The 72,089-nt window shown below is 40.6% G+C and overlaps 1 protein-coding gene across 2 annotated transcripts; it reads left to right on the top strand.

The window, feature by feature from the left end:
* The first annotated feature begins 43,530 nt into the window (after positions 1 to 43,530).
* Positions 43,531 to 50,316, top strand: isl1a (ISL LIM homeobox 1a). Of its 2 annotated transcripts, none has more exons than XM_041936279.1 (6): positions 43,531 to 43,659; positions 44,039 to 44,228; positions 45,191 to 45,450; positions 46,605 to 46,888; positions 47,555 to 47,722; positions 49,529 to 50,316. In XM_041936279.1, the coding sequence occupies exons 1-6, from the start codon at positions 43,632 to 43,634 to the stop codon at positions 49,643 to 49,645; spliced, it is 1,047 nt and encodes a 348-aa protein (XP_041792213.1). In that variant the 5' UTR covers positions 43,531 to 43,631; the 3' UTR covers positions 49,646 to 50,316. The 2 variants fall into 2 exon arrangements, with proteins under 2 accessions (XP_041792213.1, XP_041792212.1); XM_041936278.1 differs by having other exon boundaries at positions 46,602 to 46,888.
* Positions 50,317 to 72,089: the final 21,773 nt, after the last annotated feature.

Genomic DNA, 72,089 nt, shown 5'->3' with positions numbered 1-72,089 from the left:
TTATATAAATACTGAGGTAATGTGTAGCTATTTTTTAGCCATAAATTGTAACTCTCTAAATGATTGTTTAAATGCCTTTTCAAAGCCTTTTCCAAGCTGCCAGAAATATTCGTCTGTCAGGGAAATATTGAGTCACTTCATTTTATTCTTTCTATTTATTATTTCTATAGTTACCCTAGTTCATCCCAGAAACAATACTGACCTCAAGTTCTTTTTGGGTCTTCAATGGGACTTACAACACTTAATATTATATAAAAATGTATGTTGCACGAAAACAGCAATGACAAAATTCAGCAATGTCATTTAAAGTCCATGTTTATTTGCCACTGCTTTCATCGCCCTTCTCATGATCTTCATCAGCAAATTGAGCTGACTCAGACTCATCTTCAAGCAGAGACAGGGTTGTAATTTCGCAGCCAAGTTAGCAATGATAAATATTCAACAGTTTGGATGCCTCTGCCTCTTCCTCCCTTGCCTTGTACTTTCCTCTGTCCCTTTGTCATGTGAGTCCCCTCCTTGTGTTTGTCCGGTGTGTCTGGACTGGGCAGTTCCTCCACAATCATGGCTCACCTACACCTGATCCTCGTGCCTATCAGCCAACACAGCTGCAGCCAATCCACAAATCACCACCCACAAGATAAAAACCCAGCACCCCTCACCAGTCCTCGATGGATAGTGCTGTGTTCTTCGCTATAGTTTTTTCCTTGTCTCCTTCTGAATCTACCTGCCAAGTCTGCCCACCTCCAGTCCACCACCTGAAATCGTGCTGGCTCACCTCACCTGCCTGCCCGCTCCTTCCTGGATCTGCATGGATTGTCTCCCACTGATCAATCTACCTTTTTGTGAAAATGAATCCTTTTATTATTTTTCTACAAAAATAATTTGGTTAGGTTTAGGCACAAAAACTGCCCATTCTAATTACCAGTGTGTCAAATACCACCACTTTGTCATGCCCTTTGGCATTTCATACAGATAAACATGGTACCCTTGAATGTTTGTATGAGACACACTGGGCTTCAACTAACTGCACTGTCGACTCTCTCTGTCAATCCTTTTTTATCCCAGTGACATATAATTCCTGCCACAGAGTCTCTCTAACACATAGTTAATGTTATGAAATGGTTACAGTGTGGTTATGTTAGGGTACCAGAACTAATTGTTTAAATTTAGTGAAGAAAACTGCTTGGTTATGTGTAGGAAAAGAAAAAACTTTGATTTCACTTCTAGTTTCTCATGGGGCACGAACCCCGGTCTCTTGGGTGAAAGTCTGTCTTTGTTTGATCCAGCATCCTCCATTTGTGGACTTTCTTGGTTTTTATACTATGTCACCTTGCTTTGAGGGTCAAATTTTGATGTTGATAGCTATACAGTGGAGTTAGTTGAAAGTCTACCATCATCATCGTGGCCTGATGTTACTGTACCTTCATACGAGGATGTCCTTTTCATGTGTAGGTGAGGCAAAACGTCACTGACACACTATCCTCTAGTGCAAGGTTTGGGAACCTCGGCCTCCAGGCCATATACTCATGAGACTATTTGATCCGGCCCATGAGGAAATTCATTAATACAAACAAGCAATTAGGTTTCTCAGTGATGAAGAAATTTACATACAGTTATACAATAATATGTTCTTCCAAGTGGCCCTTGCCAAAGAGAAGCAGTTCCAGCCAGTGCAGAGGTCAGTGTGATATGTGTGTTAAATAATATAGTTTGGCCACCAAGGTGTCACCAAGGGGGGGCCAGGGGGCCATGGCCACCATCCAAGTGAGCACCCCCCTCCTCCCAGTTGCATATACACAATAAGATTCTCCGGTGCTGCACAGCCTCTCACAAATGACATGCAGGTTGCACCTAAACCACAGAACAATCGGACTTACAAAAAAAATTTAAATGTTATTGAGTACAAATTAACACCATTTGTTGGGACCTCACTATGTGGATGAAAAAAGAGAGACCCCCACGTTAAACTAAAAGCATGAACAGAGAAAGGCCTGAGTATGAAGACTAAAGCCATGACAAAGAACAAAGAAATAGTGCCAAAATCACATCAGGCCTTCCTGATCACGCCAGTGTGAAAGATTATTTTTTATCCCAAATTCTGGTTTCCCATTGGACAAGACTCACAGTGACACAGCCATGACATCATCATGGATATGATATCTCCTCCGCCTTTCCACAACAACGTTGAGTTGCTGTATGGGCTGTCTGGTCAAACTTTGTATTTCAAGTAGCCTAGGCAACAGTCCTTTAACCTGTGGGATGAGAAACAGACTGTTCGTGTTCACTGAACACATCTGAATCCTGGAAGATGTCAGTTGTTTCTGCAGCCAGCGATCTCTGGCTGCAGAAGGAAGACACAAGTCACCCATTTTATTCAAGAAAAAGAGGAATAAATTCTATGACCTGCTCTCTTTCAATTTAGTCGACATGCTGTTTCCTCTGCTGCCCTTGAGGATGAGCCTGCCATTAAACCACAGACAAAGCAACACAACAACCCTGTCACTGAGCTTAAAGAAATACCGCCTGATGCACCAGACGGACTGAAACACACTTTAATTGCTCAAGAACTGATTGTGGGTCCCCTGTCATCAGACTTTGTTTTGTATTAGTTTTCTGCAACTAAAGTAAAGTATCTTCGAACTTTGCTCTACTGCACATGTCTTGCATCTTTTGAAGAGAACTTAGTCACAGGATATGACTCAAGTAGCGCAAATAGCTACTTGATAGCATGAATATAAGCATAAATAGCATGATGAAAGCTTCTCTACAAGCTATAAATGTATGCATTCATATGCAACTTTAATAACAAGCTAATAACTGATTACAAAAATAATACAGCATTAAAGATTGAAGTATTGCCGCACCAGGAGTACAGACTTTCTGTAAGATGGTATTTCTTATTCATATAAAGTTATGTGTATATTATAATTGATAAATATTAATATGTAATAATTATCATATTTCCATTGATTCACAGTAACAGTAAAAAGTCAATCTGTACAGATGTTGTGCGTAGAAATTCTTGAAAATTGAGTGGTTCTTTCAAGACCAACCTGATGTCACTCAGAAATTCGTCACATACAGACCCTTGGTCAGGACCAAGCCACTGGGGCCACCCCTTAGCATCATTTTTTAGCATGCATGCTGCAATAGAAAGCCCAAAGTATCGACTTAGTATAAATAGTGAAGAAAGTCCACATCCGGAGGAAGGTGGTTGGATAATAATAATAGTAATAATACTAATAATAAGAGGAGGAAGAAGAAGAAACTTTATTTATACAGCACAATTCTTGCATAAAATGCCACAATCAAAAAAAGGTTAAAACAAGACTAAACATCCATCAGGTATAAAGAAAAGACACTTCAGGAGAAAGCAATGTTAAAACAATGAAGTTCTCCCAAGTGACAAAAATATATAACTTTTTATAAAGCTACGACCGTAAAAAAAATTTTTCGTCAAATTTAATTTCAGATTTGTGCAGTTTTAAGATAATTGCTAGTACTTTTCTAGAGTGCTCTCAAAATTCAATTCAGTCAGTTCAGTTCAGTTTTATTTATAAAGCACCAAATTACAACCAAAGTTGTCTCTGGACACTTTCCATGTAGCGCTGGTACAGACCAAACTCTTCATCTACAGAGACTCAACAATTCCTTTTAGGAGGCAGAAACCTACAGCAGAACCAGGATCTGGGTGGGCAGCCATCTGCCTTGACCAGTTGGGTTAGAGAGAGAGAAAGAGATAGAGAGGGAGAGGGGGTGGCTAGAGATGCAGTAACAGTGACAGGTCTATAATAGACTTTTAGCTATATGTGGTATATATATAGTATAGTATATATAAAAATGATATATTTATGCATGTGATGTATATGGTTAGTAACAGATAGGATATATAGAAAATATAACACAATGGATCAAATAATAATGGTGAAGTATAACTAATAATACAGCAGTTGCAGTGGATGGCAGGTAGAGCCATGGCAGGAGATGTAGCTATACTCAACAATCCAGGTTCAACCACTCTCCATGGGGAACTGTGTGATGAGAAAGAACAAAGACTCCGGGGAAGAAGCCAAGTCAGTAACATCCCTTGGTAGGACAGGAATGCATACAGATGGAGAGGGAGAGAAGAACAGAGGAGCTCTGTGTGTCATTGGAAGTCCCCAAACAGTCTAAGCATATAGCAGCATAACTGGGGCTGATCCAAGGCAAGCCTGAGCCAACCCTAACTGTAAGCTTTATCATAAAGGAAAGTTTTAATCCTGCTCTTAAATGAAGAGAGGGTGTCTGCCTCCTGACAACCACTGGAAGATGGTGACACAGGAGAGGGGCTTAATACTGTAGCTAAAGGCTCTGGCTCCCATTCTGGTTTTACAGACTTTAGGAACCACAAGTAAGCCTGCATTCTGGGAACACAGTGTTCTAGTGGGGTAATAGGGCACTATGAGCTCTTTAAGATAAGATGATGCTTCATGATTTAAGGCAGACATGTCCAAAGTCTGGCCCGGGGGCCAAATGCGGCCCGTGGTCAATTTTCATCCGGCCCGCAGCCTCTGTCATAAAATCAATAACATCTGGCCCGCGTGTAGAATTAATACATTGGGCAGCAGCGCTGTTACCTGCATGTTCTAAGTGCTGCCATCTAGAGGCTCAATTAGGAACAGCAAATTAGTATATGAGTAATTGACTGAATGAGCCCCCCAATTTTCTAAAATGGCGACAATCAACAAAAGGAGGAAAGTTGACTGCGAGGGCCGACGGTTCAAGGATGGGTGGAAATTGGACTATTTCTTCACTGAAATACGTAACAACTGTGTCTGCCTCATTTGTAAAGAGACAGTGGCTGTTTTTAAAGAGTTCAATGTGAAGCGACATTACCAAACAAAACATGCTGACGTATATGACAAGATCACAGGTAATAAACGCAGCAAGAAACTGAAACATCTTGAAGCTAGTTTAATCTCACAGCAGCAATATTTTACAAGAGCTCGAGAGTCAAATGAGAATGCTACAAAGGCTAGTTACAAGGTAGCAGCGCTGATCGCAAAGCAGAGCAAACCTTTCACCAAGGGGGAATTTATCAAAGACTGTGTGATGACAATGGTAAAAAATATCTGTCCTGAGAAGCAGCAAGAGTTTGCCAATGTCTGCCTGGCACGTAACACTGTGGCACGCAGGATTGAGGAAGTGTCATCGGACATTAAAAGACAATTGGGAGTCAGAGGAAAGGAGTTTGACTTTTTTTCACTAGCTTGCGACGAAAGCACAGACGCCTCTGACACTGCTCAGTCACTTATTTTTTTGAGAGGAGTGGACAACGAAATTAATATTACTGAAGAACTACTTGACCTACAGAGCCTGAAAAACCAAACAAGAGGAACAGATTTATTCTCTTCTGTTTGCGCTGCCATGGATAACATGAAACTCCCGTGGAATAAAATTTCTGGGATAATTACGGATGGCGCGCCATCGATGACTGGCAAACAAAGCGGATTAGCAACACTAATAAGTAATAAAGTAAGTGAAGAAGGAGGGAAAGCTGTAAAAACTCCATTGCATCATTCATCAGCAAGTTCTGTGTGCTAAACATCTCTGATACGAACATGTTATGGGACCGGTGATAAAGTCAATTAACTATATCCGCTCCAGAGCGCTATGCCACCGTCAGTTCCAACAGTTTTTCAGCGAGATTCATGCGGAATATGGAGATGTTGCCTATCACAATGACGTGAGATGGCTCAGTCGGGGTTCTGCACTGTCACGCTTCTACTCACTAGAAATCAGTGAGTTTTTGGCTGAAAAAGGACAACCTATGGAAGAACTAAGTGACCCTATGTGGCTGGCTGATTTGGGGTTTCTAGTTGACATTACAAAGCATCTTAATGTCCTCAACACCAGTCTCCAGGGACCAGATGCAGTCATAAGCCAACTATATTCACATGTCAAAACCTTTGGAATCAAGCTGCAACTGTTTGAAAGACACCTGTCGTCGACCCAGCCCAACACTGCACACTTTTCAGCGCTGCAAGAAATCATGGCCAGATTCCCACAGAGCAATGTCAGTGTGCAAACAAGGAGGTAGATATCAGATATTTCATCTCTGGCTGAAGAGTTTATACAACGCTTTCAGAGATCACTCTTTTTTCCTCACCTTTCTCCGTGGAGATGATGTTCCAGACTATTTGCAGCTGGAGGTCATTGAGCTGCAGTGTGACACAGAGATCCGCGGTCAGCACCAGCAGCTTTCTCTCGCCAACTTTTACCGACAGCTGAATAAGGACAAGTTTCCAGAGATTCGAGCATTTGGTAAGAAAATGCTAAGCTTGTTTGGGTCGACGTATTTGTGTGAGAAGACATTCTCGGTTATGAACTTAAATAAGAGCCATGTGAGGACACGGCTATCGGACTCTCACTTACAAGACATCTTGCGCATCAATACTACTGCCATTGAGCCAGACCTGGCCTTTGTCCTGCACTCCAGATCTCAGATTCACCCATCACACTAATGCGGACAAGTCATTTTTCATTAACGTAAGTCTGAATACGTTTTTTTTAAGTTTTCACTCCAGAATAATAAACATTTAAAAATCCAATCAACATTTATAGTTACTGTCATATTTGAAATGAGCCCTGCACTTGTTGATATGACTATTACTTGTTCATTACTCTGTTATTGTGTTTAAAAATTCTGTAAATATTAAACTGCCATGGTGAGATATTTTTTTATGTTTCAAATGTAATTTGCACCCAAGAGTACAATTACTTCTGTTCAACTGTAACAAAAAAAGTTAATTAAAGTGTTAAAAAAGTGAAGTTAAGTGAATATTCAATTTCAATTTTCAATGTCAATTCAATTTTGATATGCATGTTTCAAATGAACCAAAACACATGCTTAAGATAGCTGAAATTAAAATAAAAAAGCAAATGTGAAACACAGAATGGCTTGCTGAAATTTATTTAAATTAATTGCTCTTATATGTAAAGAACGTCCGCCAAGGTTGGCCCCCCTACATTTTTAACACACCAAATCTGGCCCCCTTTGCAAAAAGCTTGGACACCCCTGATTTAAGGCTTTGTAGGTAAGGAGAACAATTTTAAAATCTATTCCAGATTTTACAGGGAGGCAGTGCAGATTGGTTAATATCGGAGACATATGGTCCCTTTTCCTAATTTTTGTGAGAACATGTGCCGCAGCATTCTGGATCAGCTGGAGAGTATTTAGCCATGAATTGGGGCAGCCTGGAAGTAACAATGCATGGACTAATTTTTCTGCATTGTTTTAAGACAGGATGTGGCTGATTTTTGTATGTTTTGTAGGTGGAAGAAGGCAGTCCTTGAAATTTGTTTTACATTGCAGGTAAAGGACATATCCTGATCAAAGATAACTCTCAAATTCCTTCCAGTGGTGCTGGAGGCCAGCACAATGCAAACCATAGCTGCAATATCATCAGATAATGAGTTTCTAAGGTATTTAGGCTTTAAGTGCTATTTATTTCTTGGCTGGATTTAGTAACCAAAAGTTGCAGGTCATCCAGGTCTTGATGTCCTTAAGACATGTTTGGAGTTTAGCCAGTTTTTCTGGTTTCATTGATAAATATAGCTGGGCATCATCGGCATAGCAGTGAAAATTCATGGAATGTTTCCTGAAGCATATATTGAGTGAACATAATCAGAACAAGCACAGAACCCTGTAGAACTAGAAGATCTAACAAGACTAGTACAGAGACAAGTCCTTTGTCTGATGCAATTAGAAGGTCATTTGTGACTTTAACCAATGCTGTCTCTGTGCTATGATGCACTCTAAATCCTGACAGTAAGACCTCAAATGAACTACGGTTATGTAGAAAATCACAAAATTACTACGAACTACTTTTTCAAGAATTTTAGCAAGGGAGGGTTAGATAGACAGGTTGATGATATTAAATAAAGAACAGACAATTACGGGTAAAAATGTCTTTTAATGGCTTGGTTGGGATGGGGTCTAAAATACAGGTTGATGATTTCAATGAAGTTGTTAAAAGTATTTTGTGAATTTCGACAGGAGAAAAGCGGTCTACAAGGTACCACAAGTTTAGTAGCTATTTCTGTGGTTTCTGTATTTGAAGATAGATCTGTACCTATTGAGGGCAGGAGGTGATGAATTCTGTCTTTAATAGTAAACACTTTCATTAAAGAAGCTCATTAAGTCATTACTACTGAGGGCTAAGGGAATACATGGTTCAGTGGAATTATGACTCTCTGTCAGCCTGGCTACAGTGCTGAAGAGAAACCTGGGATTGTTGTTGCTCATTATTGAAGACTAATAGGCTGCTCTGGCTTCGCAGAGGGCTTTCCTGTATGTTTTGAGACTGTCTTGCCAGTCGCTAACAAAATACTCCCAAATAGGTGGAATGCCCTTTCCTTTAAACTTTTTGCGAAGTTTGCTTTAATTTGCGGGTTTGGAGGTACACCATGTGCTAACCTCTTCTGTTTTGTTATGGGGGCAGTAGAGATTTAGACGGTCTGGAATCGAATGCAGGCTGCAGTTAGCACCTAGACGCTCTGTGGCTGTGGCTTTGAATATGATAACTTCTCCAACCTTCTCTATAATCACTAATTATAAATGTCAATACAGCCAATTCCAAAGCAGAGTTGACTAAATGGTATGGAGTATTCTTTTGTATCAAACTATAAATCAGAACACCTATATTCTGAATTTGGCTGCATTGAAATGAGGTACAGGTGATCACAGAGAGCAGAACAGAAGTGAATACAGGTTTGGGGGATCTCTCTCCCTTGCCTTTCTCCTTCGTTCTCACTTAACTACAAAAGAAATATACAGCTTTGAAGTCAGAAACACATTTAAGGTTAATTGGCAATAAATATAGGTATTTATATATATATTTACTGTGTCCCATCTCCACAGCCAAGTCTTGTCAGATCAGAAAGCTAAAATTAAGTAGACAGACTGGTAAAGTGAGCTAAATAGACTTGCAAATCAGTTCAGCATTTCGAAAACTGTACAATCCTACTGTTAGCTAATTCATAGTTTGGCTAGAGTCGTGGGCAAGGCAGGTTCATTCAACAAATGCTAGCCCATCTTTCCCTGTAATCCTTGTCCAGATTATGATTGCAGTCAAGCTAAATGGTATATTTCTCACCTTTGTAGTCAGTGTGTGACAGAATGTATTTTACAGCCAAAGCATGCTGCATCAGCAAGGAGTTCGACTGACCTAACTCATCCATGGATAGCATGATTGCAAGGCAGTGCTGTGTCAGACAGATATCCATGGATAGCATGATTGCAAGGCAGTGCTGTGTCAGACAGATAAGTTTACATAAAGTTCCTTATTGTCATATGCACAACACTTACAGTGAAGCAGTAATTGGCAGTGACATTTTTACATCTCAAGCTTCCTCAAACAGTGATCTTACAGCAATGTATAAGAAAAAAGAAAAATCCCATATATGAAGCAAAAATCTAATGAGAATCAAATCGTCAAAGTTGATCAGACCAGTGACAGTCGTATCATTGGCAAATTTGATGATAGCGTTGGAGCTGTAGGAGGCCACACAGTTGTGCATGAATGAGAAATATGGCAGAGGTCTGAGCATGCAGCTCTGAGCTGCACCGGTATTGAGTGAAGGTGGAAGGATGAATTAGCTGCCCGAAATGAACCTGCTAACTTTGATGCTCTTGTTTCCCTAGCCATTGTAGTTGATGCCCGGCTGCATAAGCGTCACAAGAACTGGTTAAATTGGCCACTCTCATCCTGAGCATACTTCCCAACTCCATCCTGCCCATGCAATAAGGGTGGGAATGGTTATCTCCTGCCAAGTGAAACTGTAGGATGTTGGCCAGAGAGTGTCTTTATTGCAGGCAGAAAGGGCATTTTCTAGCCACCTGTTCTCTGTGGCCAAAAGGCCAGGCTCATCCGTAACTATGGGGGTGTGACTGAGCCAAACCCTCTCTACAGCCCCATCTCAATCCAGAACTCAGAGTGTAGCCCCACTTCGCCATGGTCAGTTTTCTTTGCCCCTCCATGTGCTAATTGATTCTGGTACAGAGGAAAATTGAACTTAACCTGCTGTAATATTCCAGAACTGCAACCTAACTGGAGTGCTCAGAAGTACAAGGTGTTCAGTGCCCAAAGACATGGCCAAGGTAAGGAAGGCTGAAACCCGACCACCACTGAACAGGACACATAAACTGAAACATCAAGACTGGCCAAGAAATATCTGAAGACAGTTTTTTTCAAAAGTTTTATGGACTGATGAAATGAGAGTGACTCTTGACACTCACTAACTCTTCCTTTGAGGGTGCTATTGTCTTCACCTCGCTGGATCTTTGCAATGCATATCATCTGGTCTGAATCCGTGGACATTTTAAGTACATGGTAATGCCTTTTGGTCTTACTAATGCACTGGCTATATTTCAGGATCCCGTCAATGATGTGCTCAGAGACTTCCTGAATCAGATTGTTTATGTATATCTGGATGACATTTTGATTTTTTTTCTCAGAATGCCAATCACCAATCTCATGTCACGTTCTCCAGAGGCTGCTGGAGAATAAATTATTAATGAAAACAGACAAGTGTAAGTTTCATGGTCCATCTGTTAATTTCCTAGGTAACATCATTGAGAGGGGGCAAGTGAAGACAGAGCCCAGGAAAACCCAGAATGGCCGATACCGACCACCCAGAAACAGCTACAGCAGTTTTAAGTTTTTGGAGTTTGCTGACTTCTGCCACCAATTCATTAGGAAACGCAGTAGGGTTGCTGTTCCGTTGAATAAACTCTGCCCCCCTCCTGGGTCAGCCAGATCCCTCTCAACAATTCATTGTCGAGGTGAATGCCTCTGTCACCGGGGTGGGAGCAGTGCTGTCTCAACAACTTCTGGTCCTGATCAGAATTTTCACCCCTGTGCATTTTTCTCTTGCTGTCTCTCTCCTGCAGAGTGAAACCATGACATGGGGAACCATGAGCTCCATGAAGCTGACCTTGGAGGAGTGAAGGCACAGGCTGGAGGGAACAGAACACCCCTTTGCGTTTTATATACATCCATACCACAAAGCAGTTGAACTCACGCCAGGCTCATTGGGCTCTCTCTACCGAATCGGATCCCGGAAAATCTAGCCCAATGTTTAGCATGCTCCTGAAGATCACTCATCCAATCCCAAGGCCATCCTGGCCCCCACTTGTGTGGTGACTGCAGTTACGTGGGAGACTGAGACCAAAGTGAGAGAAGCAGGAACACAGTTGGAACAGCCAGAACCAGGTAATGGCCTCCCTAACTGCTTGTTTGTTCCACCTGTTGTGACATAATTCTCATTTTGCCTCACCTCGGGATAAACAGAACTCTTTCCATGTTGAAAAAGCATTTTTGGTGGCCACTATGGAGTTGGCATTTGTCTCAGCTTGCACAGTGTTTGCCAGAGGGGAAGTCCCCCAGCTAGTCCGCTGCAGCCCCTACCAGTCCCTAGTCATCCCTGGTTCCACACCACCCTGGATTTTGTCACTGGTCTACCCCCCACTCACAGTAATACAGTCATTCTGACAATAGTTGACCGATTCTCAACAGCTGCACATTTTGTTGCTCCGCCCAAGGTACCCTCAGTCCTTGAAACTGCTGATCACAGTGCATCAAGTGTTTCATCTGCATGGGACCCCTGCAGATATTGTGTCTGACCATGGTCCTCAGTTTATTTCCCAGGTCTGGAAGACTTTCTGCCAAACCGTGGGTCCACAGTGAGTCTTTTCCCTGGTTTTCACCCCAAATCCAACAGCCAAACAGAAGGAGCCAATCAGGACCTGGAAGCAGCCTCCTCTGCTGTGTGGAAGCTAACCATCCATCCATCCATTATCTATACACCGCTTAATCCTTTGCAGGGTCATGGGGGGGCTGGAGCCTATCTCTCGGGCGAAGGCAGGGGACACATATAGACAGACAACCATGCACACCACTCATTCACACCTACAGACAATTTAGAATTACCAATTAACCTCAGCATGTTTTTGGAAAGTTGGAGGAAACTCAACCCGGTGAAAACCCACGCTGCACAGGGAGAACATGCAAACTCCACACAGATAATCATCACAGATGAACACTGTACCCAGGTACCCATCTACACATCAGGTCAGGAAGTATGGTTATCTGCTCGCACCATTGCCCTCATATGAAAGAAACAAAGAAACTTCTGACTTAACTTGGTTAAAGATAGGGAAGGTGGTGGCCAAGTTTAGAACAATACAGAACTGCCTCTGAACATAATCCAGTCATTACATTTGTCACCACAACATAATTTGAAAAACAATTTAGTACTTTATAAGCATAATTTCTTGGAGACACAGCTCTGGAGTGTGGACACCTTCTCTTTTCTCTGGTAATATCTTTGTGAATGAAACTTGTACATGCACTGGCTGTTATAGGGGGATTTTAGGGACATTGTTTATGCTATTGAACAAATTTCTCAAGTGCACCCCCTCTCATGAACAGGTGGCATTCATGAGGCTGAAACAAGTAATTTATTACAAGTTTGTTCCGTCAAGGGAGTTTGGTGAATCTAATAGTCATGAGGCTCAATGTTTGTATTTACAAACATCTGCAAATCCCTCTCCACCATGAATGAAATAAATATGCTGGGGAGAAACACACTGTCACACACATCAGAACCTCAGCTTTCTTGGCCAACAATGAAAGGCTCTCACACAAATGTATGTTCTGGAGATCTAATTGGCAGACTATTCACAGATGATAAAGAGTGGTCTACCTCATTCATAGTTCAAGGAAAGTGTTGTTGCTGCTGCTTCAGAAAAAAAGACTATTACTATTACTTCTGTACCTACAAATCTTTTGGTTAAAAAGGCTAAAGCTGTTGAATTTAAGAACATGATATTATTTATCTGTCTTGCTTATCTGGTATGCATTATAGTTGATTTCAGCTCTAGGCTTTGTCTGCAAACTACAAATATTTTGGTTGGCAGGCTCCACTGCTCTAGCTTCCTCCAAACATCAAGCTAAGGAAATGAAAAAAAAAAACAAAACAAAACAAAAAATGCATGATACTATAGAACTACAAGACCAGGAACATAATTAAAAACACAGTCAAACATGTCTACAGAGGAGCTGGAGAGGGTGACCCCCGGTGTTTAAATCAGAGCAAATAAAGGTGAGCTACGACCAGAACCATCTTCCAAACATAAGGAGAACTGTATTCTGCTGACTGTTGAACTTATTTCACATCACACCAGTGCATTTCATCAGAGCTCTGACCCTGCGTCCTTGCTGTGACCCCACAAGAGTAGGACCTGCATCACGGTCCAAACAATTGCCCACAGCTGTTGTCACCTTAGCCTGAAAGGCCACTGCACGTTTCGGGATAGACAGACAAGCAGAGGCTTTCTAACCGAGGGTCCCAGTAGATGGATAAAGTGGGCAGAGATGCCTAGAAAACACCTGACCTACATGAAGGGCTGCTCTGGTCACATGCATTACAGAGCTCTCAGTCGACCTTTGCGTGAAAACCTCCAGAGACCCACAGGAAGCACAGCTTCTGTTCCTGTTCCTTCAGGAAAAAATGGATATCTAGTTGAAAAAATAAACAAACTACTTACTCATACAACGGAAAGTGTAAAATTGATTTAAATAATAGCTGAGTTTTGGGGGTTTTATGTAAAATTAATTAATCACTATTTTTGTAATGTTACGTATCTTCTCAGATACATTCTCCAGTGGATACTGGAAGATATCTACGTTTTCACAGAACAGACAGGATATGTAATCTCTCTAACATGTTTTGGATTTGCCCTGGGGTTTACTCCCAGTTAGATGTGCATGGAATACCTCCACAGGTTAGTGTCCAGGCTGATTCTGCAGCACCCTGGCTGTTGATCTCCCCTTAACTCACACTTGTGAACCCCAAAATACTTTACATTCACTCAAAGCAGCACCCAACCTAACACCAGAGGTTGTTTTCTAGCAGACTATGATGGAGTTCCAATTGTAACTCAGAGGAATCCCCACAACATGGCCATGACATCATCAAAGGTAGAAGAATAATGGGCCGCTAAGTCCAGTTCAGTTTGAGATACCTCAGTCATGGTGCTTGCTGCTTGCTTCTGTATGCTGACCATGTTTTATTGATTGTGTGTCCTGCACTGTTAGGCTTTGCTTTGTTTCTTGCCACTGTGGTAAGGCCAGTAAGCTGGTGACCAGTGAGCTCACTGTGGTAAAAACATTAAGAGCCAATAGTATTGTATAGCAGTTCAATATAAATAATATGTTCAATACATGTAATAGGGCTTTTTACATTATGCCATTCAAGGTTTTTATACCAAACATGATGTGAAATTATGGTATTCTGGAAATTACAAGGTTTAGTATAATTACATTTAATAATTCAATAAAAGTGCAAATGTGTGCACTTTTATGCATGTGCACATACTAATCAAAACAAAGCTAAATTTGACTGAATTATACAAGCCATAAGTGGTAAAAGAGTAGTTTGAGCAGGGTCTTACTGCTGAGCTGAGCCAAATGATCTGGTTCACAAAAGTGAGGTAGAATTCACATCATTGGAGGTAATACTACCTGTATAACGCATTGCTAACAATGTTCTGGTATTATTATTACAATTAAAATATCACAATGTGTTACTGCTGGCTATTTAGCATTCGGCTAACAACGATGCCAACCCTTCATTAACATTCAACAGAGGAGTCAATGGACATTCTTCATTTTCTTTTGAGTTTTATGGCGGTCGGCATCCATATAAATTGCATTAGTAAATTTTGACTTGAAGCATAAACACTTCAGGTCACACCCATGAGATACAGCTGAGGTACAGCCCTTCACATAGCCATTGCAGACAGCTGCATAGATTACAATAAGCCTATTTGTTGAATGCAACACACAAGTAACAAAAACACATCTTATAACATATGTCAGTGGAACCCCTGTCAAGAGCAATCACAGGGTAAGATAAAGTTGCCACAGAGAAGGTATGCTGAGGTTATACTAGATAGTGTTATTACTACAAACCATAATATAACTGTCACAAATGATGCTAGCGTAATCAGTACTGTATCACACAACACAAAGAGTAATGTTTTAAAGTAACTTACTCTTGTTCAAATGACAGTAACTTGGAATATGTAATTTATTACATTTTGAAAGTAATGTACCCAACACTGGTTATGGACAGCCTAGACTTGTACTGCTGCTTTGTCTTGTGTTGCTCCGATTACTCACTCAATTTTTACTCTTTTGTATTGATTTTATGCTGATAATTGCCTTGTTAGCAGAAACATTTTTTTATTGGTTAGAACGTCAATTATATTTGAAATTTTATAATATTTTAACATCAATGGTGGTATTTTTGGTTTTCTTTTAGTCTTAATCATTTCATCCAGAGTACTTTAATATATATATTTATTTATATATTCTGTTTAGCTGATCCCTTAACATGGATGTCAGGAGTTGCATTCTTGCAATAATTGCAGTAGTTGTATAAAGGATATTACTGTATAGGCCCAGTGTGACGTGTACTCTGAGGGAGACCCAAAAGCGGAAACAGAGAAGGTTTGCACAGTGTTTATTTTCACAACCAAAAACGTAAGGGTAAAGGCGATGAGGCACGTGGTCCAAACAAACACAAAAAGGCTTCCGAGAGTGCTGGGCTGTGTGGGCGCAGGAGACAAACAAACAAAAGAGAAACAATGTAAGTCCACACGGAAAGTTCACAAGCGAAATCACAAAAGGTTTACCACTAGAGAGACGTGAAGCCACTGGTACCACGGAACAACGTAGTATACTCTGGCGTCGAGGAGCGTCTCCGCAGAGTATAAATAGCAGTCCTGATTCGGAAGTGAATCCAGGTGTGACCAATCAGTCCTCGACGCAGCAGGGGAGAAGGGAGCCTCAGGAGATAAGGGAAAAGTTAGCGCACACAGACAGCAACACCGGAAGTGGCAAATAAAAATAAGAGCACCGGAAACACCAACCGTTAATTTGCCAATGTGTATATTCTGTTTTTAATTTGCATTTTACACAGCACTCATTTTTTTGGGGGGGGAATAGTGTTGTATTTTAATGTGTCACATATAAATATCACTAAGCATATATATACTATGTCTAAGTTTCAGATCAGAGATACTCTATAAAAAGACTTGGATCAGAGCCAAAACTATTTGATAAGGTCATTACGAATACCTTTTCTAAACTGTATTTGGCAAAGGGTTGAAGAAACTTGATTGATATGGGTGTCTGTTGCACGGGTTAAACTACACAGGCTGTATTGTTTGGTGGTCATAGTCGGTGCATCCAGGTAGATAAAATCTGTTGAATAGTAGCAGGTCAACAGCAGTGGCTACTCAGAGAGCTGAGCCACCCCAAAATTAAGGGGCAACCAAAGTTGATGCCAAGAACTGTGGCACTACACACCAACAAAGTAGGTCCAACCTGAGGGGGTCAAAGGACAGCAGAGCTCACCCCCTTTCATGTGTGCATGGCTTCTATAATTTGACATGAGCTTGTTTCAGACAGAGAGGAAGTATAGGGAAGCAGACACAAATCTGGCACTGAATGAAGCAGCTGTGAGTAAAGCATATAAACCATTTTTTATTTGGCACAAAGGACACACCAAATCATGCATTATGTAATAATCATGCCATTGTACACAAGGATCCAGAAACACTGGATATTCAGTCTAATCTGTCTATAAAATATAAAAAATATAAAATATATAAAATCCAACTGTACTTGTAAATTGCAGTGGATGGATTAGCTCAGAAGCACCCCAGCTTTAAAGGCAACTGAAATCACAAAAAAAATTACTTTTCATCTAACACATTCTGGTATCTAAACATGTGGTGAGTGTCAGTTTTATTTGTCAAGGTTTTTAGATCTCAGAAAGTGAGACTTGAGTGTAGAAAATGGCTGAATAGATGAACATGTTGCTATCTTCAAGATTATTTATCACGATATAAAGTCCAGAATCAATAAATTGACTAATTTGAATCTCTCTCTCTCTCTCTAAGTTGTCAACATAATTCTGTTTTTGAAGTAACTTAATCTCAGTTTTTTACTGTCAATGGTTGTCAGATAAAAGAGACAAACTGTGAGAAGTTGTCTAACAAGACACGAAGTGAAGCCTCCAACTCCGCCCTGTCTAATTCTGTTTGCTGTCAGACCGAGCCCCACTGCAATTATCAGACTGAATGGTGCCTTGAGGCCATAATTGCTTTGTTTTTCAATTATTTCATGAAGCTCTAGTAATTTACTTCATTCTATTAAAATATGCCAATTAGACATTATAATTACAGTTTTCACTGTATCACTTTTCGCTGTCGCTGAAAAGATGTAATACTGCTATTAGGGTAGAGCATGGAGACAGTTTAATGTTGCCCATGCAGATTCACTGCTGTGTTTTATCTGTTTGAATTTCACTTGTTACCAAACAGAAAAATATGAACATTGTGATGATATTTAAAAATCTGAAATTGTTCACTTAACAGCTAGATAAAATAAACAAGACTGTGGCTGAAAAAGTGAAAAAGAAATTAAATAAAGCTGTACTCTGCACAAGCATATACTGTATTGGGAGAATGGATATTTTGGCAGTGCTGTTACAACATTTTGAACATTTTGCTGATACATTCTGTATCTACGTTTTTTCGACTTGGTAGATATGTTAATGACCTTTCCTCATTGTGTTAATAGAAAACAAAAATTGGGCAGCATTACATTTCCTTCAGAACATATTTGCTGTCATCAATCAGCCGCTAGCAGGTTGATTTTGAATTGGCATCTATGTCATCTACAGAACACTGAAAATAGATATTGACTGATATTCTCTAACTGCTCCTCTGTGACACCTGACACAACACCCATTGGCTGATAAAAGTTTCTTGGATTTGGTGGTGGTGGAGCAGTTAGGCGTTCCACTCAGACTCTAGGTCATCCATTAGAAGCCAACGCCCTGGATGGATGGCTCTTAGCAAGGTCCACCTTAAAAACCACTCCCAACCATAAAAAGGAAGTGATCAATTCAATCATTTTTTAACCATAACCCCCAGATTGATTTGGTCTTTGTCAAAGTTATCAGTCAGACACCCACCTGTAATGTCACCTATCTGCATCCTGCTCTGTCAGTCTGTTTCCAGGTAGGTTTCTAGTGTTGAGATTCCTGACCTGTCACTGATTCCACCTGGATACCATGACCTCCAAGCAGCAATAAGTAAACATCAGCCTTTCTCTCGGCCTCTTTACTGGCCATATGCTTACACCATCAATCTGTTGCCTGGCACACCGCTCCCCTGCAGTCGCCTCTCCAATCTCTCCAAGCCTGAGTGGGAGGCTACAGAGAGACACAGACTCCTTGGCTGCTGAACATCTGTCTGTCAACTTTGTCCCTTGGTGCTTGTCCGGCACAGTGCTGGGTTTTCAATTTTGGATGAGCCAAAGTAATTTTGGCTAGGCCCTATACAGAGCTTAATACTATTTGCCTTCCTTTGACAGTTTCCAGCGGGTAGTCTTGCTTAACATAAATGACTGATAAGCTGTGAAAGATGACTAGTGCATGGGGTTGGTTTATCTATCATGTTTGTCTATTGACATACAGATATCGTTTCTACTCATACTGTATACAGTTAGAAAGCTAAGATTCTTGTGAAGCAGTTGGTGCAAACCATTTCAAGATGCATTCACAACCGGACAGTATATTAATATTCTTGTCGCATGATAAATGGCGACAACAGAAAAACATCCAATTTTAAAATTGATGCAACATTGAGCCAACTCACTGATTACATCTCTCTGTGATCCACAGATTCAAGATTCTTTATTGTCACTGAGCATAACATGTCAATGAAATTTGTATTGCAACCCCCATGTTAGAAACAATAAGATAAAGTAATAATAAAATGAAATAAAGACACTAGAATAAAATAAACTAACATGCAGATACAAATATGCATAAATGCAATAAAAATATACCAGAAATGACAATATACGCAGACAATAAGAATATACTAAGAAAATAAACAATAAAATATACCAACAGCATAAAATATACCAACAGCATAAAATATCCCAACAGCATAAAATATACCAGCAGCATAAAATATACCAACAGAGCAGCTGAAATATACTAGAATGTATATACTGACGGCAAAATGGCTGACCATTTAGTTAAGCATGTGTTTACCTAAAAGTTAAGTACACAGAAGGTGAAGGTGAAGGTGGAGGTGAAGGTGTAAAAGTGTGGTGTGCAGTGGTTCACAGTACTCACAGTCTCTTACTCCAGTGAGGGGCTGCTGGGGGAGATAGCTCTGACAGCTCTGGGGAAGAAACTGTTCCTCAGTCTGTTGGTGGTGGTGCGGATGTTCCTGTACTGCTTTCCTGATGGAAGCGGTACAAACAGTATGTGGCCCGGATGGCTGGGGTCCGTGGCGATGGATCTTGCCCTCTTCCTGACCTTCATATATCGAGTCTAAGTCAGGAAGGGGACAGCCCACGATGCCCTGTGCAGTTTTAACCACCCGTGCCAGTTGTTTCCTCTCCTGTGCCGTGCAGCTGCCATACCACACTGTCACACTAAGGCAGAGGATGCTTTCAATTGTGGCCCTGTAAAAGTTGACGAGCAGCAGAGAGGAGAGTCCAGCTCGTTTCAGTTTCCTGAGGAAGAAGAGCCTTTGTTGTGCCTTCTTCACCAGGCGGGAGGTGTTCATGGACCAGGAAAGATCAGATGTGATGTGGAGGCCCAGGAACATGATGTTGTCCACACGCTCCACCACTTCTCCGTCCATGAGGAGGGGGGCATGATCCGTCTTCCTGGACCTCCTGAAGTCCACAATGACCTCCTTGGTCTTCCCTGTGTTCAGCACCAGGTTGTTGGCTGAACACCACTGGGTGAGCTGGTGTATCTCCTCTCTGTAGTGGGTCTCGTTGTTATCTGTGATGAGACCCACTACTGTAGTGTCGTCCTTCTTCCAAACTTCACGACTGTGTTGGTGGGGTGTATGGCAGCACAGTCGTGAGTAAACATGGTGAAGAGGGCTGGGCTGAGCACACAACCTTGTGGCGTGCCCGTGCTGAGGACCAGAGGGGATGATGCTGCGTTCCCTATTCTCACCACCTGAGGCCTGTTGGTGGGAAAGTTTCTGATCCAGTGGCACAGAGACGCAGGCAGACCCACTGCGTGTAGCTTCAGCGCCAGCTTGTCTGGGATGACGGTTGTTAAAAGCTGAGCTAAAGTCTACAAATAGCATCCTGACGTAGGTGGGTCAGGGCTGTGTGCAGGGTGATGAAGACAGTATCCTCTGTGGATCGATTCCCTCTGTAGGCAAACTGAAGGCTGTCTAGGTCCGAGGGGATGAAGCCTCTGATGTACCTGAGAATAATCCGCTCAAAGCACTTCATGATTACCGGGGTCAGAGCAACAGGCCGGTAGTCATTCAGGCAGGTGATGGATGTCTTCTTCGGAATGATGGTGGAGGACTCAGGAACCATAGACAGCTGCAGGGACAGGTTGAAAATGTCCAGGAACACTCCTGCTAGCTGGTCAGCGCATGTCCTCAAAGTCTTGCCTGACACCTTATCCGGTCCTGCAGCTCTGCGGGTGTTGATCCTCCTCAGGGTGGATGTCACCTGGTGCTGCTGCAGGACGAGGGGCTGGTGCTGCTCCTCCAGCCGGGGTAGGTGTGTGACTTCTCTGCTGCCTGTTGTGTCGAAGCGGGCAAAGAAGCTGTTAAGGTGTCAGGCAGGGTGGGGTCGTGGCTGGCAAGCTGAGTGTTAGGCTTGTAGTCCGTCATGGTTCTGATGCCTCTCCACATGTTCTGGGGGTTGTTGTTTTTCAAGTGATCTTCAATTTTCTCTTTGTACGGGAGCTTGGCCTGCTTAATTCCTTTCTTCAGCTCTGCTTGAGCCCTGCTATAAGCCAGCCTGTCACCAGCTCTGTAGGCAGTATCCCGGGCTTTCAGCAGGGACCGCACTGTGCTGTCCAGCCATGGTTTCTGGTTGGGAAACACTGTGATGGTCTTAACGGGGAGGACAGCATCAGTGCAGAACTGAACATAGGACAATACGGATGATGTATACTCCTCTAGGTCTGCCTCTTCTCTGAACACAGTCCAGTCTGTAAGCTCAAAGCAGTCCTGAAGTGCAGAGGAGGCCTCCTCACTCCATATCTGTACTGTTCTGGTGGTCGGCTTTGTTCTGCAGGCCAGAGGCTTGTAGGCAGGAATAAGTTTCACAGAGATGTGGTCTGACATGCCCATCTGTGGAGCTGCTGCAGCCTTGTAAGCAGCAGGGATGTTGCAGTAAACCTGTTCCAAAATGTTACTGTCTCTTGTAGGAAAGTTTGTGTATTTGTGAAATTTGGGAAACACCGCCTTCAGTTTAACGTGATTAAAGTCCCCCACCACAACAGCTCCTCTAATGCTAACTTAGCATTAGTCTGCGGTGGGATGTAGGCAGCCACAATAACAATGGAAATAACAACAGATTGATAACACTCTCGGTCTGGTAACATCGACAATGTCCAGACGATCCAGTTTAGTACAAATATTTCACCCAAAACATAATAATGATCCACCTATTTTCTGCTTTGTCTTCCATGTTTTACTTGTTACAATTTCTGGAAACATTTATGGCTATCTTGTCTCCAGTTATTCTGCGGAGTCTGAGGTTTCAAATGGCACCTATCTTAACTATTCACGATCTGCCATATAAAGCCTAGTAATCAGAGCGGCCAATAACCATTTGAGTAGAGTAGAAGGGCCTATTTCTCTTCTGTGTGAAAATCGAGTCACTTTAAATAGCCAATATGCCACTTTAGCGCGATATTTACAGTTCCACCAGTTCCACCTAACCCTGAAGACTTAGGAGGAAGGATTAGGAGCTTTTGGACTTTGCACCATTGAACTCTGTTCTCCTAGGGAACTCTCATTTATGAAAACGTTGCTTACGTACTGTTGTCTCCTGTCTCCTCTGTCAGAGTCTGGCATTAGTCTGTTAAAACCCCTAAAATATAACATCCAATCACCTCAAATCATGGAATTCAGTGCTAATATGGATATTACACACCGTTTGTACTGATAAATATAGTAAATGGTCAATATAGTAAGTCATCACCAGTTTTGTTTTTCTCCTAAGTCCTTGCAAACTATTTCAAGAGAAGCATCAGAAAAATCAAGAGAACATTAAATGAGGGTCATTTCCTCAGTTTATCTGTGTACTTGGGTGAAATATAATCAAAATCCCTGGGGTGAGTTATAACCAATGTAGACTGAGTTATGTCTGTTTATCAGACTGACAGGAGTGACAGACTTAACTGTTCTGATTTACTTTCTAAAGCATTCTTTTTTACTCAACTTTGTTTTTTTCTTTCCTTAAATGTGGATGTCAGAGCTGTCAAATCATCGAGTTGATCCAGGTGTGTCAGAACAAAGTGGGAACACCGAACTTTAACACCAAATTTCCAAATACGACCATACTCATCCTCTTAGTTGGTTATTTACTTTACAGCACTTCCTGGGAGGTGTCTTCTCTGTTATTGTAAGTGATGCATTAGGGGAAATTCCGGATTAATGAACATATAAATATTTGGATCGTTTTTGGGGTGAGGTGGCAGTTGGAATAAACATTATTCTCATGGTAAAACCTTTTAGCAGGGGACTTGTGATGAGAACACACTGCTGGGTATGTGAATGCAAACTTTAATGGATGGTAGGCAGAGCTCATTCTTTACATATCATTTATTGAACTGCACGGCTATGACGGGGAACGGGTTTGGTTTGTTTTGCTTTGCTATGCACTGCTGCTGTCAACCTGAGTATGTCCCCTTTAATTTGACCTCATCTTAGCCAATATACATTAATATTTGTTGTGAACAAGTGGAAATTTTGGCCTGATTGTGATACAGTCAGGAACAGTGTGTGGCTATGTATACCAAATTTCGGAGTCCAGATTATTAGACAGATACTACCATCTGTTAGATTAAAATAACTGCAAAATAAGGGTTGAGCTTTGACAGCCAGCCCCATTGTGGATATGGTTCTTGGTTGCTTAAAACCTGGGTTCACTTAACTCTGACTGTACCAAGTTTCTTATCAAAGCTTTTTTCCTCACCTCTTTTTGTTCAGTAAAGAACGATGCAAGAAGATTTGTAAACACAATATAGAAAACATTAGGTAACACTGTAAGGATTCTCAGTTTTACAGCAAGTTGAGATGCAGACTTGTACTGGATCTAGATTTTATGGGATCAAGAACATTACAGCTAAGTATCATTTTCTTTTGTATCTGTTTAACCTGTTTATTTTGTTTGATATTAAGCAAATGGGATTTTGGCTGTATATCATTTAGAAATAAAAAATATTTTGATGTGGATTTGAATTATATATGCCATGAAAATAATCTACTAATAAAGTCTGCTCCAAATTACCCACCCTTACTACCACCCTCAGAATGCTTGCACCTGTTAACTCTGTGCACAGCCTCAAGTACCTTTAATGCTGAGTCTACTCATTCACAATGAACTCCTAACCCTGCTACATGGCAATCCTGCTGCTGTAACAGTAATACTGCACATGACAGCTACAACAATCAGAAAAGCTAAAGATTTTAGTTCCTTTTTATCTCTGTGCTGATCTCTGGGAGGTAGTGTGTTGTTTCTGACCCTCTGCCATTCTCTCACATCCATCAGTTATTTCATTCCTTCGTTTCTTCCATTAATGATGATATGTCTGAATTAGAAACTCTCCACAACCTCAAATAATGCAAGGGACCTAGTGTCATCCACCTTAATACAAGGAGCCTCCTGCAAAAATCAGTCTTTGTCAGTGAAGTAATAAATAAAGCTGCCTCAGGCATTGTAGTCCATACAGAAATACAGTTCACAAATAAGGTTTTAAATGCTGACATTGCCACTGATGGCCATTACTCTTACAAATACCTTGTGTGGGATTTATATTTCACTGGTGACTCTCATCTTATCATAATAGGAATTTATTGGGCACCTTCTGCAAACAGTGAGGCATGTTTATACTTTTCAAATCTTTTGTCAATTTCTAGACTTCTGAGCAATAGACCTGATAAGAGCACAGCAGCTAGAGTCTTGGCTCAGGATCAGTGATCACTGAGCAGTAGTCTGTATTTGGCAGAAATTGAACTAGTCAAGGCTGCACATTCACTAAAAGGAACTTTGACATTTTACAGAGGAAAGATTTGTTTAAGCTAAACAACACACGCACCACTGCAGACCCTGAATTTCAGTCTGTTCCCTCAGCCATTCTTTTACCCAGATTTCTGATAGGCAAGCAAACCTCAACCAACTTTCAACCTCAAGGAAACCATGCATCCTAACAATAAGACATGACTAAACCAGATCATTACTGTCAAAACTCTAATGTTGTTAAGGTAATAGAACTTCCTTCTGGAAAGGTGAAAGAATCACTCAACCGCAATGTGAAACAACTTAACAGCTGAGGAGGTACAAAATGCCCGGGACCCCTTCTGACTAATTATATCAAGGGCAGATGTGTGCAGATCCTTCAAAAGGATTAATCCATGCAAGTGACCTGGACCTTATGGCAACTCTGGCCAAGGTGGTGGTGGTCCAAGAGAGACTTACCTGCCTCACCACCTCGCCTAAGCCTTTCCATCCGCTACATGGCCCTGTCTGATGGCTCCCTGGTCCAACCTGTCACAATGCGGTTCTCAGAGGCGCAGGTGCAGACACAGGTTGAGCAAAATATCCAAGGTTTATTTACAACAAAAGACACTATGCAGCCAGGGCATAGGAAAAACCAAATTAGAAATGAACTACTAGCGGCCTCTAGCAGACAGAGGGAAAGACTATTACTAAACCAAAAGTAACACCAACTAAAACCAACACAGTCCTCTAACGGTCTGGTGGAGAAACTACAAGGGGCGAACTGCCTAGTGAAAAAACTTCAACAAAAACTGAAATACTTTAATATCTAACAGAAAATACCTTACCTAGGTTTATTGAGAGGACGAGGTAAATAACTAAACGCTAACACAAGGAACTAGTACAGAGAGAGCTGGAGATGACGGGCTGGATCCAGGACAGGAAGATTCCTGAATGACGGAGGGTGAAGGTGGATGATGGTGGAATGGAGCCAGTTGATTGGTATTGTGTTTAGTTCTTGGCTCGTCCCGCCAATAAACCTAGGTTAGGTACTTTCTGTAAGTGATTATAGTGTTTTAGTTATTGTTGGATGAAGTAGTTTTCATTAGTTATCCCTCCATGTAGTTTTCTCCACCAGACTGTTAGAGGTCTGTGTTGGTTTTCATTTGTTCTGATTTTCGGTTTAGTATTGTCTTTTCCTGTCCGTTAGAGGGCGCTAGTAGTTCATGTCTATTTGTCTATTTGGTTTTTCCTATGCCCTGTCTGCATAGTGTTTTCTGTTATTAATAAAACTCCTTATTTTGCCAAACCTGTGTCTGCCGTGTCTGAGTCTGCACCTGAGCCTCTGAACCCCGAAACGTGACAGCATGAAAGGTAAACTAGGAATTTAACTTAGAACTTTAGAACTGCATCTATATCATTATTAGACAAAAAATGAAATGAAATTGAACACTTACTAATCTCTTCACAGAATCCTCTTTCATCAGAGAAGCATTTAAAAACATTGAAACATCAAAAGATGACCAACATGACATCATGTTAGTCCATTGTAAAGGGGAACTGTTAAATTAAAGTTTGACTCTAATAAGCCTATTTGAGTATGAATATCAATGGTTTGCATCAGGATTAGATGATATTATGTTACTGTTATTTGCACAATGCTGTCCACCACTTCTGATGAGGAAAAGTGGTAGTTTCTGGGTGATTGTTGATTGTGATATCAGCAACAAATTCCTATTACCAGACTACTCACCACTAGGCAAAAATTCCTAGAGCAGATGCCTATAGTGCTGTCGCTAAATCTAAGGATGTAATCCCATCAGCATGCCATGTCTCAGTACAACAGAGGACTGCTGTGATAAGTTTAATGCCTCCCAAATTAATCACCTGGTTGATAGTGCTCCAATAAAATTCTTACTATTGAAGACACAATTCTTCACCTCCTGCCCTCAATAGGTTTATCTTTTTCAATCTAGTTTATCAATTTATCTTAAAATACAGAAACCACAGAAATGGCTATTCAACCTGTTGTTTTGTTGACCTTCATCAACTAGATAGATAGATAGATACTTTATTCATCTCCAAAGAGAAATTTGCAAACTAATTACTTTATCGAAATGATCAACCAGTTTTTTAGACTCCATCCCTGACCAAGCTCCCTAAAGATATTTTACCCTAAATTGGCTCTTCTTTTTCAGATTAGATATGATAAACCTGTCTCTATCAAGAGAGTTTAAATCCAGCCTTCAAGCTTTTGAATTTCCTTGGTGTTTGAGTTTTGCATTTTTGAGTCTGAAACCCTGAAGGTAGTTGCTAGTCAGCTGTGTGACTTTCTACATACCAATAGTTTAGTAGAGGAATTGTCATGTCTCGTCAGTTGATGTGTTTTGTTCACGAGCGTCATGTCTTGTCTTGCACTTCCTGTTTTATTGTGAAACCTAACTCTTCTCTCGTTTCAGGCCCTTGACTTCCCGGTGTGTTTCCCGCTTGTCTGATTGTCTACCCCGCCCTGATTGTCTCCACCTGTTCCTTGTTACCTCGTGTATATATAGTCTGCGTCTCCCTTTGTCTTGTGCCAGATTGTCTGGTGCCTTGTCCTGTACTTGCCTTGCTATCTAGCGTTCCATGATCCTTGTCTTCTGTGTCCCTGTAAGTCTAGTTATTAGTCCAGCCTTGAATCTTTTGTTTGCTACTTTGTATCTAGCTTTAGTGATTTGACCAGTCTTGTATTTTTGTTTGTTACTTTGTTGTCGAGCCATCTTTGAGCCTTTGATAGTTATTGTTCTTTATCTAGTCTAGTTATCCTTAGCGTTTTCCGTTGTACTTTGTTACATTACCTTGTTTGCATTTTGTCATTTATCCTGAGCGCTTTGAGTTAATAAATGTTCCTTTATTTTGAAACCTTGCTGAGTTGTCTGTGGTCTGCATACTGAGTCCTAAAACCTCGTGCCTCCGGGCTTGTCAGGAATTTCCTGTCCGGATTTAGAGTGTATCATAGCACAGAGACAGCATTGGTTAAAGTCACAAAGGACTTGTCTCTGTATTAGTCTTGTTAGATCTTAGTGCTGTTACAAAGACTGGAACACTTCATTGGCATTAAGGGAACTGGACTAAACTGGTTTAAATCCTACTTTCTGCACTCAATGATTTCAGTTTATACAGTTTAAATCCTTTTCCTTACCTACAAAGCCTTAAATGGATAGGCACCATTTTATCTTAAAGAGTTCATAGTACCCTATTACCCCACTAAAACACCCAGAATGCAGGCTTACTCATAGTTCCTAAAGTCTCCAAAAGCAGAATTGGAGCCAGAGCCTTTAGCCTCTCCTTTGGAACCATTTTCCAGTCTCGGTCCAGGAGGCAGACACCCTCCCTACATTTAAGAGTAGTCTTAAAACTTTCCTTTTTGATAAAGCTTTTGGTTAGGGGTAGCTCATTCTTACCTTGGACCAGCCCCTAGTAATGCTGCTATAGGATTCAACTGCCAGGGGACTTCCAATGACACACAGAGCTCTTCTATTCTTCTCTCCCTCTCCATCTGCATGCATTTATGTCCTACCAAGGTTTACTAACTTGGCTCCTTCCCCAGAGTCTTTGCTTTCTTGTCTCGCAGGTCCCCAAGAAGAGTAGGTAAACCTGGATTATGGATTATAGCTAGGTCTCCTACCGTGACCCTGCCCGATATCCACTCCAACTGCTTTTCCTGGTCATCATAGTTCCATTTTATTAGATTCACAGTATTGTTATTATGTACTTCCGTCAGTTTGGTTCAACTAGGGCACAGTTGTGCTTTTCTGTTTGGCGTTTCCACATGTGTTTTTAGCAAGAATCTGACATAGCAGCAGAGGGAGGATGGGCAGATTACAGACTGCTTTGTTTTGAAAAATCACTGGAAAATGCGATGGTAATGTCGCTTTTCAGAGACATTTCCCTAATTAAGCTTGATAATCTACAGACAGTCAACAGCTTTAATTTGAATTTCTGTTTTTGAAAAAAGTATAGTAGTCTGCATTAGATCATCTGCATCCCATAATTTATATCTAATCCCAATTCTGAGTGGCTATGCAGGAAGAAGTGTGTCCTTAATGTAGCAAGCAAAATAGGAAGGTTGTGGATGGAGTAACATATCAGACTTTCGTGCACAAGATCAGAGTTTGCTGTCACAGAGACCTGCTGGTGGGTGTGGCTCAGGAGGTTATTTATTACTTATCGAAAGTTTGGTGGTTCAGTCTCTGGCCTCTGCAGTATACATGTTGACGTGGACATGTAGTAGGCAAGCACCCCAAATTGCTCCCGATGTTGTGTCATCAGTGTGTGAGTGTGTGTGTGTGAATAACGTTCATAGCCACCAGAGAACCAAAATATATGAATGGATAAATGCTGACTAGTGTTGTAAAAGCACTTTGAGTGGTTTTGATTAAGACTAGAAAAGGTCTATGTAAACAGTCCATTTACCATACCTGTCAACACTGGAATACTGAAAATACACAAAATTTTCTGGCTGGCTGTCCCACCACCCTTACCTCTGTCCACGTAGCCCTCACATTTAGACAAGGTCACACACAGTGAATACTGAAATCACCACAAGGAAGCCACTTGCTTTAAAATATCAAAGCAACAAGGATTGGGTTAACTAGTTCCTATATTAAGTGACTATAATTAGTTGGTCACAATCAGATACCTGGTTGAAAGTGAAATACTGTCAACATCCCTGCATTATATACATTAAAAAACAAAAGGGCATTTTAATTCAGCAGTTAGCTTAGTATTTAATTTATTTATTACTTAAATGATATGTACACATCACTTACACATTATGCTCCAGTTATTATTTTGAAAGAGGCATTTGGCATGAGAAGTGAGACATTTGGTATGACAACTATTTTATATTGGCATTTTTGAGTATGAAAATGGATGGGAGCGATAGTGTAAATGCAGTCATTGGCAGAGTGTGTCTCATTGCCTCTTGGGTGTGCTTATGCTTTGCAGATTTTTTCACTTTTTCCCCTGTGTGATACACTAAAATAGGTGTGTCATACTTTACAAAAAGCCGGACTTTGACTGTTGTAAGCGTGAACCTCGTCCCATTTGGTGAGATACGTGCAGAAATTGCAAGCCTTTTTGGCAGGTGCCATTTGAGTGAATGCCTCCTTGTCAGTGGATGTTACAACTAATGTTCTGCATACTGCCACTTGCTGTACCGGAGGGGGTGCCTCCCGTCAACATTACAGCTAACCTTTTTTGAAGAATACAGGAGAATCCCTGGAAAATCAGGGTAAGGGTTAGGGTTAAGTTGACATGTCTGGACCTGCAATAAGTGATCAACGTTTGCCATAGCTGCCATGTGAAGATGCTGTAGAAAGCAAGTGTTGTGACAAATTGTAAAAAAAATAAAGAAAATAAAAAATGCTGGATGCCACAGAATTGTTCAATGTTGGCTGGTGAGAAAGTGCAACCCTTTCAGTAATGGGTCATGTAGGGCCTTTACGATTTAAAAAAATAATCACCAAATTAAGTGAGTTTGTAAAACTACATTACCAACTCCAAAACTGGAAACAAAAATTCTGAGATTGTGAAAATATATGAAATTATACTTTGGTCTGACACAGCAGTGTTGTGTTTATTTGTTGTTTAGGCTCTGCTCCTTATATGTGATGAAATGTGCCTGCAGTCATGGCCCGAGGCTACGGCTACCCTAGAGACAAAGGGAGATGGCCTGCCACCATCATGTTTAACCACCCCTGACACATCATCGCCCTTATTGTGCCTCTCAATCTGAACCCACACACACACACACACACACACACACACACACACACACACACACACACACCAGCAGCCGCAGCAGCAGTCCAGGGCAGTAGAGCTGGAGCACCATCTGTCAGCCTGGTGTCAAGTGGCCCTTGTCTCCAGTGATTATAAGAGCTCCTGCTGCCTCAGGTGGACCAGCTCACCCATCTAGAGGCAGCAGGCCAGGCCAGGCCATATGGTCTGTGGGGCACAAGGGGGCACCCAGGGGAGCCGGCTCCCCTCCCCACCACTGGACAGGACAGACAGCGGCCACAGCCTACGCTTGTGACTATGACTGTCTGCTGAAATGTCCCAGTCAGGCCTGAAATGACAGTGAAGGACTTGACAGGCATCATTCAGAGTTTCTGAGAGAAGCAGAGGGAAACTGGGAGTGAGGAGCACAAAGTAAGAAGTCACTCAGGTCAAGACCAGTGTATTATTGCTTTTATATTCTAAACATATGATAGAATTATGGAACTGTAGAATCATATTCGGGCTGTTCAGGAAACCCAAATTAAAAATGGCAGCACTGCTTAAAGGGACACAAAGTACATAGAAAATGTGTTTATGGCTATGTGAAGTTAAAAAAATGCAAACAACAACAAAAACAATATTATGCTTTGCTTACAAGATGCAGAAGGGTGCACAATAAGGGCTACATCTCTTTGTTAGACCAAGTTTAACTGACCATACCAGCGTTTGTCTGTCATTGGCCATTTACTACAAATCATGTGTACTTAATATCATTGCCAACATTTTGGATGTATTTTTCCTTCCTTTCACACAGTCATTTAATGCTTTTCAGTTCAGTGCAGCTTGAAAATCAACACAAAGAGATTTCATAAGAAACTGTGTTACATCTAAATTACCAAAAAGCTTCCATTAATCACTTCACTTTTAAATATGGTAGATGTGTCGTAGTGTAGTTGTATTATTCTGTGTGTTTTATGTTTTTATGACTTGTAATCACAAGATTGAATCCTTAACTGATTATGTTGATGCACAGATACGTATCGTTGACAATTTTCATATCTGTTAGCTTGCCCAGACTGTTCTGGATAAATTGATTAAATTCAGTGGAATGACTACAATCATTGGATTTACCCATGGAGATGAAGTAAATTTCAAACACAGTTCATATTTGAGGGACAGAAATGTGTGCTGTTAACCAAGATTGTGCATGAATAAATACTTTGGAATATGCAGGCTGTTGGCACAATGTCAATTGAAATAATGAAGCTCTTAAAAATAGCTTTTGAAACAGGGCCAATAGTTCAGTCTTAGCAGTGCATATTCCCAAAAATTAAAAGATTAATATTATGGGTCCCCCTGGCAGTTCTATGCTTTTCACGGTTGGTAATCCAGCCTTGTCTGGACAGTGCTGAACTTCTGAGCTGTGGTGTAAGTTAGTAACAACGGGCCCCAGTGTAGGCTATTAGCACGGGCCTTGAGCTCCTCAGTTAAGAAGCAAACACACATACACACACATTTAGATTTTCTTTTTACCGAATTCACCAGACCCATCATGAGAGCCAACCCACCCGCCCGACCAACAATGTTAATCAACACCTGCACCCAATCTGACCCGCAAATCACCAACTTTATGCATTACAGCAGAACAAATATCAGCACAACTGTCAGGATCAACAGACTGATCCTGCTACTGGAGCTGATACTGTCAGAGTGTGCTGCTGTTTTCCCCCACACACAGTAATGGAAAGGTTTAAATTTAATAACCACACAAATTGTTACAAATTTGCTCTTCATTGCTGAACAACAGCAAAACAAGTAATCCTTCATCAGAGACATTAAGTCTGTATCTCGCCTTTTCTTCCTCTTGTTCTCTCCCTCTTTTCCCTTCATATCGTAACAGTGAATTTTAACACAACATCAGTCCACATGTGGCGGTCTATACTGTCAGTGTTTAGCTGCTGTTTGGCTGCACTGTGTAGAAAAAGAATAGAGTTCACAGTTTCAGGATTTAAACTACGAGCTCTGAGCAGCATCAGCAGAGGGAGACAGACAAAAACAACTTGATCAAACAGACACTTCAGATTGGACAACAGCATATTACCGCAATCATTGTATTTGTATATGCCGTGAATACCAGAGAAAATAGAGAAAATTCAATTGAATTGAATGAAATCATTTGTTTATAGTTTTTTTTTCATAGTTTTTATGGTATATGTAGATTCATCCTATAATCTTGTTATACTTTGCTCGCTGCTGATGTTTTATCAATAAAGTTACACACCATGACAGAGGTGCCTATGCACGTTTGAGGATATTTATACCAACCGATCTCCAAAGAAAATTTAGAAAAGGTAAGATTGAGAAATAGTGAATATGAGCTATTTTTAAGCATTTTCACCACAGCTCTGCACCACAGCATGACCTGCAGTCAGTTGTCAGAAGGAAGTAAATGGCACACACAGTGGTTCTCAGTCGAGCCAGCCCACCTTGGGGAGCAGAGCACCACCTTGGGGGGACATGAAAGTGAAATTTTGGTTCAAAGAGATTCCTAGAGGGAAAAAGCAAAGTTGTGTAAAATTGTGAAATCCTTTGAGTCACACAGCTATGACTGCTCTTTAAATGGCAATGTTGAAAAATGTGATTTCTGTATAATCTGCTTTAAGTACTGTTGCTTCACTGAAGGTAAAAGGTGAAGAGTCTGACTGCCAGAATATCCCAATGGCTAAACAATAGATGAAGAGATGATATTCGGAATACCCAAGCCATGAGCCAAAGCAACACATCTGGCAAGAAAGGATTACTTTTCCAAGATAAGAGAATGCTGGAAAACGTAATAGTGAAGAATATCATTCTTCACTATTAAGATACGATACAACTTTATTGATTCCATGCATGGGAAATTACGTTGTTACAGACAACAGCAATAATAAAAAGGACACAGAAAAAAGGACAGTAAAAAGAAGTACATCCAGTGTACATAATAATGTACATTATAAATTTCATGTACATTCAGTGTTTTGTACTATTGCACAGTAGAAAAAACAGTAGAAATAATATATAAGCAGAGTAAAAAAAAGTAATAAATGTAATATTGTACAGGATATTAGCACAGATGTAATGGATATTAGCAAATATTAAACGTAAATAATGCAGTAGTTCAAAACAGTAGGTTTACGATGTTGTTATGTGAAACACCAATACTGTATTATGTTAAATAATGGTGACAGCTAAATATTAAATGATGAGTTGAAGAATTTGACAGCTGCTGTAATGAAAGGACCTGCGGTAGCGTTCCTTCTTACACAGTGGATGCAGCAGTCTGTTGCTGAAGGAGCAGGTTAAGACACCCACCATCTCATGAGGGCAGTCCAGGACAGAGCAAGCTCTCCTGACCAGTTTGTTCACCCTTTTTCTGTCTCTCTCAGAGCTCCCACAGCCCAAGCAGACCACTGCGTAGAAAATTGCAGATGCTACCACAGTGTCATAAAATGTTGGAGCTCCTGTGCTGCAAACTTCCTACATCAGCGACACAGTTGTGAAGCCTCATACACTGGGGTCCGTTGGTGAGATATGGTCCACGCCGCCATGTGGCATACTGCTCCCGCTCTGTCTAGCTTTCCCCTCAGCAGTGATGGCTGGATTGTGTTGAACTAGCAGCCCAACACCTACGTCAGGATGCTATTTGTAGACTTTAGCTCAGCTTTTAACACCGTCATCCCAGACAAGCTGGCGCTGAAGCTACACGCAGTGGGTCTGCCTGCGTCTCTGTGCCACTGGATCAGAGACTTTCTCACCAACAGGCCTCAGGTGGTGAGAATAGGGAAAATCACATCATCCCCTCTGGTCCTCAGCACGGGCACGCCACAGGGTTGAGTGCTCAGCCCGGCTCTCTTCACCATGTTAACTCACGACTGTGCTGCCATACACCTCACCAACACAGTCGTGAAGTTTGCGGACGACACTACAGTAGTGGGTCTCATCACAGATAACAACGAGACCCACTACAGAGAGGAGATATGCCAGCTCACCCAGTGGTGTTCAACCAACAACCTGGTGCTGAACACAGGGAAGACCAATGAGGTCATTGTGGACTTCAGGAGGTCCAGGAAGACGGATCACGCCCCCCTCCTCATGGACGGAGAAGTGGTGGAGCGTGTGGACAACATCATGTTCCTGGGCCTCCACATCACATCTGACCTCTCCTGGTTCATGAACACCTCCCGCCTGGTGAAGAAGGCACAACAAAGGCTCTTCTTCCTCAGGAAACTGAAACGAGCTGGACTCTTCTCTCGGTTGCTTGTCAATTTCTACAGGGCCACAATTGAAAGCATCCTCTGCCTCAGTGTGACAGTATGGTATGGCAGCTGCACGGCACAGAAGAGGAAACAACTGGCACGGGTGGTAAAAACTGCACAGGGCATCGTGGGCTGCCCCCTTCCTGACCCAGACTCTATATATGAAGGCCTGGTCAGGAAGAGGGCAAGATCCATCGCCACGGACCCCAGCCATCCAGGCCACAGACTGTTTGTACCGCTACCATCAGGAAAGCGGTACAGGAACATCCGCACCACCACTAACAGACTGAAGGACAGCTTCTCCCCCAGAGCTGTTAGAGCTATCACCCCCAGCAGCCCCTCACTGCAATGAGAGACTGTGAGAACTGTGAACCACTGCACGCCGCACTTTACACCTACACCTCCACCTCCACCTGCACCTTCTGTGTACCTAACTTTTAGGTCCACACATATACTTAACTAATTATATACATTTTAGTATATTGGCACATTTCATCTTCATTGGCATATTTTATTGTCCACTGGTATATTTTATTCTGTCGGTACATTTCACTGTGTATATTTTATTCTGCTTGTATATTTTATTGTGTTTGCACATTTCACTTCCATATTTTATTGTTTATTGTTTAGCATATTTTATTGCCTTAGTATATTTTCATTCTGTTATATTTTTAATTGCTTTATGAATATTTTTATTGCATGTTGGTTTATTTTATTTTATTGTAGTTATCTTAATTTTATTCTTTTCTAGTCTTCTTATCTTTCTTACCATCTGTTCCTAACATGGGGGTATGCGCAATGACAATAAAGACTCTTGAATCTTGAATCTTGAAAAGCAGTGGAGAAGTCGAAAAGCATGACCCTCACAGTGCTCCCAGTGTTCTCCGGCTGACAAAAAGTTCTGTGCAGCACATAGATTACTGTGTCTTCCACACCAATGCCTGGTTGAATGCAAACTGTAGGGGAACAAGCTTTCTGCTCACTAGGTGATGGAGGTGGTCCAGTATGATCCTCTCCGTGGGCTACCGGCCTGGAGTGGTTGGGCTGTCTAGGATGCACAGTCTTTGGGACTGGAACCACAGAGGATGTTTTTCACAGGGCTGCAACTCTCTCCAGACTGAGGCTCAGCCGAAGATGTGCAGAATGAGAATAAAGGCAGATAGTGGTCGCAAACATGTCCTCAATTGAGCTTCTCATATTGTCAAGCTTTGCTGTCTTGAACCTCACATGACGTTACCACTGACGTGATCATTTCTGGGAAATGACCAAACGCTGTCCTTCACCCATTCCTCTCCCTTATTCTCACAAGATGACAAGCATTCTGGAGGTCTAACTGGCTCCCTGACATGACTCAAAAGCAGAGGCAACTAGTGGCAAAGAATACTTATTTTTAATAGTCATGGCATTTAAGACCCAGTAATCAATCAACTCTTTAATAAAGATGTCACAGAGTGCCTCCTCTTTCCACGAGCATCCCGCCACCAGGATCTTGAAATCTGCTGAATAATCAGCAACACCCCAGACTGCTTGTTTTAAACTTAGCAGTCTTCCGGCCACGTTCCCCACATATTCAGGATAATCAAACATGTCTCCTAACTCAGTAATGAATCCCTCTAAGGTTAAGTTCTCCACCTTTTCCTAGCATAGCGTGCCTCCTCCCACAGTAGCACTCACCCCTGTAACAGCCCTTAGACATAACAAATCTTAGGTACTTCTGAGGGAAATGTTAATGGTTTCTGCCTCATGTTACATTGGAGAAGACCACAACATTTACCAAACTTCACTGAACACAGCTCTGGGTCAGTGGCATGAGACGCTCTGACTGGAGGCAGGACTAGAGCAGTAGCTGCTTGGGCTGGGAGTTGCATGTGTGGCTGAGGAGAGACTGGAGCTGGAGAGGACAGTTTATGAATCATAAATCATTTCCAGGAGTTGTCCATGCTGTCCCAAAAACCTGCCTTGATGAAGCAGGGCTTGCTGTTAAGTCTCAGTTTCTCTGAGTTGGCTAGGTCAAATTGTACTGTTATGTTTGTGAAATTAAAGGACCTAACATGCCACACTCAGAGATGACAGGAGACCAAGAAACTTATGCATTCTTCAGGAGTCTCACTCATTATCACATGGATGGACAGACAATTCTACGAATACTGTGTTGAGAGCCAGTGCTTACAGTATATACTGTGGCAGCAGGTGAGTCTTGATTACATGATAGAGTGTAGCTGCACTCAAGGGAGGAGGAGGCCGAACCCAACCTGTCAGCCACGCCCTGCAGTGAAACACACTCACGCCTGACAGACAAGGGAGAGACAGACAGAAGACAGAGGGAGAGGGAAAACACAAGACACAAAGGGGAAAAGGAGGGGAAATTGCAGATCCCCACAAGCACATGAAGACTTCTGCTTAGGGGATACTTTGAATGTTGAATGTTAAATGTTTGAAAGTGCCCCCTAAGAAAATTGGTGTCACCACTGTTACATCTTCCTCTCATCAGTTAGTCCCCTGTGTGTAAAGAAATGTATACTGTACAACCTGTGCAGTTGGAAATATAGTCAAACTTTGGTTAGACTGATGAAAACAATGATAAAACAGTTATATGTGTCCATAAAGAGTTTGTTGAGTGCTTGTTGGACCATCACCACTTAAGCATTTTTGGATGACATTTAATTGTGCACATTACCTTAAGAAAACACTTACTTCTCCCTCTTTTAGGAGGTGATAGAAAAGTGTATAACAGCTCTGTGATAAATTCTACTTTTATGTCACCTCTTGTTTTTTGTTGAAAATATGTAAATTCAATTATAAATTTATTACTGAGGTTATAGTTAAAGGTAGTGTTGAAAAACTACATTATATTAAGAGGTCTTTCATATTTTTTCTCCTCTCCATTTACATACATGAGGGGGGCATTATCATAAACACTTCTGAATATATTGTGGTGCTCAGTACAACACCACCAACAACTATGGCCTTGATGCTAGAACATACTGAATTAATACTGGCTTTACCTTAACATCATCTCATCTGTCTTTACCTCTCCAGCAGCGACTGGGTCTGGGTCTCTCTGTCTGGGTGATTCGCCTGAGACAGCTTCTGCTCATTGTAATGTGGAGGCTTGTCAGCACATGGCACATTTTAGTTTTTTCAGTCTTTAGTCCTCGATGATGCTTTCCCTTTCAGATGCAGGAGCTGTTTCCCCTAAAGAAAGTCCTATTTTTTGAGGATGGTTTTGTGTCCCACAGGTAACACTTTGGTGAGGTATGGTGCTTTCAGGTCCTGGTATTACCCTTGGCTTCTGCAGCCAGTGCTGTGTTCCTTCCTCTTCTACATCTGATTCACTTGTCTCATGGTTCTGTGTTTTTGATTGTGCTCGATTTTGTTTACCGTCCATTTCCCCTTAGTAACATTACATGTGCGTTTGTGGCTGTTGGTTCATCGGGTAAAGCAATAGGTTTCAGAGGAGAGTGCGGATGGGATAGCCCTCTGGTTTACTTTATGGACTGGGGTATTACCAAGCTGCTCTCTGACAATGTAGATCTTCTTTTTCCAGTAAGGTTGTAGTTGCATGGACCTCCTCTTTTAGCAATGTTACAGACAAGGACTTGACCAGGATACCTATATTTCCTCTGTCATAATAATGTTTGCCTTTTGCACAGTTGTTGACTGTTGGTGCTTTCGATTGGACATGCCTCAATCATTTTCTCTGCCCATTTTCTTCCTCTTGCTGTCTTTGCTTCTTCCTCTGCTACCAAGCTGAAGAGGAGGTCAACTGGAAGATGGGGTGGCGACTGTATTACCAATCGGGAGTAGCTTGTCAACTCGTGCTTGGTACAGTTGTATGCATGAATGTCATGAGGCAGGTGATCCTTCCTCCTCTTTCTCATGTAGTGTTTGGAGTATCTGTAACAGAAAGGTTCACATACGAGAACTGTCTTTGAGCTCTGAACACTAAATTTCTCAGATGTCCTCTCTACACTTAAGAGTAGGCTCAAAACTCCTTTTTAATAAAGCTTACAGTTAGGGTTGGCTCAAGCTTGCCTTGGACCAGCCCCTAGTTATGCTGCTACAGGATAGACTGTTGGGGGACTTCCAATGCTCCTCTGTTCTTCACTTCTTCACCCCATCTTCATCTGTATGCATTCATGTCCTACCAAGGCATGCTACCAACTTAGCTTCTTCCCCCGAGTCTTTGTTCTTTCTCATCTGACAGGTCCCCATGGAGAGTGGTTGAACCTGGATTGTAGATTATAGCAATCTGCTGCCATGGCCCTGCCTGCCATTCACAACAGGTGCAACTGCTATTCTATTAGTTATACTTTACTATTATTATTCGATCTATTACGTTGTATTATGTACATATACTAGTTGTTACTAATACATATATCACATACTTAAAAATATTGTATATGTATATAGTATGCTATATATACAACATATAGTTAAAAGTCTATTATCAGAGCTGTCACTGTTACTGTGATTGCATTTCTGTCCACCCCCAACCCCTCCCTCTCTTGCCTTTCTCTCTTTCTCCCCCTCCCTCTTCTCTTCTCCCACCCTCTCTCTCTCTATCTCTCTCTCTCTCTCTCTCAACCAAGTCTACTGCCAAGTCCTTGGTCACGAGGGAATTGTTGGGTGTCCTTAGATAAAGAGTTTGGTCTGTACCAGCTCATATGAAAAGACAACTTCTGTTCTGTCTGTGATTTGGCAGTATACACATAAAACTGAATTGAATTGAATAGAATTTTAAAACTCTTTACCCTGATCACGGTGGAGTTATCATACTAGTCAACAAACACTGTCAGCAGCAATTTCAACTGTCCTTTATTCTGGTGGATTAATCTTGAGCAAACCTAGTGAAGTGGTTGACTGGTATAGTCACAGGAGTGGTGACATTGTTGGTGCCTCAACTTGTTAGATGCCAGCCTTCACATTTACCCACATTTAAAGCCAAGATCTATGGAGAGCTCAAAAATGTATTTTCTTCTTTTCTTCTCAGGGGTGCTCCTCCCTGGACCTGGGCTGCAGTAATTGCCTTTTGGTCCATAGTAGCGATATCCTTGGTGTAATAAAAAAAAAAAAAAAACATGTTAGAATTAACACATTTTCCCGACCAAAAGAAGAGAGTTCTAGATATGTAAAGTCCATGGCTAGAATCTGATTAGGACTGGAGGTCAAAAAGTAGCCTATAGCTGTCTTAGATTTGGGGTAAACTGCTTTGGTCAATGCACACAGTCACAGGAATGGCAATAGTGGTGCAATGGCAATAGTTCCAGATATCTTTAAGCACATCCTGTTTTATTTCTTGTACAAATGGACCCAAATATTAAACTCAGACAAGGGAGGCAGGAGTTGAGGAAAAACCGGCCAGGAGAGTGTCCGAAACCATTAAACTCACAAGGCACAGACAGACAGGGCATGAACTGAAGTAGGCGATGGTTTGGCACTTCAGGAAGGCAGGTAAGCAGACAGGGAACACCTGTCAAAAAACACCGAAGTGATTCTTCAGAGGATCTCATTGAAGATTTGTTACCACATAGATGAACTGACGATTTGAGGAATACTGGGTGGAAAGACAAAGTGTCTTTGTGTCTCCTGAGCAGGTGTGCTCAGGAGACAAAGACACAATAGGAAAAGGAGGGGAAAACTGCAGAGCCCCAAAGTACCCCTCACTTTGACTTAGAAAAATATGTTCTTTATTATTTTTTTTCTTTATGTGCATAGTTTATCTTTCTTGTTGGTTATTTTCAAAGTGAATATGTGGCTAGATCTTCACTACATTGTAACTTGAATCTTGGGTTCATTGTTCAATATATGCAGTCAAAATCTACAGCCATGCCACGTGTCTCTATTTCACTATGGCCACCATTCCTGTTGGCTGGAGTCTGGTCCTCAGGGATTTTAATCAGGGTCCATCCTTACTCCTTACTCCAACTTTGGAAATGATATGGCCTAGGTACTTCATACCTATCCTCGGGAAACAGCACTTCTCCATCTTAGCCTTTAAGTTCTGCACCCACAAGGTCAACACAGGTCCCAGACGTTGAATATGCTCACCCACTGGGGCAGAGAAAACAATGACATAATTCAAATATAGCAGTAATGACTGGTGATTCTGTGAACCAAATATTCTCTGCCTTTGAAAAATGATGGTGCATTACAGAAGCTGAAGGGCATTCTGTTAAATTTAAACAACCAAAAGAGAGGACTAGCTAAGGTAGGAAACTGGCGAGCTCCCGACAGGATATCCAGAGACTTCTTGATTCAAGGTAGAGGGAAGGGATCTTTCCTAGTTTTAGAGTTCAGGAGTTAATAATTGAGACAGTGCCTAATGGTAAAATCTTCCACTCTCACTACTACATTTGGGGATGTTAATAGACCACACCCCAAGTGTACACCCCATGTCACCACCATGGGAGGAAAAAACAGACTAATAAACAGGAATCTTATCCTCTCTTGGCCCTGAACTGTGAGGGTGGACTAGTCAAAGGCTTCAATGGCAGCTGACAATAGGTCACTTTCTTTCTCAGGTGCCGCTTCCTGCATGGTCCCAGTGTTGTCCTCTGGTTGGCTGACAATGTCGGCCTGAGTTTACTCTGAAATGAAGCACACAAGAAAGTATATACTGCAATCAAGTAGGCAGGGTAGTTATCGTGAAATTCTATTGCAACCCTACCTACAATGGTGTTGCTCCAAACTTAGATGCAAGCCCTCACATCATAATACACATGGTTGCAACGGGAGTCAATCAGATAATAAAAGTAGTGATAATAATCATAGCTTTCAGGTTCTTCCCACAAGAGCAATAGTGAGGTTGAAAAGTGATGTAGAGTGGTAAGGTCTCACTTGCAGTCATCATTTCAGTTCATCCCAAAGGTGTCAGATGGGGTTGAGGTCAGGGCTCTGTGCAGGCTAGTCCAGTTGCTCCACAACAAACTGGAAAATCAATTTCTAGGAAAACCATTTATGGACTTGGCTTAATGCAAAGGGCCATTATCATCTTGAAACATGAAAGGGCGAAACACAAACAGTTGCCACAAATAACCAGAAATATTGTTGTATGGTGTAAAGCAAAGTAATGCAAGTTTATTTTTATTGCACCTTTAAACAAGGCATTTCAGAGTGATTTACATAACACAAAAAAAATCAATAAAACAAGTAAATGGGATACTTAGGTGATATGAAAAGACATACAGTACAGACAGGTTTAAAAAAGAGGATAATACATTGTTCAATAGAAAATAACAATGAGGTGAAATCAAGGATGTGATGTGTGGGGGGACTGACTGTACAGGGCCCTCATGGGTAGGGGTCGATAGAGAATGCCTTTGTACAGGGTCCAGAATTTTGTGCTATGCCCCTAATACCAATATAGCACTTTTCAAAAATTAATTACAAAGTCCTTTTTTAAAAAATAAAGTATCACTACTGATTATGATAATGTTAAAAGCAAAAATAATAAAATAATACAAGACAGTAAACCAAATCCTGTGCAATAAAACACAAATAACTGAAAATGTCTTCTCCTTGCCAGTGCTTCTTGTCTTCCCTCTAGGGAAGTAATATACCCTACCATACAATTTTTTCACATGTGAAGTGTATTTCATAAGAAGAAGTCCAAAAAACAACCATTAACAAAAACACATTTGTGGAAATGATTAATATCCCACACAATTTCTGTGAAAACTCCATTGATGTTTTTCTCAAAACCTGTTGTACTGCTGTTATTCTCATTGTAAACAGCAGCAGCAATAATGGCATATAAACAAGACATATTAATAATAATAATATATTATATAATACTAGAAAATATATTGTGGTCATTAAAACAGACAAATCTTTCACCTTTAGTGATGCAGAGATGGACAGAGCCAAAACATATGAATCAATGAGACACAAGTTTGTCCACACCAGTCGCAAACAGGATAAACATCAGGATAAATTTGAGAAAGTTTTTTTCAGCGAGTGGGGTGTTTGATTTTACATGTTTGGCACATATAAATAAGGAGTGGACCGGGAGAAGGATATCATCCCATATCCTCATTAATTTGTCCACCTGAAATCTGTTGGAAGGATACAAAGATGCTGTCAATATAGAAATAGTTTAATCACTGTATGTCAAGATTAGCCCACATGGAAAAGACACCATCTACTAGAGAGGGATGGAAAGCAGGATTTTGAAATATAGGAGCCTGTGGTGAAAAGGTTTACAGTCCAAAATGGCATCTAAACTGATTCCATATTTTGAGATTCGTCTTGACTTAAATATTTTTGCAGTATTTTGAGCAGGCTGAACCACTTGGGGCGTAATCTGAAGCAGCCAGTGAAGATGTCATACAAGAAGATGTTGTGGTAAGGCCATGCCCCCCAACCTCTTGGTTTCTGCAGGGATACCTTGCAGATTCTTGGAGTGTATTATTCCAAACGTACCTTGACATAATCTCATCAAGATTACAAAAAAGGGTCTATCTATCTATCTATCTATCTATCTATCTATCTATCTATCTATCTATCTATCTATCTATCTATCTATCTATCCATCCATCCATCCATCCATCCATCTAGTTGTGGTAGGCCTTTAATTTCCCTTTTAAAAAATGTGTTCAGCCGAGAGGTTACTGTTGTGTGTTTTCGGTGTGAGTAGGTTACAAACACAAGAGGGCGTGTTGGTGTGTGTCAGAGCTGCTTCTGCGGGTCCTCGCCTGCCACCGCTCTGATGTAAGGCTCACACCATCAGTTGCTCTCTGATGAGAGCCGTACATTAAAGTTTTAGTAATATTTTTCGTCAGATTCAGTGGCTACCCGTTTCTCTGGGCTTTTAGATAATCATCCCGTTTGATTCCGGTTTGCTTTTCCAAGTAATCTCTCACAAGGCTGTTTTCTGATTTTCTGAAGTTAGTATTTTAATAAGTAAATTAGGATTGTGATAATTCAAGTCAATGTGTTCTCGTGATAGCAACACAAGGCAGATATATAAGAGACATGTCTAGGAATGTTTCCTCTATGGCCTACCGCATGTCCAGTTCAAATTTAAAGTTAAAAAATTATGACATGAGGTATGGATTTTCCTTTATGGAAAACCGAGTAGTCACACAGACAAATTAACGTAACAGAATAGGAAAAAGGAAAAGCTGGAAAACAAATTATACGCACCAATAAGTGTGCCAGTGCGTACATGTGTGCGCGAGCTCGTGTGTGGTTCGTGCTGGTCAGGGTCTGCAGAACCAATCAGCTGCTCATGCAGATGACGTGCTGCTGTCCTACGTCAGCCCCGCTGCTTGTCAGGATCAGAGCGCCACACACACCGGCAACAAACACATACACACACTCCCTCTCCGAGCCGGACAGCACAGCCCCTGGCCCGGCAGCCCGGCAGCGGAGGACACATCCAGGCTTCCAGGTGCTGCAGCCCGCTGTTACAGTGGACTTAACATCGCCTTACTTTGTGGACATGGGAGACATGGGGGATCCGCCGAAAAGTAAGAAACTTATTCGGTGTTGGGATACGATCCTGAAACTAAATTCAACAAAACTTGATGATGATTTGTTCATGTGTTCTCTACTTGATGCCAGAGGACAGAACATATTTTCTTGGCCTATTAAAGAAATCGGTATCCTAAAATAATGAATTGAAATGTCATTCATTCTAACTAATTACTTGAAAGTGTCAGTATCGGTTTAAGGAATCGGATGTTACCTATAGTTTATTTATTCTGGCTTTTAAAAACAACAACAACAACATTATGGATTCTTATTCTTCTTAAGGCCATTTTTTATATTGTTAGATGAGTCTAATTAGTCAGCAGACAGTTGTGAAAGCTGTGTGTGATAAATCCTGCTCATGGTCTGGTCTTCCAGAGAAACGGCTAGTGTCTCTGTGCGTGGGCTGCGGGAACCAGATCCATGACCAGTACATCCTGCGGGTTTCCCCGGACCTGGAGTGGCACGCCGCCTGTCTCAAATGTGCCGAGTGCAGCCAGTACCTGGACGAGTCTTGCACGTGCTTCGTCAGGGACGGAAAGACTTACTGTAAACGGGATTATATCAGGTAGGACGGCCGGGACGGGACGACCCGCTTCAGATACGAAATTGGAGCTGGAACTGCATAGCGAAAGGATTTCTAACTCTTTTATATTTTAGAATATCAGATTGAGAATTTTCAATCTAATTTAAGACACGTGGAGACCTGTTTCAGTGGGTTTCAGATAATATGGTCAGAAACATCATCAGTGCTACGACTTGTTTTAGACAGTGCTTCTTTGTAATGTAATGAGGGTGTCAGCATTTCATCGTCTTATGTTTATCATGCATTTCGAAGAGCTGGAACAATGTATATGAGGCCTACAAAACTTCTTTATTTCTCAACGAGAGCCAGACTGTGGCATCCTATACGCCCTGCTTCGTGACGGATGGACCTGAGGAAATCCCAAAATCAAAAAAAACAAAAACAAAAAAACTTCCTGCCTCTTACGATGCAGCCTGTAAATTACTCACTGATTCGGTGTTGTTACACCGTTACTCGATTATTCGATTAAAATTTGAGCAGGCCTTCATTTATTGTCTAATGAGAAAATCCCTTTCAAAGTTGGACGCTACTAAAAAAAATCACACTGTAAATAAAAATATCTAAAAAAAACAAATGTTCACTCGAATTATATTATATCGAGGTATAACATAAAAAGAATGCGCTACTAATGTTGATTTCTACTGCCACCAGCAATAATAGTAATAATAATAGTAATGATAATAATAACTTATTATTATTATGGGTGGAAATATTGTTTAACAATTATCAGAAATTGTGTACATGTGCATTCTATATTTTTAAAACGGCAACATTTAGATAGAATATTAGCAATAACAATTATTATTATTATTATTATTATTATTATTATTATTATTATTATTTCGGTCATGTATTCAGCTGCCTGCGGTCAAACTGATCCGACCGTGTGTGTGTGTTTGTGTTTGTGTGTGTGTGTGTGTGTGTGTGTGTGTCCGCGCGCGCAGGTTATACGGGATTAAATGTGCTAAATGTAACATCGGCTTCAGCAAGAACGACTTTGTGATGAGGGCCCGCTCCAAAGTCTACCACATCGAGTGTTTTCGCTGCGTGGCCTGCAGTCGGCAGCTCATCCCGGGGGACGAGTTCGCTTTGCGGGATGACGGGCTCTTCTGTCGGGCCGACCACGACGTGGTAGAACGGGCCAGTCTGGGCGCCGGAGACCCGCTCAGCCCGCTGCACCCTGCCAGACCGCTACAGATGGCAGGTAAAGTCCCGTGGAGTGGGAGACAGGCCACGAGGACTGTTCGCCTAACGCTGGCAGATTTAGCCTACAGACTGGGTCTACTGTCATTTGCTAGGCGTGTCTGGCTGTGACTTTTTTCTTTCCCCAGTGTTCCGAAACTTTTTTTTTCCGTAATTGGATTTTGTCAAGGTGGTCCTTGAAAAAAAAACTCCAGCTGACTACATGAGACATGACGCTGTGATGTCATATTGAAACAAACAGCACCTCTTGTGTTTCACATTGCCACTGAGTCGTATCCAGGCGCACTGTAATGTAATGTCAGAGTAATTTACTAGTCAGGTTTGATCTGTACAGTAAATGTCATACAGACACGATGAAGCCGCTCCTGGTGCCATAACTATCAAAAGGAGCTGTTCTGTCTTCGTATTCGGAGGTTTTCTGTTGGACTGGTTCTGGGTTGTGCTCTTCTAAATATATACTGTCTATTACATTTTCCTTTCAGCATACCACTGCTCAGTCAGGCCAGGCTCTTTAGATTAGATATTGTGGGCGCTCCTGACAGATATATACCAAGTTATCACCGCCGGGGCGGGGGGAGTGCAAAACTGGGTCCGGGATGCGTTTGGTCTAAACTAAAAATGCTGCGCAGTGTTTTGCACGTCTGGAATGAGTTGGAGGATTTTTCTCTAGCTGCACAGCAGGCAACACAGAATTGCCATCTCGCTCATATTTAGCATGCATTTTGACCTTGGATCGGATGAGCCAGTCAGAGCTGCGCTCTTCTCCTGCATTTAAACCTAATATAAAGTCTGGATATCCGGAACTCACGAAATATAATTCTACCACAGGACTATTTTATGTAGAATTTACAAACGCAATGTAGAATTCGGATTCTGTTACTCAAACGGCCCGGGTCAGATCTTCAGTGGCCTTTGGTGGTGCGTAAGCAGCGTTGTGTCTGAAAAGTATTACTGAGCAAGAAAGGTGTGTATAAAGATGATTTAAACTAAGTCACAATTGACAAAGTTCTGGAAAATAATTGAATAAAAACCACGAGCCTATGTCATCCGTCCACACAATTTCTAATCTTTGCCTTGTCTTGTAATGGCACACTGCAGGCACATTTGAAGAGTTTCCCTTCCTTGAGTTGTTTTTCCGTCTATTCTCCACAGCAGAGCCAATCTCTGCACGGCAACCCGCGCTGCGACCTCACGTACACAAACAGCCGGAGAAGACCACCCGCGTCCGGACGGTGCTGAACGAGAAGCAGCTGCACACGCTGCGGACCTGCTACAACGCCAACCCGAGGCCCGACGCCCTAATGAAGGAGCAGCTGGTGGAGATGACCGGCCTCAGCCCGCGGGTCATCCGGGTCTGGTTCCAGAACAAGCGGTGTAAAGACAAGAAGAGGAGCATACTGATGAAGCAGCTGCAGCAGCAGCAGCCCAATGACAAGACGGTAAGGGGATGCTGCATACTGCGATTATGCTGAAATGGGAATGGATAGACGACATTAGGACAGAACGTACGTTTTGTGTTCTTTGACTTAAGTCAGACCCCAACTTTGCATCTCTGTCTTACATTATTAATTAAGATGTTGTTTAATGTTTAACCCCTGAATAAATAAAAGGTATGTTCTCTCCTCTATTTAAGCGACATGACCAATAAGCCTGCAAACGGTAGTCAAGTCAGTTACATTCACAAACCCCAAATCACACCCTTGTCAGGGACAGTGGTTTATGTTGTGAGATGTGTGCGTAAACTCATAAAGGCCTTCAGTTGTTTTAAGGGCCTGGAGTTTTGTGGACGAGCCCAGGACTGTGAAGTCAGACGTGCAGGAGCAAAAGCAGAAAGATGTCACCATACGCACAAACATATCAATCTGTGTCTCTGTTTATTTGTGTTTATTTTCTTAGCTTGCTTATTGATTGTTTTGCAGTAGTCTTCTGATTGACTTGTGGATTCTTTTCGGATACCACCCCCCTTTCCTCTAGGGCGCGCATACACACACACACATACACACACACACACATACACACACACACACACACACGGATATAATCTGTAATCACCCACAGTGAAAGATGTGTATACTGGTTGCTGATCACGAGGCGTCCTCTTGCAGAACATCCAGGGAATGACGGGCACCCCGATGGTGGCAGCGAGTCCGGAGCGGCACGACGGCGGCATCCAGGCCAACCCAGTGGAGGTGCAGAGCTACCAGCCTCCCTGGAAGGTCCTCAGCGACTTCGCCTTGCAGAGCGACATCGACCAGCCGGCCTTCCAACAACTGGTTCGTGTTTTTGTTCACTAAGTCGCTCAGGAACTCATGCTTTTAATTCATTAATTTATACAGTTGTATATAGGCTATTAGATATAACATTTAGACAGGCCTATATGGGATATGATAACATTATATAATCAATGTCAATGCGATACAAAAAAAGTTTGTCTATGGAATAGGTATTTGAAATAGCAGTTTGTACCACACAAATATGTACAATTAGTGTGTACTCTTCCACCCCGTGATATTGTTTAAACACTGAAATTATATCTTGAAACCAATATTTACAAAAAATATTTTAGCTGCTCCTCAACAAAGCATTTTCTCCGCGCCCGTGGATACTTCTGAGTCAAGTTCCCAATATTTCCGTGGACATTAAAATGCGTCATTCTGGTTTCATGTTGGATCAGATGTTTGCTTAGTTTTCAACATGTTTCTTTCTTTCTTTTATGTTTATGTCCTTCAGCGGACTGTGAACAGTCGTTTGACAGAGCAGAGTAACAGGAGCAGTGCTTATTTTAATGAAGCCGTTCCAGCAGCAGTTTGTGGGTTTTGAGCGACCTCATAACAGTATTCAGCACCCTTGACCACTGCTGTCAATCATCTCAAGTGGTTCACTATTTTTCTGTTAGATTCGCGTTCTTTGATAGATGGAGGCCTGTTCATAATTTGGCCTGGACTAAAAAAAAAAAAAACACTGTCTCATGCGTGGGACCACAGACACAGAACCAATGTTGGCTTTTAAACCTTAGGACATAATCGTATTCCTATTTTTATATTTATTTTTGAGTCATACACACAGACAGAATGATACAATCACCTGAAATCTGAAATAAAATGAGTCCCAGCATAGAAACGCTGAGGCTTTGCGTGTACACAAAACAATGCCACGTGTGTCTTCGCCACATAAGTGGATTATTAGCATTTAGGTTATGGCAAGAACTGGAATATGACATGCAATTAATCCGTTCGAGGTTCGCTGCTGGAAAGGAGGTTCGCTGCTGGAAAGCTGAGCTGTGTCTAGACATGTAAAATACTGTTAGTTATGGATTAAGTCAATATTGGGGAACTCTTTCATTTAATGTTAACATCACAACTATGGATGATAAGAGAACTGCTTTAGTTAAACATTAACGCCTGCACCTTGGAGCTGAGCTGACTTCGTGGTCCTTTGGTGCTTATTTCATTTACTTGATCACTACAGCATACAGGTGTTTCAGAGATTTGATTCTGTTTTTTAATCGTCCTGGCAGCCACTGTTTTTACCTTTTTCCAACCGTACAATTATCAAGCAGAGCCTTCGATCTTCTATAAAAAATGTAAAATATCGAAAGATTATCAGTCAGAGCGAACACCAAGTCTCCTCTCCGCGCTGTAAATTAGACTGTCGTTCCTATCGTATCGGTCTAACGCAGTACAAATCCCTCTACAATGAATAACAGCAATCATTGTCAAATTCTGAAAACGATGACAGATGATGCCCACTGCAACGAATCACTAAACTGATAAATTAGTTTCAAGTCTTTGCAACTTAATTTTCATTCATTGGCAAAATTGCCCAGCGTCATGCACGGCTGCAGAAGCCTCCAGTACGCTGAAGCAGCGCGTTGGACCATCATGTAGGATGAAGTCTGCTGTTTGTAAATGGACAGAAGCATGCGCTGATCCACACAGCGCGGTTTTTCTGCCAGCTTTTACTCTGTGTCTCCACTCTACCTGGTGAGAAACTGAGAATGCGTTTCCAGTCATCGCTCTGACACAAAGTCCCTGTGGTGCATCCAGATGTTGCTGACCGCTGCATGATGTGTCCCGCAGGTCAGCTTCTCGGAGGGGGGACCGGGTTCGAACTCGACGGGCAGCGAGGTAGCGTCGATGTCGTCTCAGCTTCCAGACACGCCGAACAGCATGGTATCCAGCCCCATCGAGGCCTGAGCCGATGCGGCATGGCCGGACTGTACTGAACACACAGCCCCTGTTCATCCTACCCCCGCCCCCGCCCCCGACTGCACCAAACAACCCCCTTGGTTGTATTTTGACACTGTGAAGACAATCATGGGATTTAACCACAGCCACCCATTATAATGTCCACCCAGGATCGACACACGTATGCGTCATCATGGCCGGAGCTGCACGTTCACGCCTGGTTACAGTTGCCAAAACGAGAAGACATGATAAATGGGACTGCTGAGTAGGAGAGAAATCTGAATCCTGTACTTGCAAAATGCTGTGCCCTACTTTGACAAGAAAACAATGACTGACTGGTGATTTTTTAATTCGATACATGCGCCTCATCATGTAGACTATTTGCAGGGGAATAGCACTGTTTTTCTCCATTTAATTACACCATTTCCTTCATGATCTAAGTACTAAAGCATTTGCAACAAGGTATACCTCTATTTTGCCACAAGCTTCGTGGGACATTTGTGTGAGTTAGTGTCCGTCCGAGATTTTGTTTTTCCCCAAAGATGTGTATAATTAATAATAAGTTAAAAATACCGTTAGCTCTGGAAGAAAATGTTTTGTTTGTTCCCGTGCAACAAAAATTATTTATTATTTATTGTCGAAAAAATTGCCACCTTTTGTGTAACTTTCTTTACTTAAGTAAAAAGGATCAAAAAAGATTGGAGATTGGTCTGTGGATTTTCTATCACAATTTAATGTTTCATGTTTTAAAAAATAGTTTTCAAAAAAGGCTCATAACAAGAGTTAAACTACCTTGAAAGTGTTTCTCTTGTGAATATTCGCACAACATCAGATCTATTAAATGGTTTGATAGATATGTGGTTAATTGGGTGTCATGTTGGTCCAGATGCTGCCTCAGTTTATCAAATTAGATACCTGCTTTAGAGCAAACTCCACTGCAAAACATATCGAATAAATCTTTGGAGTACTAATATCCTAGTTTATAACTAAGTGATCAAATCTTATGAGATTGAATGAGTTTCAAGAAATGTTTAGAGATGTCATTACCCTATCTTGATTCTAGTGTCATCTGTCTTCATTTTTACAAGACATAGACAAGTACAATAATATCACCACTATTTTTTAATGTTTTAAGAAAAATCTGAAAATAAATTGCTTCAGATATTCTAAGCCCTGTGGCTTTTTACTATCAAACAGCCAATTCAGAGATAGAAATATTAAACACAAATGGAGTGTTTAGAGGAATAATATATGTGTTTCCTGGGATTTAGATTTTTCATATCAAAGCTTTGTCAGAAGCTGCTGTTCTTCATAAAACACCATACCAATAGCCTACCTGCTGAGGTAATGTCTCAATATGTGCCAAAGAAAGGGGCTTTACACCCTGTTTTAGTTTGGTGTATTTGACTGTGTAGGCTGACAGAAGATTTGAAGGTATACATTCCTCATTCTTCAATCTGCAAATTGGTTAATGCAGACACTGAATATTTTCCTTTCCACAAGTTTGAGACTGTTCACTGAAATATGAAAAAAAAATCATAGAGGCCATGTGTTGATTATGTCATTCTGTCAGCGCATCACTGTCATTGCAACTATACTCAATGCTGTTTAAGTCTCCTGTCCTATGAGCTTGCCGTGCAGCAACAGTTTCCAGAAATCCACATCATACCATCTTAAATGGAACTGAATTTATAGCCAAAGTTGACAAGTAGACTTAAAATGTCTTGCCTTATGAATTAGTTGATTCATTTAAAAACGAACAAAAACGTGTCAAATTGTGTCTCCAGGATTATTGTCCCTCTGCAGGTAAATACATTAATCTTAAAATCTAGCAAACATTAACGACCAAATAATATTTGTGCATATTTGCAATTATCATGTCCCTGTAATTACTATTGAGAAATAGCTCACATGTATAAATACAAGACACAACACAAACTGTCTACAGAAGTCACTGTTGATTTAGACCCAAATAACCAATTAATCGACCAAGACCATCATGATTTTTATCTAAAACATGTTCCCCTCCAGGAATTGAATATAAGCTTTTTTAGTCATATTATGAAGCTGCTATGTGTTCCATTCTCTATCAATCTCACATTTCAGGGATCACCTGCATATTTTCTTACAATAACATGTCCGATTGTGATTGAAACTGAGGTGGTAAATTTCCACTGGTCTGCCTGTGTCCAAAGGGCTATATATTGTGGGTGTTTCAGTTGAAAATAGAAGGGAAATTACTTTTTCAACATAATACTGTTCAGTGAATGACATAAGATGTGTATGTAGATAACATCACTAATGTACATCACATGTGAAACTGATTTCTCTACAAAAATACACAAATTCAGAAAGAGCATAACTACAACGCAGGATGTTATTATAAAAAATGAAATGTCCTTCATAGCTGGAATTGTAATGTACTATATATTAAGAAATGATACAAGCTTTTAATCTAAATGTCCAATATACACATATGGACTTCAACAAAACCAACTGAAAATGTGACATTAGAGTAATTATGATGAGACAACAATGATTTTTGTGCAAAATTTGCTTCCATGAGTAAAGGCAACGAAATGTGATCAGTGATGCCACCTATGGTGGTACCTTCAGCTGACGACTAAAGTTAGCAGAGGGTTAAGTCACACCAACAGCTCAATTCAATGAATATCTTCCATTACTTGATGGAGTTTCCTCTCAGCCAGAGTCTTCAGTCTTTTTTCCCCTCAACTTATTTCAACAAGGTCATTTTTGCCACTGTTTTAACTTTGGCTTCTTGAAGTTTATTCACAGAGACTTAGACATATCATTGTTTACCAGGAGGTGATGGTACGCTACAAGAAGCATGGGAAAATGCCACTACTCCAGGGAGTACCTGGCAGATTTTTTGCTGTGATATTGCTAATTGTTTCTTACCAGTTTAAAGACAAGATCACCAACTCAGGGCATCAATGCAATGAATCAGACTTGTTGCATAACATCATCAATGAATTCATAAGCAACAAATGAAAAGTACTGAGTGAACACAAAACAAAGTTGTACAATCAGTCTGAAGGACAAGATTTAAGAGCATGCTGGAATAGACAGGAAAAGAACAAGTCGAGGGGGAGCGTGTACGGAGGGCTTTATCTTTGTGCGAATGTATTGCCTTTGGCCTTTTTGCTACATTGAGGAAAATGCCACATGCTGCGCCTGTCTGTCTGGTATTTCCATGTCCCTCCATCCAGAGAGGTGCAGTGAGGGGAGTGTCACTAGCAATCCTGTGATGCACTGTAATTTTGGTGTCAAGATTCACTGTATTTTGCACCTTCTGCTTGCTGCTCAGAGCAGGTCAGCAGCTGAGTGCACAGTGCACCAATGCACCCACATACATCCCTTTTTATGATGCTGTTCTCGTCTGTTTCATTTTCCAAAAAACATTTACATGCACCCTAAGGATACATTTATTCCTCATTCACAACAGCTTCCATGCTATAGGTTCTGTCTTTTCTGTCAGTTATTGGCTCCACATATAGCCATATAAAGGTTGCCTATACAGTTCAGGTTTTGTTTAGGTTTAGACACAACAACCTCCTCCCTCTGAAGTTTTGAGGCAACTTTCTGCTACTTTCACTTTTGATTCTGACAGTCAAGAGTCACAATTCGCACAACCACTAGAGGTCGCTTGTTAGACAACAGCAAACATAGGTGACATTTGAACAAACTGCTGACCATAAAATAAAAATATACCAAAAGTACTCCACAAGGCCCACACACATTGAATGTAATGCTCTTGACAGTGCTTTGTGTTCTGCGCCATAATTTACTAGTTTATATTCACTTTCACTCACAATCAGATAGAGCAGGGTAAATTCAACTCTGACTATTACGTAATAGTCTTTCTGCTTTTTCTTTTGTCTACAAACATAAAGTAACTGAAATCATGTATTTCAATGAGACCACTGTGTAAGCACAGAGAGGACGCTTCCTCAGAGGGCTCAGGTATAAAAAAGGAGACTTGTCCAGCAGAAATGTTGGTCCAAGCTAAATTTTTACCCACAGCAAAGCAACATCAGGGCAGCGCACTGTGTTGGCCAATCAAATCTATCCACATGTAGCCAGCTGGCAGAAAATACAATGGTACAATGCCATGACAGATCATCGTTTGGGAATAACAATAACTGGCTGGAAAACCTGAACTTAAAAAAAAAAAACAAAATTATGAGGTTATAGCTACAGCAGCTAACATGGCACCCGTAATTTCATTTGGGAAATGGCAGCTAGTGGCAGTCATAACCTGAAGTAAATACACCAATTAATTTGTTCTTAAGTCTTGGAAAATTAACTGCTTCCATTTCCCCAATGAGCAGTTTAAGAACATAGAAGCCACCTCACTCTCACACTTGGAGCAAATATGTAGCCTTGTCAGTAAAACGGACGAGAGACATACTAGAAGTCTCGACAAAAACTCACATTACAGTAGATGCCCACAGTTCGTAAAGACCGAACTACATCCAAATCTGATATTACCTCCACGTTGAAGTCATATAATCATTTATTTCTAATTAGTTAAGAGTGGGATTGGCTAACAGTTGACTTTCTCTAGCAAATGAGGCACTGACCTACAGGGCAATCCTGTAAGTCTTTCCTGTGAGACAGCCAGTTTCTCCATTCATTTCACTGCTTCATGTAACTAGACTTCCTGAGACTGGACTTATACAAAGTGACAAAGTTACATTATTGCTGCATGGTGACGCAGGGCAAACTCAATCTATCTGCACTTTTTGCATATGCAACAGTTGAATAATCATATAATTACAGAATAAGATATGAATTGCTTTAGTGTTAATAATACAATAATAATGAATAGTAATAGTCTAATAGTAATTTTAGCTATACACTTTTAATAATAGCCGTAATAAAATGAATAGAAAGTATGGTGGGAAAGTCATATTCAGAAATCTTTAACACTATGGTGTGCTTTGGAAAAGGGTCAGCAGTAATGTGAAATAAAACGTGTGGCTAAAATGTGGAATACAGTGTTGTGGTCATCTGGGGGTAGGTTTAGGATTTGATCCTAGTTCGTAGAAAAAAACATTTAGAACAAAATGCCCTGATCAAGTTCACACAATCCAAAATATGCATTAATTTCCTGTGAAATCAGGCTCATCATCATAATAAAATTGCACACCAGAAGCCAGGTGAGACGAGTTTGTTGAGCCTCCACAAAGTGACAAAGGGAAATGTGGAGACAAACTCTTTGCCTACAGTGGTGCCTCTCCTCTGTTGCATGGATGGGGATCTGGGCAGGGGAAGCTAAGAACCAGGACAAAGAATCCTGATAACATACCCTACAGGTTTGTCTGGCTCTGGGACTGTATTCAGAGCCAATGGAGAGATCAGACAAAAGCTGCACTGTACCACGGGCAGGCTGAAGGAAACAATTGCGGGCCTCTGGATGAGACCACATTGAACTGGGATGGGAAAAGAGCAAGGGAACTAACTCTCCCAGAAATCTGGCGCCTGACTCCCAAAAAGCCCACCAGGTTAGTAGTGGGAGTCTGAGACAGTGTCAGGTCAAAGGGTTGTAAGGGACAATGCAAGTCACAATGCTTGGATCAGTTCTATTTACCTCCATATGCCAATAAAATAATTTGTAAATGTTTGCACTGGAAAGAACAATATGAACCAAATTTTCAAGTGATCGTGCAATAACTGTTCAAATGTTCAGTTTCTTACATAATAGAGGAACTGTGTAGTCATAAAGACTATGAACATGTAAATTTGGCAACTGGGTATTAGCACGTCCCTCCCAGCAGCATTTCACTTTAACTTCATAAGAGCAGCAGCAGTGATAATGTCATTGAGCAGTGCAGCAGTGGTTTTTGGCAGAGCAAAGACTGATTGTAGTTGGGCAACTTAATTAGAGCACCTCTTACAAATGTTGTGTTACTTGCTTCAGTGAAAGGAGTATGTTGAATGTAAGCATATAAATATATGAAGCCTTGCTAGTGGACTCAACAGGCTGAAAAGGTTTACCACAAAGTTTGAAAGTTTTGAGTAAAACAACTAACTGGCAGCTCTCAGAGCCTTAGCAGTACTGGTGCTAAAATATGAAAGTGTCTGTCCTGTTGATGGGGCAACCAGAAAATTAAACATCCCAAAAGGCATGAAGGAGTATGAGGCAGAGATCATAAAACTGCTCTAGATGGTTGATTCACGTTCTTAGTCTTAGTCTTAGTCTAGTTTTGTGGAAAATGTTGCTGGTTAACCATAACTCAAAACTGCTGCTACACCTGAACTTCATCTTCAGTTATAGCAGGAAATTAAAAGAAACTGAGGCATCATACAAAACTATAGGAAACCCTCAGTGGAAAGTATAATATCAAAGGACAAGGGTTTGGTATCAAGGGCGAAAAAAATAATTGCGAGAGATTCTGAAGTCATGAAAAAAAATGTTAATAACAGCACTTCATGCAGAAGCCTCCTTACTTTTTGAGATCCTGGTTCATCCTTGGCTAAAAGTCCTTCATTCTGCAGTGTAAAGTGTCAAGAGCTGCTGCTGAAAGCCCAAACACCAGTTTTTAGTGCCCAGTCAGTAAAGCTACAGAGCTCATGGCCATCTTTCACAGCAGTGAAAACATGGCACTGTTTCGACATCAGTGCTTTAAGCAGTGGGGACACCAAAGCACCAGTGCGGAACAACAACAACAAAACAGACTGTCTGAGTCACTAGCATAAAAATAAGAAATATCTAAACATTTTCGGAGATACACTTATTAGTTGACAACAATTTTCCCATTCATCCTCTCGTGTCACTTCCACAAAGAAAGCAATAATTTCCAAAAATGTTCATTTATTCAGATACTGGGATGCATGTGCAGATGGAAATTTTAGCTTAGCCATAAAAGAAGACGATACGTCACGGTGACCAAAATCATTTGCAGGCTGCTTGCTAGCATCAGTGTATGTGCATGTATGAATGGTAAATTAGAGGCCAAATGGAATGCAAGTGGCAAATGTCATGCTAACCCTGACAAACAGATCGCTGTCAACCCCCCAGCAACTATACCTCCAAATGACACAAGGATGGAGTGCATTGTGAGCACATAAACAACTGAACAGTGGGTGCTGGCCCTCACCTAACATTTAAACTATTACTATACTACTATAATTATCGGCATTAAATTAGGTAAACACTGTTTGTTGTGTTTGTAACTGTATACAGTCCTCAGAATTATGTCCATTATGTGTCATTATTTGTTTTCTGTCCGGCTGAGGGGCATTTTTAGGTTGGCTGATTAGGTTGTTTAAATAATATTATTCATCACATTATAAAAATTAGGAATTTGACGCAACATTCTCTTTTGTGTTTGTGAGCCCATTGATTTTTATTTTTTTATAATTACTCTGCTGATTAAAGTGTCTCTTGACCAACACTATGACAACAGGACGATAAGGTTGCTAAAAACTTCCATACTTTTCCTTTTACTTCTAGAAAGATGAAAAGAGCATAAATGCTTCACATGAAACTATTTTAATAGCCAACCCAGGAAGAAAACTGCATGGTTCCGACTGTCCAGTAATATAAGTGAATACTTTATAAGCATAGCTGTCTGCATTAGACTAACTCCAATCCATCTGTTCAGAGCACAACTCTCCTTCACTTTAATGTTTTAAGTTTAATCTTTAGCCTGTTAATAATATAGAGATCCAGTCAATTTACCAGCAGTAACCAGAAACTCTTCATCTGAATGCATGTACATTGTACAAGAGCTCCTCCGGTCATCTCACTGATAGCATCTCAGAAACCAAGGCAACACAAATCCAGTGTTGTCCTCTGAGACACCAGTGCCCCAAAAATCATCTGACTGGGCTTCACTGACACTACTTTTTGGATTTGTCATATGCTGCATCTCAGAGAACAAGAATGAGTACTAACAAGTGTAATTGTGTTCGGACATGTCACACAATGAAGAAACACTGAGATAAGGCAGAAAATACAAGTATTAAACTACTATTGTGTGTGTATCTAAAGCCTGATATATTGTCCTTCTCTGTGCAATTGACTTTGACAATGAGCCACACTGTTGCATTGAGTGGTATGTTCCTTTATTAGCATGACCTCAAACATTTTCACATCATACCAACTACACTGGGGCCGTTTGTAGTTCTTCTCATGAACAGGTCTTAAGAGTAGTGGAGCAAGCAGGGATATTGATACGCAAAGGTTGATTGGGTTAAGTAAAACTGGACTGTGTGTTTACAGATTCTTTGCATGTTGCCCATGTTGTTATAAAATGCACATTATAACATCTATTACCCACAGCTGAAAACAGTCCCCAGACAAATGCACTGTTTCCTCCTCTCTGAGTAACGCTTATTAAGAATGACAGTGTCCAGCTGTTTTGGGAAATAATTATTATTATTGTTGTTGTTTTGAAAGATGTATGTCACAGAGCCACTGACTGAGTATGAAAATCAGAAACTACTGACAGACAATTTTTTGGCTGTGTTTTTTTTTATGACATTTTTTGACAATTACAAAAATATAGAATAACACCAGTGGTATTCCAATGGAGAAAAAAATCAACTAAATTCTATTTGTTTATTTGTACATCCTGTTCTAGTGTCTCAGTTGGCTTTATAAGCCCATAGCAGCACACCAAGCACAGAGAAATGAAGGAAAAACTCCCCTTTTAGAAGGAACATTGGAGAAACCCTGGAAGAACCATTACACAACATTATTGGGAAATTAAAGAAATAAATGACCAGAAATGTTGTTCAAAACTTGTTAGTTTGTGTGTTTTTTTAAAGGGGGGGCAAACAGCAAATGGAAGTGCAAATAAGAACAATAAATTATAACTGTGCAAATAGGCAACCACAAAAAAAGAATTAAAAAATTTAATTAAAAAGGTATCCTATGTAAAGTAAGTTTCAAAAAAAAAAAAAAAAAAAATCCTATTCTTGAGTGTCTCTTGCTCAGCAATAGTGGAAAAACCCCAAATCTGTTTTCACAGAGATAACAAAACTATCAAATATCTATTTGAAAAGCTTTGGAAACATAAAATTCTACCTTAACCATGTTGGCTGATGTCCAGAGCAGATAGCACATATTACAAATTTAACAGAGGTACACCTAAATCATTATCTCAGGGAGCCATTGGATTATTAATGTTTTCTGACACAGTGGGCATTTCCATTATTCCATGTAGCCATGCAGTTATGGACAGCATGGAATCCAGCAAATGTGTGAGTTTGTATTTTAATGTGTGTCACAAACTCACTCTCACACACACACTTAGTGTCTGTCCACAAACTATCCCCTTAAATCCTCAGTGTGATCTACAATCATTAATATTAATCAATTAATGATTTTCTGCAGCCACTGGCTGTCGTCTAATCTTACCACCTATTTAAACAATAATTAATATACAATACCAAAGCATATTTAATTACCCACTTCCTTTTACAGAGGAGACTTTTGGAGGTGGCCCAGTTCAGGAACTGCAGACTGGTTAAGGGCCTCACGACTAGAAGAGCTGAGCACCCTTAATGTCCATTATGAACAAAGTGTTTATGTTCATCAGACACATGACCAGAGCAGTCTCATCTGTTGGTCATGTCTAACTCTTCTCTCCATTCTACATCTCATCTCTCTCACACCACAAGAACATGAGATACTGTTTTTTAAAGAAGGCTGCACGTTCAGATGGATTACCACACAACTATTCTTTGGGGTATGTAATATGGTGCTGTAAAGTAAAGAATAGCTGATTTGTTGGTGTAAAACATGTGCTGTGTTTTCTACATTTGCTTTCCTAAACAAATAATGCTGGACACATTCAGACTGACAGCATTATTTGTGCATTGCCAAATATTGTATTCAGATTTGGGAACAACCGTAAAATGTATCATGTAACCAAACCAGTTGAAGAATGTGTTTCATAATGCCAGCAGCAGAGAGTGACAAGGTGCTCCTCTGACCTTTACTGTCCCAGCACGACCCTCACACAATCTGGACCAGCCAGATTATAGACAAAGAAAAACAGTAAATCAACCACTGGACATCTGCTATAAACACTTAATATAAACTGACAATACAGAGTCACAAATTATCTGGGCCTCAGGAGTGACCAGAAACAAGAAACACAGAACGAGTGAGCACAGCCTGACGATTGAAACTTGTGTAAAGAGGCAAAGCTGGCAACCCAAAGAAAGCAGACTGTAGCTGTGGCCTGCTCCTATACCACACACTAAATCTAAGCAGGTTTTGAGTCTGTGGTGAGCTCAAAAAAGTCTGTCTGCATACTGAAATTTTAATCTGAGTGATGCAATGCACAAAATAAATGTTGTTCATTCAACTGCTCCTTGTTCTTTGATCTTTTCTTTTCATTTTGGAGACAAAAAGATTAACTTTAAGTATTAAATCTGTGGGGAAATGTTTGACTTCTCTTTGTGAAGTTTAATTCACGGTGACATTCCAAAGACACAGTTTAATGCTTGGTGGCACTCATGTTGCATACTGTATAGTCTTGGTAGTATAAAAGAGTCAAATATGTTGTATCCTAAAGACAAAACGTTCGCTATCACATCACAGCCTGAGAGAAAATCAGAAGAACAACAAACTACCGAGCCCTTCAAAATCTGAAAACCTGTTTTCTTTATACTGACGTATCTTGTACAACCTGGCTTGGTAATATGTACTTAATTCTGTTTCTAATCTAATTTGAACGGCACTTTGAGTATATAAGGGACTGAGAATGTAATTTCCTTATGAAGGCCTGTACCTGTGACCAGTCCTGTCATGATGGCTCTTTCAGCAGTCTGTAAGAAAAAGATCTAGTTTTGGTCAGAATGACTTTAATAATACTAAAGAATAGGTTTCAGGTCATGTAAAAATGTTATGAGATAAATCTTAAAGGGCAATAGCACCACAGCAAAGATGGTCTTATCATAAAACTGATCTGTCAATGCAGTAGAAAGTTGCAAATATTTTTAAAATTGGTGCTACATGACCAGAGAAAACAGGAGAAGTATTCCCTTTTGCTTCTCTTAGTTAGAAACCTACAACAACCAGAATGCACTGTGCCTGTTGCCTTCCAAGGCTACTCCCAGGCTGCTCTTAATGGATAGACTTGACAAGAGCTTCCAGACCAGACCAGACCAGCATCATCACTTGCCCTGCACCTGGTTTCCCAAACCTTGAAAAGGAGCTGCAGTAATCCAAATCCAAAGCTGCTTCTGAAACAGACAGACTTCTGGGTATGATGGTGTACGATATTGTGCAATACTTGTTAATAATTTTGCTGATTCAGATTAAGATATCCTCATCAATAGCAGTCTGGCCATTACAACAAATTATGTTCAAGTAATGATGCAGGTGCAGAATGAATCTATGCCAGCAATAGTGTGTGCAAAGAGAATTTATAGCAAGAAGCACAAACCTTTGCTGCTGCTTTGATAACTCTGAATGTGACATACAGTAACAGTAAAGATATTTAGTTTAAATCACAAAAGTTTGAAAAAAAAAATATGTAAACAAGCTTCAATGGCAGACTGCAATGATTCTGTGAACTGAATAGTAATGATCTCGCTCATGAAAAAAAAAGATGTGTGAACAAATGTGTAAAGTCAGTTTAATTCACAATTCACCTTGTGCATCTTTGTTTCTTTTTTGAATCCATGGTACTGTCCATCAGGCGATGGAAACTTTGTTCTAATGGCCTGCACTACACAGGCTGACAAAATTAGATGTTCTCTCTCCTAAGTCTTTCGCCGTGTAGAATCCAATCCAAGAAATGGCAATAGGCTGTCAGGCAATAATGTTTGCAGAAAAATGAACACAATAGTAGCAAAGCATGCTTATTTACAGTTTACAACACGTTTCAGACCAAATGAACATCAAAGGCCCTCACATACTGAATAAGAATAACATTTGATGAATATAGCACATGTAGTAGATATAATCTCTTAGCATGCCCCTTAGAAAAACAAAAATAGTAAGTATTATCAGAAGGAATATCATGCTGCTTTTCCTGGAACATCGCAACACCTGCAGTACATAAATGAAATGTGTCTTTCTTGTTTACTAGTTTTTTTAGAATTAGGACTAAACTATGTGTTTTGGAAGCATACAACTATTTCAGATAACGAGATAGGCTGGGACTGCTGAAGTGTAAACTTTCACGACTCCTACAAACAGCCTCTTTGAGAGCGACTAATGTTGGCTAAACTCTGATACCATGTCAGGTAACAAACTAGTGTATGTGCTAAGGGAATTTTTTTCATTTCATGATTTCACACTAGAATTTTGCCATGCTAGTAACAAAACACTGTCTCTACCACACTTACTCTATACTCAGACATCCAGTTCTTTGTTTCTTCTAGTTTATTAAAGGTTTCCCAAAATACATGTCTGCAGCTCTCCCCTGTCCGTATGTGGCTCGAAGATTTGATGTAGCATTACATTATGCTTGTGCCCTTTAGCATCTTCGTTCAAAAGAACCTGGCCTGCTGCAGCACAGCAACTCCACTACTGTTTCAGTTGGTACTCATTTATTGCAGGCACCACCAGTTGTCCCTATTCTTGTTTATGTCAGTAGCCCCAAATGTCCGATTCCAGCATTACACTACTATAGGAGAAATTTGCCACTTTTTATGTGGATATCCAATACAAGCAAGACAAGAGTGAAGATTTGTTTTAGAGCAGCATCTAGATGGCCCTGGATACCCAGCGGTGGAGAGTAGAAATGCAAGCTGAAATAGCCTGTAGTTCTTCAGAGACTAATGACATCACTGCTTCACAAATGAACAACACATTTTAAAGCTGTGTACCAGAGACACAGAGAATCTGTTGTTTTTTATCTCACTACATCCCTAATTTGAAAATAGATAAGACAGATATGATTGAAAATTGACAATGTGTCCCTGTAAGACACTGACAAAAAGGGGGATGAAATGTGTGAATGTCAGGCAAATAAAATTAATTCTTTAAAATCCAAACTGTGTTTTTTTCCTAAAAGCTTTTTGACCTCACCAGATGATCTAAATTAGTCTCAGTCCAATACTCCTATGAGCTCACTCCATTTAAAAAATAACTTAAACATTTTCTTCACAGAACAGGTGAAGGTGCTGTTCTTTATCTTGTGCTAAGTGTTTGTGCGGCTAATAGCGGCTCTCCCTCTGTGTCTGAGACAGCAACAGGCTGCTGTTTGTGTTGCTGGCGCTGGTGGCAGAAAATGTGAGTTTGTGCTTGATGGAGGCTAAATTTCCACCATCTGGTTCAGCAGAAGGAGCATCAGCACACCACTCTCCTCATATGAATGTGCAAAACAAGGCAGAGAGGCAGCTCTACAAAACAAATCAGGTATGGCTTTAAAGCACTCCAAGTGATGTGCTGTCTACTAACCTTCATCCTCTCCTACCATCACAGCCTCTCTCCGGGTGAAAACGATAACGCACTTGGCTTTAAAGCACTCAGACGGGCACAACACCTGAGAGTTTTGACCTTCCTTGTTTTGATAGGCTGGATAGCGTGCTCAGGGTCATCACTGAAATTGGCACAACAACATTGAAAACCAAAACAAGCTTGACTGGAAAATCATTGAAAAGCCTCTTACCTGGTATGCATATCACACCATGAAATTGATTCTGGCCCCCATAATTTTAAGTGATACAGGACAGTTCCATTCAGGCAATATTATTTTTTTCCATAACTTAGCCATTGTTCACAAAGAAAGAAAAAAAAAAATCAGTTACCAACACCAGTGAACGTTAACATTACAGTGATAGTCTTTGGTTGGTTTGTCTTTTTTTATTATTGTCACTTTTGGGGACAGTTCATAGACTTTAGACTTACATTAATCTCTTTGGGACTTACTCTAAACCTACCTTAAACACACACACATAAGCATTATTAAACTGTGAGAAAATTGTAAAACTGTATAACCAAATAAAATAAAATAAAACTTAATGTAAAATGTACATACCTACCTATATTTCATTAAAGTAACATGATGCTTCATAAGAAAGTTTGTTATTTGCAGACTTTGTGCTTGTACCAAAAACCTGAACAACTGTGAAGAAGATCCTACATGGTCAGGAAAACTGAAGTGAGGCATCAATGACAGAATTATGACAAGTAAAGACTTTTGACAGCGCTTTTAGAAAAGAAGTACTTTACATTATATTCCACACTATGAGGAATGGCGCTCAATGGAGGACCTCATTGGATGATTGTAGGGATGAGGCCAAGGCTCTTGGAGAGCCACTTCCCTCCAGCTCTTGAGTTGGATGCAAGCTTCTGCTCTTGAATGATGAATGGGCTCCTCAACTAGCGGATCTGTAATGAGCCATTCGCAGCCATGACAACTGGAGTCTGCAATGATCGGAGGTGTAAAAGAGGGAGGAGAGCTGTTTTTTTTACATATATCTATCTATTTATCTATATATATAGATATATAATACGCAAATGAGAGATGTTTTACCTCGATCTGTCCTTTGTTGAAAGACAATAAATGTGCTTTGTTTTTCTGTAGCATTTTCCTCTTCTCTGGTTTGAAGGCGAGAGGACAACAAACGAGGCCTGTATTTTTCTCTCGGTTGTGGGCCTGCCCCTTGTGACTGCAACTACAGGGCAGTGGGTGGTTGCCTGTTGCCTGTTTGTCAAAGGCCCACTAGCCTTGTCCATTTTGACATTCACATGGGAGCAGTAATGATCCTAAAAGCTGCAATTAAGCTGACTGTTGCGTTCCAGGGAAGCGCCTGGTGTCGGCACTGTGCTGCACCTATTATTCGCAGTGGGAATACTCCCTGAAGAACAGAATTTTCTCTCCTCCTTGATCTTTTTCTCAGCTCGCATAACTTAATTTCTCTTTCAAAATATCCTATGATAGCACATGCAGTTTTTCCTTGGGTAGATATAATGAATTTTAATTTACAATCATCAAAAATCCAAAGAATGTTTTTAATCAGCTATATCAAGAATTTCAGTGGAGCGAAGTGTTATACAGCAGTTGCTATTGTAGACGTTGAATCACGTGTCATAATTGTGCAATAGTATTGGAATGTTTAACTGTCCAACGTCAGAATAATTAAATTAAATGTAAAGTGAAATAGAAATTTAGTTTTTTAGGCTTGGAAGAGTATGAGGTTCCTGTGCTTCAATGAGTTGATGTAGAAGCTCAATTTATTGGGGAAAAAAAAAAAAAAATATATATATATATATATCATTTGGATTTGACTTCTTCTATTTATTTGGTTAGCTGCTAGGTTATATTTTCTACAAATTACATTTCTGCATAGAAAAGTCAAAACTCTGTTTAAAAGCCTTCTGCCACACTGCCAGGAAAAAAACAAACACGAAACTGAGAAATACTCAGTCCTTAGGACTTAGTATTACCCTCAGTGCATTGTGAGTACCAACTGAAAGGTGTCCATAGCATCAAGTATGGATAGCGGTTGAGCATGTAAATACTGTTGGATATCTAAGTTTGTTAATTTGGTCCTCGAACAGGTATTTCTTTCTTTCTTTCTTTCTTTCTTTTTTAGCTTTAAGCTTTTATCAGTCAAACCTTTTTAATTTAAACACTGAAACATAACGTTCAGCCATTTGATAAAATTAGGTATCTTGAAAGCACTAATATCAATACCAAGCCCTAATTCTATCTTCTCGCTATTTGTTAACACAAAAGTCTAAATACCCTGGAATCCATAAAAAAACAAAATCTTTTCGATATTTTATGTAAACTCCATCCAAGTTGCTTACTCCCACCCCATCCCAAATTGCTCTGAAAAATACAGACATGACCTCAGTGTTATACTAGCAGCATCGCTGTCTTCAGTATGCAGAAAAAAAAAATGAGACATTAGCCAATATATCAGACATACCAGGTCACTTTTTGCTCAACCCTACATCACACACTTGTTAAGGACCTGATTTCTGATTGATTCTGCTGTTTAGCATTCTTTAACCACTAACCACTCTATGAACAATAACTGAATTAAATATAAGTCTCATAACTGCAATGCCTGCAATAACCGTCCAGAGATAGCCAGCCATATGTTATACCATTTAGAAAAATGTATTATCAGGAGTTAAACAGAGAAAACTGAGGCTTATTGACTGGTTATTGGAGGAGCTGATGGCTAGAATATAATGCAACAGTAATCATGCATGGTGGCCTGGGAATACTAGAACCACAGTGTGCAAAAGGTCTCTACTGGGGAAAAAGCTGGAAAACGAGATGTACAGTAAAACAGCAGGTGGGCAAATCTATCAAAGCCCCTTGGCAAACACAGACAAAAAGGGGAAAAAATCATTTTAATTAGCTGAGTGACTGCGATTTGCCAGGCTCTCTGCTCTGCACATTAAAATTGGTCTAATTTCCTTTGCAGAAAAAGTCCCATCTGAGCAGCCCTGGCCGCAGTCAATCATGTTAAAAGCTATGGGTGCTTAATTTGATTTACCAATATAAAATGCAAATGAGGTGATCAAGTGGAGTGGAAGCCAGGAGTTGGAGGCTCTTTTAAGCCATCAAGTTAAATGGAAACAGACAGTAGACTGGCAATGTAAAGAATGTTTTAGCATATTCGTTTGATTAGTGCTACAAAAATTTAATTAGTATGGCTAATTGTTTGACAAATTGCTCCACATCAGGAAAAAAGGCAGAATATATTTTTAATACACTACAACACCCCCAATGTCTATGTTCTCTCATGTTACATTTTCAGCCCAAACTGGGCCTCTCTGATATGTGAAAAGCCTAATTAAATAAATGGAAGATGGCACAACAGTCCCTTACAATAGTGAATGAGATAATGCCTGTAATTAGGCCCACACAAGCCTGGCCATATGCTTCTGTATAGCACTTAGGCAGGACTAGGCTGTGGCTGCAAGAACAAATCAAATAACTGTGCAGGGAATGCTCCTGGGATTCAGCCTTCTTATGTTAAGCCACCTAACTAGTTATGCACCATTTGTTCCAGTTTTAAAAGCACACATTGGCTGTGCCACATATGAACAACTGACAACATTTCTACTAGAAGGAAAAACAAATGTGTACTAATACACAAGTTAGTAAAATGCCTGCCATACGTGTTTTAACAATGTGAACATGTTTGCAGAGTTATTTTATGCAGTAACTCAAAGCTATTTGGCTGCAACATCAGATTGAAGTGTCTATCCACAGACTAAAATAATAGTCTGTTGCCTGGAGACCAGTCTAAAAACCACAGCCCACGTACTGCAAAGCCACACTGAGACTTATTATGTCTGACATTTGGTGTTATCATCCAATGTCATTGTCTTGCTTTGCCGTTTCCCCAGCCGTCCAAAATTACAATTTGATCATTGTAGGAAAATATGATTGTGTTAATTGGAATAGCTGCAACATATGAAAATGCCAATGGCAATTAACATTTAATTAGGTTATCTTGTGAGTTTAAAAAATGTCTTCCTCTTAATCTATGTTGTCTTTGTTCTCTGTGTATCATTTGTCTGCATTTGCAAAAACAAAAGATCATCCAAAATTCTGTCGCCACTGCATCAGATGAGCAATCAACTGGGACATCTAATTTAAGGTGTGACCTAGAACATGCAAATGCATGCTAGGATGGGCTGATTTGACACTCTCTTGATGTCCCACACTATTATTTTGAGCTTCAATTTATTAAACATGGGTTTGATATTTGTTGCTTTGACTATCAGTTCTATCAGTTATGACAACAATGTACTCTCCATGTTAGTTACTGACAACTTGGAACTCATAAAAAATTAGGTCTGACGGAGCAAGAAACATGAACTGTCAAATGATCAGAGAGGATGTTAACAATCCAACAGTTTATCTATATTATCTAAAGCACTTTATTTTATCATGAAGCTAAACGTGGGCGCTCTAAAATTCTCTGTAATAATCTCTTATTGCACAGAAAAATAGTGTTTGCACAACTACAAGTAAGTAGAGTAGGTGAATCCTGACGCAGAAACAGGGATGGCTGTTTACAACAGACAGTTTGGATAATATTTTTACCATTAGTCCTTGTTTTCTCTTGAAATAGGTTTGTCTGATTAGGAGGTTTGTTTCCAACTTGTCTGATCATCTGGCTGCTCGTGTCTTTCAACCTCTCAGACATATTTTTAGCAATTAAAATGTTCTCATACCTAATAAAACCAATGGCAAGAGCGACTGTATAAAAAAAAAATTGTATTTGTAATAAACCATCGATTTCTTCTAAATACTACAACCCTTACCGTTATGTCAGCCTAAAATGCTTGGTTCAGGAGATTTTCAAAGTAAATTATTAGATTAGATGATGAAATATTTTGTGTGCAAAACTGAAAGTTGACAGTCCAAGGACAACTAAAATGATCACCTGTTACCAGTGAACCTGTTCACGGTGGAATGTTCCAAACAGGTGTTTTTCAGCATTCCACTACATACAACATGTCAACACTGGGATTTGAAAATACATTTCCTGGTGTCCTGCCCTGGGCTGTCCCACCACCCTTACCACTATGTGGACAGTGGTTACATTTCATCCTTAGTTTTTTTTTAATGTGAAGCACTTTGTGTATGTGATTTCTTTGTTGTAAAGCACTTTGAGCTGCAATTATTGTATGAAAGGTGCAATACATATACATAAAGTTTATTATTATTATTGTTATATTTTAGACAAGGTACATACAGTGAATACATGAATTCCAAAATCACTAATAGGCAACCACTTGCTTTGATATCAGAACAACAAGGATTGGGTTAACTAGTTAACATTCACTGAGTGACTACGGTTATGTGGTCAGAATCAGAGACCTGGTTGAAAGTGAATTGCAGTGAACATGTATCAGATAAATGAAAACACTGAAGGGCATATAAATTCAGCACTTAGTTTAAATATGTACTGTATTACTTGGAAGAGATGTACACATTACATATACATTATGCTTCAGTTGTGATTTTGAGAGAAACTACTGGCAAGAGAGACAACTGGTAGAAGAGGGTGACTGACAATGTTTGTACGCCTCTTGGGCACCCTTGTGCTTGGCAGGTTAGTCACTTTTCCCTCTGTGTAATACACAAAAATCCCAGGAGAATCCCGGGAAAAACTAGAGAGTTGGCAGGTATGTTCCCCATTTGTTTGTAATGTGTCGCAGGCTTCAAATTCAGATTAATAAAATAAACTAGACAATTCCGGCGCTGCCGAAATTTTGACAGTGGCATGAGGGGGCTGCTAGTTTTATTAACTGAATTAACTGAAAACATGAATGAATTTGATGGAAATTAACCATCTATATTATCATCCAAAGTTTCCTTTTACTAACAGAGCCAACCGTGCTAACACTAATGGCGCTAACAGAGCTAACGGAGCTAATGCTAATGGAGCTAACAGAGCTAATGGAGCTAATGCTAATGGAGCTAACAGAGCTAACGGAGCTAATGCTAATGGAGCTAACAGAGCTAATGGTGATAACATTTCTAATAGAGCTAGCAGAGCTAGCGTCGCTAATGCTAACGGCGCTAATAGAGCTAACAGCGTTAACAAGGGAGTGGGGGGATAGGGTTTTCATTATGCATTTGTCTTTGTGTGTGTGTATGTATCTGTCGTTGTGTGTGACTGCGTATGTGTGTCTTCGTCTGTTTGTGTGTGTGTGTCTGCTTGAACTACACATTTATCAAATTGTCCCAAGTATTTTGAACAAGCAGCCCAATCAGTTCCTACATGGAGATGTGTCTGGTATATGTGTGTCTGAATGTGTATGTGCGTGTGTAACTTCTGCCCCACCTGCTGATAATTACCTCTCTACCTCTCCCACTTTTAACCTGTTCCTGAACAGCTACTTTTTCGCTGTCGGTTTCTTCCGAACAACTTGTGATTGTGACAAAACCATAGCTGCTATCAAAAAACCGACTACACTGTGAGATGTGGACAAGTCTGGGCCAGATGTACGTGTGTTTTATGTCCAGATATTCTTTAGAAAAATGACTAAATGGTCGATTTAAAAAGACAAACTTCAGCAGGCTGCGACTCAGAAAACAGGAGATTGTATGGGTTTAAATGGAGCAGCAGAGCAGGGCAGCTGGTGCAAGATCCCTCCTTATTTAAATTTGGTGGGGGCTAACCCTTTAAAATTGGACTTTGACGAGAGAAGAAAGGTTTGTCTACAAAAAGATCCAAAAATTGTGTCTCCTATTCACCGTTTGGATTTTCCTGCAAATTTAGAAAAAAAAATTCAGGCGATTTCTCACTGGCTCTTTCACTCTAACTGATGATGTCATCCACTCTGGGGGAGAAATTCTGAGCATTTTTTGAGAAACTTTATGCTCGAAAACCTTAGGAGATATCAAAAAATGTACCGAGGGTCATTTCGCCCCGACAAAATTATCTATGTTTTAAAGTTTGAATGAAGTCTCTAGGAGAAAGTATGGCGAAGCAGCGGACAATTGAAAAAGGCTGAAATTTCAGGAAATTTCCCATTCATTTCTTATGGGAAATTCTTCGCAGTTTTTTGCGTATAACTTTGCGAATTATTGACGAAAGAGCTATAAAAGACATAGCACACCATTCCCGATTGAGCCACACGTTTTGATATAGAGTTTACGAGGGTTTTCTCAAAGCTGCGGGACTAGTTACGTGCTGAAATTCTGGCGGAAGATGAAAAATGGGAAGAAAAAACAGGCTCGAGCCACTCGCCTTCTATAATGCAAGAGCCACTCGCCTTCTATATAGAAGGCGAGTGGCTCTTGCATTGCCTCGTGCCACTAATGACCAAAATCTTGTCTTTGTACTGTTTATTGTTTAATTGAGTACGTGTCAAAAAAGATCACGACCTTGTTTCCAAATAGAAACAGAATGTAATGATTTGCAAAACACTGAAACCCAATATTAATTGAAAATAGCACAAAGACAACATATCAAATGTGAAACTGAGGAAATTTGTTTTAAATCCTCATTTAGAATTTGATGCCAGCAACATCTTTCAAAAAAGTTGGACAGGGTCATGTTTACCAGGTGTTGCATCACCTCTACTTTGAAGAACACTGTAAACTTTTAGTCACTGAGGAGACCAATTGCTGTCATTTTTTTGTCAGGTGGAATGCTTTTCCATTATTGCTTGATGTACAATTTCAGCAGCAAACAGCTTGAGGTGTCCTAGTTGTATTTTATGTTTCATAATGGGTGGCAAATCGGGACTGTAGGGAGGCCAGTTTAGCACCCGGACTCTTTCACTACAGAGCCAGGCTGTTGTAATGCATAATGTGGTTTGGCATTGTCTTGCTGAAATAAGCAAGGCCTAACCCTAACCCCGCAAAAGATGCCCTCTACTTGGCAACATATATTGCTCCAAAACCTGTATACATCATTCAGCATTAATAGTGCCTTCATAAATGTTAAGGCACCATGCCATGTGCGAATGCACTCCCATAATATCACAGAGGCTGGCTTTTGAACTGTGTACTGATAACAAGCCAGATGTTCCCACTCCTCTTAAGCCCAGAGGACGCGGCGCCCATGGTATCCAAAAAGAATTTCAAGTTTTGACTCGTCAGACCACAGGACAGTTTTCCTTAAATGTGCTTGGGATCAGAGAAGGCGGAGGCGTTTCTGGATCTGGTTTATATATGGTTTCCTCTTTGCATGGTGGAGTTTCAACTTGCATTTGTAGATGCAGCGATGAACTGTGTTCACAGACAATTGTTCTGGAAGTGTTCCCGAGCCCAAGCAGTGATGTCAGCTACATCGTGTCTGTTTCCAATGCAGTGCCACCTGAGGGCCCAAAGATCACAACCATCCATTGTTGGTTTTTGACCTTGTCGCTTGTGTGCACAGATTTCTTTAGATTCTCAAAATATTTTAATGACATAATCCACCGTAGACAATGAAATTCCCAAATTCTTTACATTTTACATTGAGAAACATTTTTTCTTAAAATTTTGCACTATTTGTCATAGAGTGGTGAACCCCTCCCCATCTTTACGTCAGAATCATTCTTTTTATACCCAATCACATTACTAACCTATTGCCAGTTAACCTAATTAATTTTGGGATGTTTCACCAGGTGTTTTTAGCACCTCACAACTCTTCCAGTTTTTTGTTGCCACTGTCCCAACTCACATGTTTCTGGCATCAGTTTCTTTATGTTAAAAAAAGTCAATGTTGGCTTACGGTTTCATACAGGACACAAACAGCTGTCTCCTGGGTGAAAGTCCTGTGTTTGTTTGACCCATCCTTCCACTTCACCTCCTCCAAATGCAGACTTTCTTGCTCTTTACATACTACTACTACATACTACATACTAAATTAATTGACCTCTTGTGCACCTATCATAAATACTAAAGACTGCAGCCTAACAATCAACATAAATATGGGTCATAATCATATACTTACATATACAACCTCTACATCCGTTTTTCTGGTGAGGGCGGGTTGAGCCACATACATCACGCATTGTGATCGCTCTCTGATAAGAAGC

The sequence above is a fragment of the Chelmon rostratus genome, chromosome 5 (assembly GCF_017976325.1).
Source record: "Chelmon rostratus isolate fCheRos1 chromosome 5, fCheRos1.pri, whole genome shotgun sequence".
NCBI classification, from domain to species: domain Eukaryota; kingdom Metazoa; phylum Chordata; class Actinopteri; order Chaetodontiformes; family Chaetodontidae; genus Chelmon; species Chelmon rostratus.
This window is presented reverse-complemented; position numbering and strand designations above follow the sequence as displayed.

Coding starts and splice junctions, on each gene's coding strand:
- isl1a (XM_041936278.1), top strand. CDS start 43,632: ATGGGAGACATGGGGGATCCGCCGAAAA. Junction 45,451..46,601: donor CAGACCGCTACAGATGGCAG/GTAAAGTCCCGT, acceptor TATTCTCCACAG/CAGAGCCAATCTCTGCACGG. Junction 47,723..49,528: donor AGCCGGCCTTCCAACAACTG/GTTCGTGTTTTT, acceptor TGTGTCCCGCAG/GTCAGCTTCTCGGAGGGGGG.